We start from the raw sequence: 72,089 nt of genomic DNA, 5'->3' as shown, positions 1-72,089 counted from the left end.
ATTTCTGATAGAAAGGGGGCAAGTTCTTTAGCATAATCACTGTAGAATCTTAAGGGTATCTCGTCTGGTCCGGATGCTTTTCCGCTACTAAGTGATAGCAGTTGTTTTTCAATTCCGATATCGTTTATTTCAATATTTTCCATTTTGGCGTCCGTGCGACGGCTGAAGTCAGGGACCGTGTTACGATTTTCCGCAGTGAAACAGTTTCGGAACACTGAATTCAGTATTTCTGCCTTTCTTCGGTCGTCCTCTGTTTCGGTTCCATCGTGGTCAACGAGTGACTGAATAGGGGATTTAGATCCGCTTACCGATTTTACATATGACCAAAACTTTTTAGGGTTCTTGTTTAGATTGTTTGCCAATGTTTTATGTTCGAATTCGTTGAATGCTTCTCTCATTGCTCTCTTTACGCTCTTTTTCGCTTCGTTCAGCTTTTCCTTATCAGCTATGATTCGACTACTCTTAAACCTATGATGAAGCTTTCTTTGTTTCCGTAGTACCTTTCGTACATGATTGTTATACCACGGTGGATCTTTCCCCTCGCTTTGGACCTTAGTCGGTACGAACTTATCTAAGGCGTACTGGACGATGTTTCTGAATTTTTTCCATTTTTGTTCCACATCCTCTTCCTCAGAAATGAACGTTTGATGGTGGTCACTCAGATATTCTGCGATTTGTGCCCTATCACTCTTGTTAAGCAAATATATTTTCCTTCCTTTCTTGGCATTTCTTATTACACTTGTAGTCATTGATGCAACCACTGACTTATGATCACTGATACCCTCTTCTACATTCACGGAGTCGAAAAGTTCCGGTCTATTTGTTGCTATGAGGTCTAAAACGTTAGCTTCACGAGTTGGTTCTCTAACTATCTGCTCGAAGTAATTCTCGGACAAGGCAGTCAGGATAATGTCACAAGAGTCTCTGTCCCTGGCTCCAGTTCTGATTGTGTGACTATCCCATTCTATACCTGGTAGATTGAAGTCTCCCCCTATTACAATAGTATGATCACGAAACTTCTTCACGACGTTCTGCAGGTTCTCTCTGAGGCGCTCAACTACTACGGTTGCTGATGCAGGTGGTCTATAGAAGCATCCGACTATCATATCTGACCCACCTTTGATACTTAACTTAACCCAGATTATTTCACATTCGCATTCGCTAATAACTTCACTGGATATTATTGAATTCTTTACTGCTATAAATACTCCTCCACCATTGGCGTTTATCCTATCCTTGCGGTATATATTCCATTCTGTGTCTAGGATTTCGTTACTGTTCACTTCCGGTTTTAACCAACTTTCCGTTCCTAATACTATATGCGCACTATTTCCTTCAATAAGAGATACTAATTCAGGAACCTTGCCCTGGATACTCCTGCAGTTTACCAATATTACGTTAACTTTTCCTGTTTTTGGTCTCTGAGGACGGACATTCTTTATCAACGATGATAATGTCCTCTCTGGTAAGCCGTCAGGTATTTTATCGTTTCGCCCAAGGGGGGGTCCCTCTAACCTAAAAAACCCCCGTGTGCACGCCACACGTACTCTGCTACCCTAGTAGCTGCTTCCGGTGTGTAGTGCACGCCTGACCTGTCTAGGGGGGCCCTACAGTTCTCCACCCAATAACGGAGGTCGATGAATTTGCAACCATTATAGTCGCAGAGTCGTCTGAGCCTCTGGTTTAGACCCTCCACACGGCTCCAAACCAGAGGACCGCGATCGACTCTGGGCACTATGCTGCAGATATTAAGCTCAGCTTGCACTCCGCGTGCGATGCTGGTTGTCTTCACCAAATCAGCCAGCCGCCGGAAGGAACCAAGGATGGCCTCAGAACCCAAGCGGCAGGCGTCATTCGTTCCGACATGTGCTACTATCTGCAGCCGGTCACACCCAGTGCGTTCAATAGCTGCCGGAAGGGCCTCCTCCACATTACGGACGAGACCCCCCGGCAAGCACACCGAGTGCACACTGGCATTCTTCCCCGACCTACCCGCTATTTTCCTGAGGGGCTCCATAACCCGCCTAACGTTGGAGCTCCCTATAACTAATAGGCCCGCCCTCTGTGACTGTCGGGACCTTGCCGGAGAATCGGCCACAAGCCCAACAGGCGAGGCAGCCTGTGGTGGCTCGGAAACGATGTCATCACCACTAGGAAGCACCCCGTACCTGTTGGAAAGGGGTAAGGCAGCTGCCACGCGGCCAGATCCCACCTTCGCCTTTCGGCCAGGCACGCGCGAGCCCACCACTGTCCGCCATTCACCCTGGAGTGATGGCTGACCGGTAAGATGCTCACTGCCGGAAGACGCAGCGACATCAGGGGTTCCATGTGATTCCAAGGCCACCGAAGTAGGCATAGGTCTCACCACAGTAGCCCCAACGCCACTACGAGCCGACGCCTGCGCCTCGAGCTCGATGAGCCTAACAGACAAAGCCTCCACCTGCCCCCGAAGAGTGGCCAATTCTCCTTGCGTCCGCTCACAACAACCACAGTCCCTACACATGACTATGTTTACCCTACTCTATACGGTGACAAATTCCCAAGATAATCTTCTGATGAGCTACTCTGATAATCAAGAAACACTCACTGAAATACGAGACGCGAAAACTATGCTAGGTTTTCCCAGAAAAACTATTTAAAAGCTAAGCGCAGAAAATAAGTACAAAAACGCTTTATACAAACAGTACTCGTTGCTGCTGGTGCTGTCGCTCTGGCTGTCACAAGACAACTGCTGATTCAGGTGACTAGTGGCTAACGGCCGCGAAACAAACAAAAGACGGTTTTAGGGCGCTTTCTGTTCTAAACGATCAAGAAAACACTAAGAAATCTAACACGAAAACTACGTAAAGTTTTATCAAGAACTGTTAGTTACTATGCAGAGCAGATAAACACAAATAGAACCCCTTCCTTAGTGGAAGGTCGTAAACAAAATGCAAAATAAACGCTTTATACAAACAGTACTCGCTGCTGCTGGTGCTGTCGCTCTGGCTGTCACAAGACATAATGATGTGGACTGTGTTTACATGGAACGAACTGGGTCCTGTGGTCCATCTGAACCGAGGAGGAGGAATTAGTGTTTAAAGTCCCGTCGACAACGAGGTCATTGAAGACGAAGCACAAGCTCGTATTAGGGAAGGATGGGAAAGGAAATCGGCTGTGCCCTTTCAAAGGAACCATCCCGGCATTTGCCTGAAATGATCTAGGGAAATCACGGAAAACCTAAATCAGGATGGCCGGATGCGGGATTGAACTGTCGTCCTCCAGAATGCGAGTCCAGTGTGCTAACCACTGTGCCACCACGCTCGATCTGAACCGAAGGGTGACTGAAAATGGCTATGTTCGGCTACTTGGAAAACATTTGCACCCATTCATGGTCTTCATGTTCCCAAACAACAATGGAATTTTTGTGGGTGACAATGTGCCATGTCAGCGGGCCATAATTGTTCGCGACTGGGATTTGAATAATTCTGGACTATTAGAGCGAATGGTTTCGCCACCCATATCGGCAGACAAGGATCCTATCGGACATTTATGGGACATAATCGAGAGGCCAGTTTGTGCACAACATCCTGCGTCAGCAATACTTTGGCAATTATGGACGACTGTAAAGACATCATGACTCAATATTTCTGCAGGGAAGTTCCAACGACTTGTTGAGTCCATGCCACGTCGAGTTGCTGCACTACACTTTGTGAAACGGAGGTCCGACACAATATTAGGAGATATACGACGACTTTTGTCACCTCAGTGTATATGACGCTGTGAGAAATGGCCTTTACGGGGTACACGACCCCAAATGTTTATTGCATTCAATTTCCTTGACAATATTCGCTCGGAATCTGGTTGAGATGGTCCGACTAGAAGTAACAGATATGGTTAGTATTATGGGCAGCAAAATAATTCACGATGGCCGAAGCAGAGAGGATGTAAGACGCAGGCTGGCTACAACAAGAAAAGCATCTCGGGAAAACGAGGGATTTGTATATGAAAATGGCACCTGTTGTTTCGGACATGTCCAAAAGAACAGATACCATCTTACATATATATATATATATATATATATATATATATATATATATATATATATATATAAGGCATACATTGCCATCTGTGGTGTTCACACCCGATTAAGAACGATGTCAAGCCTTTTATAATAACCAGGGGACCATCATAAATTATGGTGACTTCAGTGTAATTATTTTCATTGAATGAAGTGTCACTTCTGTTGGTCTCATTGTATATTTCTTTCAGTTGCCTTCTGTTCTTTGCTGTAGCCGTTCTTTCTGTGTATAGCTCATCGTGCTATGTTACTTGGTGGTGTCATGTCATGCTGAAGTTAGTTACGTCCTTAGCTTCTGCACATCAGTATAATAACGGAAATAATGGAGAAAACACTTCGTTTGAGATGGTACTTACAATATCCCTTTTGTAATTCCTCGTCGCCAGTCTTGTAAACCCCCGTCGCTGCTGCTGGACAGACCGAGTTGCCACCGTTGTTACAGTAGGCCGAGTTTGTGAGTTCGTGAAACGGCTTCTGGTGAAGTACACCCCAAAGACAAATTCTCCCTGCCACTATTACACAGCTATGCCCAAGGGTCAGGTAACAGGATAGGAGAACGAAGATTTTACAGTACTCCAATAAATTAGTAACAAAGTCACACAAAAGAGTTAAAAGGTTTGTGCAGGATTAGCCGAGCGGTCTAGGGCGCTGCAGTCTGGGACTGTGCGGCTGGTCCCGGCGGAGGTTCGAGTCCTCCCTCGGGCATGGGTGTCTGTGTTTGTCCTTAGGATAATTTAGGTTAAATAGTGTGTAAACTTAGGGACTGATGATCTTAGCAGTTAAGTCCCATAAGATTTCACACACATTTGAACATTTTTTTTTTAGTTAAAAGATTTATTTAACTTTGTGACTCGTCGAATAATGAAGTCTGCAACACTGCATGCAATGTAATACAAAAAAGTTCGTCAATGGCTAAGTGCAAATAATCGTAGGTAAACTTCACAGTACATAGCAAACGCAGTTAGCAACAACTGTGTTAACTTCTGAGAGTGCACTAAACGACGTCCCTTGTCTAAGTCAGCCTTGGACGATGATCTGTATCCCAGTGGGCGAGAGTTGCTCTTTTACCTTCCGAATAGGCTTCTGTCCGTTGTCGTCAGATCATTGTTTGACTATATTCTGCCAGCAATTAGTCGAGGCGAAGTCGATGTCTTCATCCTTAGCGCCGCTCGTGCCGCTGGTGGAACTCGCACAAGAAGCGAGTCCCCATGGCACTGGCACCAACTCGCATCTTGGCGCTGTGGTGCTTTTGCCTTGCCTGTGTCTTGTTCGGACGACACAGCAGTCCAACTTACTTGAGTTTATGGCTTAAGTCAATATACAGCAACTGTAACTTTTGTTTTATAATTCTTTCTACTTAAGAAATTCCTCTGACAGCGTGTAGAGAAAGTACGAAAGGCTTCTTAGTGTTACATTGTTGCCATATTGGTCAAGATACATAACCACCGGCTCTTAAGTTACCATTTCAATATGCCGTAATCTGCCTTAAACTTTCGGTATCGACGTCATCTTCGTTGATGGCACCCAGTGCGTGGCGCGCCGCCCGGAGCTACGTGAGAGACGGCACTTTTGCACCTCCCTCCAGCGCGCCATGGGCAAACTCGCTCTTCCTTTCGCTCGCCGTTATCCGACGAGTGACGTCTGGCGTACATGGTATCAGAGGACACGGAATTCACACGACCTCAACGCACGCTACTCTCACTGGCCGGCGCATCCTTTTAAGTAGTCACGATTCAGAGCTCGCGCTCAAATACCGTGGATTTGTAGACTTACGAATATTAGTGTGGAAGACTGCTGTGAAGACAATATTCAAACCTAGCACAACGCTATTAATCATTAATTATTGTCAGGACTACTTTTTTCTATCAAGAACATTCCTTTAGTTGGATATAACTCAGCACCATAGAACAAAGTATAGCATTCAGTGGCATGTATAGGTCAATTATTAAGTGTATACATTGTAAATAAACTTATTAACTTGTTACCTTTTTACCACAGCCACCTATACAACAAAACTGAAAGGAAAAAATTGAATCCAAAAAAGACTATTGTTGTAGTTTCTCAGCCAGATGGCCCACTCGGTCTTTTCCCTTGAGGTGAGTGTCTAACACAGCGACGGACAGGGTATCCGTCACTGAATTAAAATATTAGCAAATCATGAGTGAGCTATTGCTCATCTTCAATGTGCGAAGGACGTTCAATAAGTAATGTAACACTTCTTTTTTTCTCAGCCCATTTCGGTTGAAAAAATGCGGAATTTGTTGTGGGACATCGCGGAATAATCCCGCTTCAGCCCCTACAGTTTCATGAAGTTCCGATAGGTGGCGGCGCTATACGTAGCCCTCAAAACGGCGTCTATACTAGAGTTGCGTTCCAGGCAGAGAGCTCCCATTGAGTGTCTTTTGGAGGAAAACCAGAGCAATGCAGATATTCATAGACGCTTGCAGAATGTACAAGGAGGCCTGACAGTGAAAAAAAGTACGGTGGATCGTTGGGCGAGGCGTCTGCCATCAACGCATCAAAGTCAAGGGAACTTGTCCGATCTCCCGCTTGCCTGCCGGCCGCACACAGCTGTGATTCCTGCAGTGTTGGACTTCAGCGTGTTCTCGCCACAAAAATGTAAATTAACTTCTCTTTCTCTATGACAACCCATACAACACGGATCTCGCACCTTCCGCCTTCCATCTGTTTGGCCGAATGAAAGACGCACTCCGCGGGAAGCAGTACGTGGATGATAGGGATGTTACTGTTGCAGCGAGACGTTGGCTCTGATGTCGACCAGTAGAGATGTATAATACGGGCATACAGGCTGTCAGTAAGGTGGCGTAAGGCCGTCGCTTTGAACGCAGATTATGTTGAAAAATAGAGTTTTTAAGCCAAAAGATTGGGGAATAATATGGAGTATTGGAATTCTGAATAAAACCACCCAGATTTCAGAAAAAAATTGTGTTGCATTACTTCCTGAACGCTAGTCGTATCATGCCACGCTGACAATAAGAAAATAAATAAATAATGTCGAAAATCTGTACTTAGCAGGTCACCATCTTCGAGCCATAGTCCGTGAAAAGGACAGTACTAGAAATTGCAGCACTATCAATTTGAACCGCTTAGCAAATGCCTATTTCTATACTCCTCAACTATCGACTGTGTCCTGTTTTATTGTTAAAGCGTGTGTAACAGTTGCTGGCATGAGCATAGCGTTGTTCTTGTCGCAGTCAGCCCAGCTATTGGTGAGAGCTGCGCTTCGTCTAAGCGCACTCACGTGTGAAACTGGGCGAAGAGAAAATTTACTGGCTGCGTAATAGGGGGAACGCTCAAACACAGGCCACTGCGGCTTTCAGCCTCGGCGACACACGAGTTCGTTCTGTTGTGACCCCTCTACATATTTTCTCGTTTCAAGTTCGCGTTCCTGTTGAAACACTGCCTAACTGGTTATTAAAAGCAACGGACCATTTCCGATATCACTGACGCCGATATGCAGTAGGATTCTGGAGCATTTTGGAACGATCTATTGACAAACAGTCATCAGGGATTCAGTTCTCGTGAAATAGAACTACCTCTTTATTCACACAAAGTCATGAGTGCTATCGACAAGTGATCTCAACCGATTCTATATTTCTAAATCTTCAGAAGATATTTGAGAAATTGCCTCACAAGCGACATCTAATCAAATAGTGTGCGTATGGCTTATCGTCTCAGTTAAGCAGCTGGATTCATGATTTCCTGTCGGAAGGTCACACTGCGTAGTAAATGACGGAAAGTGATCGAGTAAAACAGAATTTATTTCTGGCGTTCCAGAGGGAAGTGTTATAGGCCCCGTGCTGTTCCTAATGTATATATTTAGGAGACAATCTGAGCAGCCGTATAATATTGTCTCGTGAAGTCGTCAGGAGATCAAAACCAATTACAAAATGATTTAGACAAGGTATCTGTATCATGCGAAAAATGACAATGGACAATAAAAAGTGAAAAGTGTGAAGTCGTTCACGTGAGAACAAAAAGGGCTCCACTAAATTTCGGTTACACGATAAATCACACAAACCTAAAGGTTGTCAATTCAACTTAGTACTTAGAGATGACAGTTACGAAGAACTTAAATTGGAACCATCACATAAGTAGTGTTGTGGGGAAAGCGAACCAAAGACTGTCTTTTATTGGCAGAACAAAGTTGCAACAGGTTTGCTAAAGCAAGTGCCTAAACTATGCTTCTCCGTCCTCTTATGGAGTGCTTCTGCGCTGTATGGGATCCGCATGGGATAGGACTGACTGAGGACAACGAAAAAGTTCAGAGAAGGGCAGCTCGTTTCTTAATATCGCAAAATACGGGAGAGAGTGCTACGGACATTATACGTGAACTGGAGTGGCAATCATTAAAACACAGTTGTTTTTCCTCGCTGCATGAGTTTTTCACGAAATTTCAATCACTAAATTTTTACTCTGAATGCGAGTATATTTTGTTGGCTTCATCTACATAGAGAAAAATGATCATGGATATAATACAAGAGAAATCACACCTCGCGTGGAAAGATTGAAGTGTTGCGCGATGTTCGAGAGTGGAAGGGTAAAGAAATAGCTTGAAAGTGGTCTGATAAACAGTCTAACGGGCACTTAATTGTAAATTGCAGATTAGTCATGTAGATGTAGATTTACTGTACGATACTCCACTGTATCTCCTATACTGTATATCAGACCAGAACAGTGAGCATGAATAGTTTATCTTGGGCTATCGATATGTAGCTGACACCGTACCTAACAATGTCTGTGGAACTTGAGAGAGCGGGATCTTGTCCGGCGTACATTACTAGAATACACTATTTGATCAAAAGTATACGGACACCTGGCTGAAAATGACTTAAAAGTTCGTGGCGCCCTCCACCGATAATGCTGGAATTCAGTATGGTGTTGGCCCACCCTTAGCCTCGATGTGTGCTTCCACTCCGGCAGGCATACGTTGAATCAGGTGCTGGAAGGTTTCTTGGGGAATGGCAGCCCACTCTTCACGAAATGCTGGATTGAGGAGAGGTATCGATGTCGGTCTGTCAGGCCTGGCACGAAGTCGGCGTTCCAGAACATCCCAAAGGTGTGCTGTAGGATTCAGGTCAGGACTCTGTGCAGGCCAGTCCATTACAGGGATGTTATTGTCATGTATCCACTCCGCCACGGGCCGTGCATTATGAACAGGTGCTCGAAGTGTTGAAAGATGCAGTCGCCATTCCCGACTTGCTCTTCAACAGTGGCAAGCAAGAAGGTGCTTAAAACATCAATGTAGGCCTGTGCTGTGATAGTGCTACTCAAAACAACAAGGGGTGCAAGCCCCTTCCATGAAAAACACGACCACACCATAACACAACCGCCTCCGACTTTTACTGTTGGTTCTACACACGCTGGCAGATGACGTTCACCGGGCATTCGCCACACCAACACCCTGCCATGGGTTCGCCACATTGTGTACCGTAATTCGTCACACTACACAACGTTTTTCCACTGTTCAGTCGTCCAACGTTTACGCTCCTTACACCAAGCGAGACATCGTTGGTCATTTAACAGCGTGATGTGTGGCTTATGATCAGCCGCTCGACCCTGAGATCCAAGTTTTCTCACCTCCCGCCTAGCTGTCATAGTGCTTGCAGTGGATGCAGATGCAGTTTGGAATTCCTGTGTGATGGTCTGGATAGATGTCTGCCTATTACACATTACGACCCTCTTCAACTGTCACGGTCTCTGTCAGTCAACAGGCGAGGTCGGCCTGTACGCTTTTGTGCTGTACGTGGCCCTTCACGTTTCCACTTTACTATTACATCGGAAACAGTGAACCTATGGATTTTTACGACTGTGGAAATTTCGCGTACAGACCTATGACAGAAGTGACACCCAATCAGCTGACCACGTTGGAAGTCCGTGAGTTCCGCCGAGCGCCCCATTCTGCTCTCTCATGATGTCTAATGACTACTGAGGTCGCTGATACGGAGTACCTGGCAGTAGGTACACTACAACGCACCTAATATGAAAAACGTATGTTTTGAGGGTGTCCGGATACTTTTGATCACATAGTGTAAGTCTTATTCAGCTCTGAAAACAAGTAGGTCTAGCGAGGACCGCTATCGTCAGAGCAGACAGCCTGTAATTCAGTGATTCACTCGTACATGACTTCAATATTGCATTATTTTCTACAGGACTTCAGGATTGAATTATACAGTGGTGTGCAAAATTTAAGGACGAACGTAACTTTCGCATAACGTGTCACTGCCAACTAACATAGCTCGAGGAAACTTGGACCACACATACAAAGAACTGCTACAATATAGTACTGAAGATAATTGACAGAAATACACAATGAGACCAACAGAAACGACAATTTTATTCAATCACAGTAATTACACTGAAATCACCTCGATTTATGGTAGTCACCTGGACATAGTTATTAACTGCGTGTGTGATCACCGCGGACGGCCATGCATGTGCTGCAACGTACTCCCGTGCTGGCCGCAATTTTGATACCGAGTTCTAGTGGTAGGGCGTTCCCGTCCTCCATCAGCACGGTTGACAACTGCTGGAGCACTAATCAGACTGAATCTGCTCTCATCGGAGGAGAGCACGCGATCCCACTCCTCGTCGTTCCAGTCCATATCCCATTGGCACTATCGCAAACGGTGCCGCTGATGTGCGGTTGTCACCGGAACATAATGCACCGGACGTTCGGCAAAGAGTCGCTAAACCACGGAGCGTGAGACCTCTTGCCTTGCCATCCTGTTAGAGTTGCATCCTCTGACGTGGGTCCTTTCTTGCGTGTTGCGCAATCTAGCGGTCATCTGCTGCTGTTGTTGTTGACAGTAGTCGACCAACCTCCGCTCCTGCAGTTAGCAGTGTCTGTACTTCTGAACGCTTGCCATGCCCGTAAGCCAAAGTTGTGATCAATACCAAACTCCTGATCTCCACTCGTCACTCTTCTTGCTTCTTCCAGTTTCTCGGCGATTCTTCCCCGATGTTGTCTGCGGACCATGTTGTTATGGAGAACACGACCACAGTGCACCGTAATTGCTTGCTGACTGACACACGCCCTGCTTTTCCTGTTCCTTCAAATGACTCGTTTTGCTGGACCAGCACCATTTGGCGCCATATTCACGTTGACTTCATGCCATGTGACGTCCGAATTTTTGTACACGACTGGCAGACCTCTGGCAATATGCCTCCGCACTTTTATTCATTTTCACGTAGCAATTAATATTCTATGTAACTTTATCTAGCTCGTGTAGCTCCGTTGTCAAGAGCAGTGTAGTGATGGAAAGCTGTACATGGCAACAAAACTGTTATCGAAGACTACCGGTTCATACCTCTAAGATACTGTGTTCATCGTAGTACACGGATTAATAATTTTGTGGGTAGAGAATAATATGTTTTTGATTGCATCAGGGTATACGGTTTCCTTTTTCTACCGCAACTAGTAAGACTCTCCCTCGAGTTAATGCTAACAATAATTTTGTCTTGAAGACGTCAGCAGAAGACTAACTGCTTTAATATCTTTTCACTCTGTCGTCGTGGTTACATGTTCGTTCACTTTATCAAATCAGCGGATAATTTTTTTTAAAAACAGGCGAAACGTTACGGAGAAATGCAGTGTACTGCGTGCCTGTACATGCAGGTGGTTAGCATGTCAGCGCAACCACATGAAATGGACAGGAGTAACGCCATCTACATTCTGTATGTAAGTAAAGATTACACAGCGCGTTTCTCATTCGTAAATCGCAACTGAATGAATGTTGGTTGTTAGTGAAAATATCATGTCTTGTGGAAGAAGCAGAAACGTCTATCAACGCGTATCAGAAATCGACAGCAGCAGGATCTTGACTTACCGAGACTGTGGTCTATCATTCCACTTTATTGCTGCACGTATTGGTCGGGATCGCTCGCTGCCATGCCGATGTGGAATCGATGGGTTCAGGAGCCCGTTGCTAAACGCCATACAAGATCCCAACGGACTCACGTAACTAGTGTACGAGAAGACAGACATATTCTAGGATCGTACAAAAACGTCATTGTTGTAGCGTTCTTTGATAAGGCAGCAAAGGGGACGGCGCCGAGAATGGTGCGCCCAACGATAACATTGGACGCAGGAATTGTACCACGCCGTCTTTTCAGACGAGTGTCGGTTCTGCTTACAATATAATGGTGGCCGTATCCGTATGTGAAGGCCCCGAGAAGAGTCAACATTCCCAGTTTGCAAGCCCCACCGTCATGTGCATCAAGCACCTGGTCTGATTAGTTGATGTGCCACTGGGTACAAGACATGATCACCTCTGATTCGCATTACCAGCAATTTGGACAGCAGCCATTACATTTCTGACGTTTAAGGCAGGTGGCTGTGCCTTGTCTGCTACGTCTTCCTTTCAACGAGATGAAGGAGGAGGAGATTACTGTTTAACGTCCCGTCGACAAGGAGGTCAATAGAGACGGAGCACAAGCTCGGATTAGGGAAGGATGGGGAAGGAAATCGGCCGTGCCCTTTCTAAGGAACCATCCCGGCATTTGCCTGAAGCGATTTAGGGAAATCACGGAAAACCTAAATCAGGATGGCCGGATGCGGGATTGAACCGTCGTCCTCCCGAATGCGAGTCCAGTGTGCTAACCACTGCGCCACCTCGCTCGGTCAACGAGATAAAGCTAGGCTGTATGTCACCCCTGTTGTCATTTCATACTTCCATACAGAGACTGTTCGACGGTTGCCCTAGCCAGTATGTTTTCCCGAACTCTAACCCATTCAAAACAGCAAATCACGTGTTACGAGAGACTAGCAGACCGTCACTCACCAGCGACTACGACCAGTGAAATGAAATGATCGTATGGCATTGTTGGCCGGGAGGCCCTATGCGGGGGAGTTCGGCCGCCGTTTTGCAAGTACTCTTTAGTTGACGCCACATCGGCGACTTGCGAGTCAGTGATGCTGAAAATGATGATTAAGGACACACAACACCCACTCCCCTGCCGGGAATCGACCCCCCCTCCCCCCCCCCCCCCCCTGCGTGGTAGGCAATAACGCTACCGCTACGCTACGGAGGCGGACTACGACCAATGAACACTGGCATAGAGTTTAAGCAGCACGGAATGACGTACCCCTGTTTGTGATGCAAGCTCATATCGACTCGATGCCTTGCCAGGTTAGAGTCATTGTTGGTGCCAGGGCTTCTTGCATTCTTCTGTATACGCACAATAATTTTCGTTATTTGCTGTCCTTCCTGCTGTAGGAATTTAATTGGCCAGCAGTGTGTTTCATAGCTGTTGGGTTATCGTTCTTCCAGTACGATATTGTGCACTTTGTTGATATTTCATTCTGTCGTTACAACTTTGGGACGTCGTTTAGGTTGATTATCTCCAAGAGAAATATGGTTACGTTTGATTTCAGTTGCCAGCGCTTAACTGTTAGAAGTGAAGGAGCAGGCTCTTTAAACCCTTCAGCAAATTTAAATGCATTACCGTTGGTAATAAACCGTCATAGACAAACCACCTTTTTGTCAGTACGGTATTCTGTTGGAATGCAACAGATGTCGACTTCTTTAAAATTCTGTCTATACAATACGAGGCATGCTCAGAAAGTGTACGGTGACCAGGTCGTGAGGGTGGGGGAGGGGGGCGGGGGGGGGGATCCCCTGACCGGAGCGAGCATCGCAGGGACACGGTAGTACTTAAACTCACGTTCTAGTGTCCAGTTGCTTGGAAGATGTCGGTGAGAAAAGCTCCGTAAGAAGTTCCACCAAGAGCGAACCAGTTGCTCCGATCCGCTTCCAACTCGCAGAAGGAATAACACGTGCCGAAATATTTTTACGAATCAAAACGGTTTACGGTGAAGGTGCTTTCAACATAACGAGAGCATTTAAGTGGTGTAGGGAGTTTAGTGGAGGGAGAAAAAGTTTTCGTGAAACCCTTGAAAACCTCAAGAGGAGCATTCAGAACAAAAGAAGAGTAATGCTGGCGGGAGAAGTGTGCTTGCTGCTCGACAACGCCCGTTCTCACACAGTTAAATTAAATTTTCAACCGACGATCAGATGCAGATAGAGGTTCTGCAGTGTGGCAAGGATCTGGCGGGAAAGTTACTCAAGGAGGGCGTAAAGAAGCTTGTACCTGGGCTCACCACATGTATTGAACGGGATGGTGATTATGCGGAAAAGTAATAAAAAATGTAACAACAATATCCTGTTTCTTTCAATACACTTTTTCTTTAAAAAAATATATAAAAATCTAATACACTTACTTTCTGAACATGCCTCGCATTATTCCGCAGATCAAGATGACATTTGACCTTTATTATTGCTCAGTGTGTACCTACGTAATAAAAAAACTAAATTTCATTGTCGCCAAAGCAGCCTTTGTCACAGGCTGAAAAAGTTGCACGTCGCCGTAACACACTGGAAGTGGGTAGCAATTGTAATGCAGATAAAGTCTTTATGAAACTGATACAGATAATGTATGTATAAATGATAATTACTTTCAACGAAACATCTGAGCACGTAATAAATTTAACAGCAATGCAATTTTTGTATACAGTAAAATAGTTCATCACTACACAAAATCCCCGAGATTGGCGAAGTTTTACAGAAGCACGAAATTTAGCGCTAACTTCAATGCGAGATGCTTTTAATAGTTTCCACAACGAAATTCTGTCTCGAAAATCTGACAGAAAACCCAAAAGATTCTGTTCGTTTGTAAAGTATACAAGCGGAAAGACGCAATAAATACCTTCACTATGGGATGACAATGGTGATGTTACTGATGACAGTGCCATTATAGCCGAGTTACCAAACACGATTTTCCGAAATTCCTTCGCAAAAGAAGATGAAGTAAATATTCCAGAATTCAAATCAAGATTATCTGCCAACGTGAGTAACTGAGAAGTATACACCTTGGGGTATTGTGAAGCAGCTTAAAACACTTAAGAAAGGCAAGGCCTCCGGTCAAGATCGTATACCAGTCAGGTCCTTTCAGAGTATGCTAATACAACAGCTCCGTACTTAGCAATCATATACAACCGCTCGCTCTTAGGAAGATCCGTACCCAAAGACTTGAAGCTTGCACAAGTCACACCAACACCCAAGAAAGGAAATGGGAGTCATCCTCTGAATTACAGAACCATATAACTAAAGCCGATCTACAGTTGGATTTTGGAACATATACTGTACTTGGACATTGTGAATCACCAAGAAGAAAACGATTTATTGACAAATAGCCGACACGGATTCAGAAAATATCGTTCTTGTGAAACACGACTAGCTCTTTAATCTCACAAAGTAATGAGTGTTATCGACAGCGGACGTCGGATTGGTCCCATGTTTTTAGATTTCAAGAAGGCGTTTGACACGGTTCTCACAAGTGACTTCTAATTAAATTCCGTACCTATGCAGTGTCGTCTCAATTGTATGACAGGATTAACGATTTCCCGTCAGAAAGATCACAGTTCGTAATAAGTGACGGAAAGTCATCGAGTAACATAGAGGTAATATCTGGTATTCCCCAAGGAAGTGTTATATGCCCTCTGTTTTTTCTGATGTATAAATGATTTAGGAGACAATCTGAGCACGTCTCTTGACTGTTTGCAGATGCTGCTGCCATTTACCTTCTTGTAAAGTCATCAGATGATTAAACGAATTGTAAAATGGTTTAGACAAGATATCTGTACGATGTAAAATGTGGCAACTGACTCTAAATAATGGGAAGTATGAAGTCATCCACATGAGTACTAAAAGGGAATCTGTTTGATTTCAGTTACACGCTAAATTACATCAATCTAAAGGGCGTAAACTCAACTAAATATTTATGGATTACAATAAATAATAACTTAAATTGGAATGGTCTCTCTCTCTCTCTCTCTCTCTCTCTCTCTCTCTCTCTCTCTCTCTCTCACACTCACTCATTCACTCACTCACACACACACACACACACACACACACACACACACACACACGTGTTTGTGTGTGTGTGTATGTGTGTGTGTGTGTGTGTGTGTGTGTGTGTGTGTGTGTTTACGTAAGTGCCAGAGTGGCTCTGTCGAATTATGAGTTTAAGAACCCAAATTTAATTCGCAGACGTCGAAAAGCGGTAACAAGGAGCATCCGTGCACAGCAAGATGATTAGTTAAATGTGTTTTCTTTCGAAGTAACAGATCAGTATAGGATTTACAAAATAAAAGACCACATGGTCAATACGTGCCCTCTTTCTGGCCAAGATATACCAAAAAACCCTATTTGACCATGATCAGTACACGGAAAACTGTTGGAAGAACATAAAACTCAGTCAGTTAGAGGATGTATTGATGTTTTTGGTCGCTCTGTCTGAAGAAATATACGCATAAGACAACCCCTAGTAGGCGACAGCGTGATGGATGAGCCGATCCGGGAAGGCCTATGAGGGCCAATAAAAGGAACAACGAAGGCTGAAAAAGTGCAGTTGTTGGCGGCCTGGAGCCTTTAGTCAGCGAATGTAGAAGAATGAGATGCCACCTGTTAGGTTAGGCTCTTATGATGACGGTATCGTTTTGTTATGACATTGGTGTTATATACAGGGAGGGGATATAAAACTGCCCCAGAAAATATTTACAGTAAATCTGATGCAAGACTGACTCTTGTTAATGAACATTACAGAAGATGCTGGAAATGGTCATCATTGACATTGATGCAGCACAATGCTCAATTTATCAAACTGTTAGACACACCTAGCATCCCTGCCTAAGGGATAATACACTCCTGGAAATGGAAAAAAGAACACATTGACACCGGTGTGTCAGACCCACCATACTTGCTCCGGACACTGCGAGAGAGCTGTACAAGCAATGATCACACGCACGGCACAGCGGACACACCAGGAACCGCGGTGTTGGCCGTCGAATGGCGCTAGCTGCGCAGCATTTGTGCACCGTCGCCGTCAGTGTCAGCCAGTTTGCCGTGGCATACGGAGCTCCATCGCAGTCTTTAACACTGGTAGCATGCCGCGACAGCGTGGACGTGAACCGTATGTGCAGTTGACGGACTTTGAGCGAGGGCGTATAGTGGGCATGCGGGAGGCCGGGTGGACGTACCGCCGAATTGCTCAGCACGTGGGGCGTGAGGTCTCCACAGTACATCGATGTTGTCGCCAGTGGTCGGCGGAAGGTGCACGTGCCCGTCGACCTGGGACCGGACCGCAGCGACGCACGGATGCACGCCAAGACCGTAGGATCCTGCGCAGTGCCGTAGGGGACCGCACCGCCACTTCCCAGCAAATTAGGGACACTGTTGCTCCTGGGGTATCGGCGAGGACCATTCGCAACCGTCTCCATGAAGCTGGGCTACGGTCCCGCACACCGTTAGGCCGTCTTCCGCTCACTCCCCAACATCGTGCAGCCCGCCTCCAGTGGTGTCGCGACAGGCGTGAATGGAGGGACGAATGGAGACGTGTCGTCTTTAGCGATGAGAGTCTCTTCTGCCTTGGTGCCAATGATGGTCGTATGCGTGTTTGGCGCCGTGCAGGTGAGCGCCACAATCAGGACTGCATACGACCGAGGCACACAGGGCCAACACCCGGCATCATGGTGTGGTGAGCGATCTCCTACACTGGCCGTACACCACTGGTGATCGTCGAGGGGACACTGAATAGTGCACGGTACATCCAAACCGTCATCGAACCCATCGTTCTACCATTCCTAGACCGGCAAGGGAACTTGCTGTTCCAACACGACAATGCACGTCCGCATGTATCCCGTGCCACCCAACGTGCTCTAGAAGGTGTAAGTAAACTACCCTGGCCAGCAAGATTTCCGGATCTGTCCCCCATTGAGCATGTTTGGGACTGGATGAAGCGTCGTCTCACGCGGTCTGCACGTCCAGCACGAACGCTGGTCCAACTGAGGCGCCAGGTGGAAATGGCATGGCAAGCCGTTCCACAGGACTACATCCAGCATCTCTACGATCGTCTCCATGGGAGAATAGCAGCCTGCATTGCTGCGAAAGGTGGATATACACTGTACTAGTGCCGACATTGTGCATGCTCTGTTGCCTGTGTCTATGTGCCTGTGGTTCTGTCAGTGTGATCATGTGATGTATCTGACCCCAGGAATGTGTCAATAAAGTTTCCCCTTCCTGGGACAATGAATTCACGGTGTTCTTATTTCAATTTCCAGGAGTGTAACAATAGCGTTTTCATTCTTCTGCTGTAGCTCTTCCAGTGTGTGAGAGTTATTTCAGTACACGTGACCTTTCAATTTGCCCCTCAGGTAAAAGGAGGAGAGATCAGGTGTCCAGGAGATCACACCGTCTCTACTGATTGTCCTTCCCTCTGTGAACACCCCATGCACTTGTGACGAGGTCATCAAGGTGGTTGCGCTGTTGCTTCGTCTTGCTGGAAAATCTTCTGTGAGGCGACACAGATATGGATTGAACAGTTTCTGGACATACCTATTAGTATAAATAGCATGGTGCAAGAATCGTGTTAGGATGGGGACACCAATCTAGACATTATTCAATGGCTCTTCAAAGTACTGATGAAGATTTTCTGATGCATAATGGCACATGTTCTGTGAGTTCACTTACCTTGACAGGCTGAACCAGATCTTATCTGAAGAAATGAAAAACTTAAGTTCAAAAGTCCTGATTTCACCTCACTCAGAAACCACCGGCAGAGCTAAACACAGGAAATTTCCTGTGGGTGCTTTAATTCATGAAAAAAATTAAATTTGTAAGCATGCAGATGCAAAGCCTTTTGGTAATGGTTCAACACGACAATTCACATTTGCACAAGTAAACAGCATTTAAGATTTTGTCAGACTAGGTTCTACAGTTTCCTTCACTCGAGGAATGTTTTTTGGTGATCGAACTATTTTCGATTATCTAATGGTTTTTAATCACTCCAGATCCTGTTTTGCACTGTGTTTATGATGTTATATGACGCGAACTACACGTCGTACAGTGATATAATTTTGTAATTACATTCAGTTCCATATGTGGATACTGTATGGGAAACGTATTGCGCATAGATTTAATAGCAAAGAGGTAGTAAATTTAAACGTCATGAATGATGCGTCAGTTTCTCATGGATCTCGGTGTTTATGACGTCATATCTTCTGAAGTATGTGCAGTACAATGATTTATTTTTGCAGTTATATTCAATGGTATATGTGAATAGTATCTGCAAAATGTGTCGCGAATACAGTTGTTAGTAAAGAAACAATAAATTTAAACGTCATGCCTGCTGCGGCATTTTTTTGGATGAACAGAAAAGTGTAGTAAGCAATAAACTTTTTCCTTTCATAGTTTTGTGGGGGTTGTCACCTAGAAATCGTTTCGTAAAGGTTTAAAATTATGTGTCAAGTTCGTTGTAAGTCCCCAAGCGATTCCATTCTCAAATACCGAATGAATAAAATGTGGCTATTCGCTCGCCGTGGGCTACACACCTTTTCACCCACACCCCAACCTCTTTGATAGGGCGGTGGTTCTTTCCCACACAGCGATTCTTTCCAGACAGTAAGTGATATGTGAACCAAGATTTGTTGAAATTGGTCCAGCGGCTTAGGAGGAGATGTGGAACATACATACATACGTACATCCAATTTTGTAATATGTATGGATATAACAAAAGAAGGTTGTATACATGGAAGAAGCCTGGAGATACTGACAGATTTCAGATAGATTATATAATGGTAATATAGAGATTTAGGAAGCAGGTTTTAAACTGTAAGACATTTCCAGGGGCAGATGTGGACTCTGACCACGATCTCTTGGTTATGAACTGTAGATTAAAACTAAAGGAACTGCTAAAAGGTGGGAATTTAAGGAGATGGAACCTGGATAAACTGACAGAACCAGGGGTTGTAGAGAGTTTCAGGGAGAGCATTAGGGAACGATTGACAAGAATGGGGGAAAGAAAAACACTAGTAGAAGAATGGGTAACTTTGAGAGATGAAATAGTGAAGGCAGCAGAGGATCAAGTAGGTAAAAAGACGAGGGCTAATAGAAACAGAAGAGTTACTGAATTTAATTGATGAAAGGAGAAAATACAAAAATGCAGTAAATGAAGTAGGCAAAAAGGAATACAAGCGTCTCAAAAATGAGATCGACAGGAAATGTAAAATGGCTAAGTAGGGATGGCTAGAGGACAAATGTAAGGATGTAGAGGCGTATATACTAGGGGTAAGATAGATACTGCCTACAGAAAAATTAAAGAGACCTTTGGAGAAAAGAGAACCACTTGCATGAATATCAAGAGCACAGATGGAAACCCAATTCTAAGCAAAGAAGGGAAAGCAGAAAGGTGGAAGGAGTATATAGAGGGTCTATACAAAGGCATGTTCTTGAGGACAATATTATGAAAACGGAAGAGGATGTAGATGAAGATGAAACGGGAGGTATGATACTGCGTGAAGAGTTTGAAGAGCACTGAAAGACCTGAGTCGAAACAAGGCCCCGGGAGTCCACAACATTCCATTAGAACTACTGACGGCCTTGGGAGAGCCAGTCCTGACAAAACTCTACCATCTGGTGAGCAAGATGTATGAGACAGGCGAAATACCCTCAGACTTCAAGAAGAATATAATTATACCAATCCAAAAGAAAGCAGGTGTTGACAGATGTGAAAATTACCGAACTATCAGTTTAATAAGTCACGGCTGCAAAATACTAACGCGAATTCTTCACAGACGAATGGAAAAACTAGAGGAGACCGACCTAGTTGAAGATCAGTTTGGATTCCGTAGAAATATTGGAACACGTGAGGCAATACTGACCTTACGACTTATCTTAGAAGCTAGACTAAGGAAAGGCAAACCTACGTTTCTAGCATTTGTAGACTTAGAGAAAGCTTTTGACAATGTTGACTGGAATACTCTGTTTCAAATTCTGAATGTGGCAGGGGTAAAGTACAGGGAGCGAAAGGCTATTTACAATTTGTACAGAAACCAGATGGCAGTTATTAGAGTTGAGGGGCATGAAAGGGAAGCAGTGGTTGGGAAGGGAGTGAGACAAGGTTGTAGCCTATCCCCGATCTTATTCAATCTGTATACTGAGCAAGCAGTAAAGGAAACAAAAGAAAAATTCGGAGTAGGAATTAAAATCCATGGAGAAGAAATTAAAACTTTGAGGTTCGCCGATGACATTGTAATTCTGTCAGAGACAACAAAGGACCTGGAAGAGCAGTTGGACGGAATGCACAGTGCCTTGAAAGGAGGATATAAGATGAACACCAACAAAAGCAAAACGAGGATAATGGAATGTAGACTAATTAAGTCGGGTTATGCTGAGGGAATTAGATTAGGAAATGAGACAAAGTAGTAAAGGAGTTTTGCTATTTGGGGAGCAAAGTAACTGCTGATGGTCGAAGTAGAGAGGATATAAAATGTAAACTAGCAGTGGCAAGGAAAGCGTTTCTGAAGAAGAGAAATTTGTTAACATCGAGTATAGATGTCAGGAAGTCGTTTCTGAAAGTATGTATGGAGTGTAGCCATGTATGGAAGTGAAACGTGGACGATAAATAGTTTAGACAAAAAGAGAATAGAAGCTTTCGAAATGTGGTGCTACAGAAGAATGCTGAAGATTAGATAGGTAGATCACATAACTAATGAGGAGGTATTGAATAGAATTGGGGAGAAGAGGAGTTTGTGGCACAACTTGACCAGAATAAGGGATCGGTTGGTAGGACATATTCTGAGGCATCAAGAGATCGCCAATTTAGTATTGGAGGGCAGCGCGGAGGGTTAAAATCGTAGAGGGAGACCAAGAGATGAATACACTAAACAGATTCAGAAGGATGTAGGTTGCAGCATGTACTGGGAGATGTACAGGATAGAGCAGCATGGAGAGCTGCATCAAACCAGTCTCTGGACTGAAGACCACAACAACAACGACATGGATATTACTTACATTAAAGTAACTAAAAGCCTTTCACTTCCTGAATTATCACGAACGATATTATGGCACTTACTTTATGGTTAATTAATTGCAAGTAACGTATCAAAGCTGTTGGCCGACATTCTATTGTAGTTTCAAAATTTCTGGGGGTGTGATCTCAGTTCTTCATCAGACCCACTAAATTGAACTTTCATTTGTCTTGCACTTATAATAGGATATTTTTTCCGCCATTCTTTCTGTCTCTGTTTTAAAAGTAGAATGCAAACACTTGGTTCTATTTAAAAATACATGTCTGTCTAATTGGTGACCAATCGTTAATGGATTTCTGTCATCGGCTGAATAAGTCGTTCATTCGTAGCGTCCTTGCAAGAAATCTGTGGTGTTTCAATAGAAGAGCACTGTGCGTCAATATTCATAACTAGTCAGCTGTGGGTGGTTCTGCTCCCAAGAGTGAATTATAACTGTTCAAAAAAAAGGAAGATTAGAGTTTAACGTAGCGTCTACAGCGAGGTCATTAGAGACGGCAGGACTGGGAAAGAAATCTGCCGTGCCCATTTCAAAGGAACAATCCTTTCTTTTGGCTGGAGCGATTTAGGAAAATCACAGAAAGCCTAACTCTGGATGGCCGGTCAGGGATTTGAGCCGTCGGTTTCCCGAATGCGAGTCCATTGTGCTAACCACTGCGCCACTTGGCAACGTACTTTTCCATGATTCCATTGTTCACTCTTGTTGAACCAGTGCTGTGATAGATGCAGATCTGACCGGAAGACTTCTGACAGTCAAGAAAGTGTAAAAGTGAATATTGATTGTAATCATATAGAATCACGGGAAGGGGCCGAAACAGTGGTTGTGATAGTGGTAATGATGATGACGGTATCAGTTGTTTTTTGTCATTAACTTCAGAATGTTTTATTGCAATTACATTCGCTAAAAACTTGCGACCAATGAAAAAGTAGAATGGTAAGGTGTGTTCGACTTTGTAACGATAGTGTTTGGATACGAAAGAATAAACAAATTAAAAAAACGTTACTTCAGTGAGTATGTTTAATACAGTGGAGGGAAAGGAAGAAAGTTGTCAAAACTGTTGTGCTCATACACCAGACTCTCTGCCATCTTATTTGGACAAGCAACGAGAAAGACCTGATCGTAACTTCTTCATAGAAACAAATCAGCAAACGGCTAAAGCAATTCAGAAAGACTATTTTCATATAAATCGGATTTGTCTAGAGATTTAAATTCCATTATAAATTTACTGTTTTTTTCATGTACAGTTCTATATGGAAGTTTATATTGGCTTGGATCACTTTCGTAAAAGTCTTTTATGTTACCATTTATGCGTTTTCTACGTTTCATTCTAAAAAAAGGGTATATTCGTTTGATACTGTGAGCAACAGTTGTGTATTCTATAAACTTTGACATCAAAATCTTTTCAGAAATCGTTTCGCTCCTTATTGTTGCGTAAGTACTTAGGTAATTGTATCCATATTTACATTTTCTTCTTGCCCTTTGACCTGCTTCATGTACGTCAGTGTCCTAAATTTTACAATCGCGACGTAAATGTAAGAATTCAACTGCACATTGTAATATTGTGTTTTGTGCTTAAAACAGCAGTCATGCAATCGAATTAAACCAGGCGATACTGCGGTAATTAGATTAGGAAATGACACACTAATAAAAGTAGGATGAGTTTTGCTATTTGCTCGGTAAAACAGCTGATGATGGCCGAAGTAGAGAGAATATAAAACGTAGACTGGCAGTGGCAAGAATTGCGTTTCTGAAGATGAGAACTTTGTTGACATCGAACAGAAATTTAAGTGGTAGGAAGTGTTTTCTGAAGGTATTATTGTGGAGTGTAGCGTTGTAGGAGGCGAAATGTGGATGATAAGTAGTTCCAACAATTACAAAATAAATCCTTTGAAATGTGGTGTTACAGTAGAATGCTGATGATTAGATGGGTAGATCGCATAACTAATAAGCAAGTAATGAACAGAATTGGAAAGAAAAAGTCCGTTGATAGGACACAGTCTGAGACATCAAAGAATCGTCAATTTAGTACTGAAGGGAAGTGCAGTGGTAAACATTGTTGATGGAGACCAGCAGACTCAAATGGATGTCAGTGTCAGTAGTTATTCGGAGATGAAGAGGCTTGCACAGGATAGGGTAGCGTGGAGAGCTACATCAAACCAGCCTCCGGATTGAAGACCACAACAAGAATAGCAACGACAAGAAGTTGTGGGCGTGAACAGACTTACTACATGATTTCTCTGAAAACAGTATATAACAGATAGTTGGGGAGTGCACTCATAAAAAAGTATATTAGACATAATGGCAACATATACTCTTGAGCTCATAGAGAATGTCCATATCTAAAACGATATCAGTGACTATGAGTCTGCTACTATGATTATTGAAGTGCAAAGGGCAGATAAAACAAGCCGAAGGATGTAAATGTTCATTAATCTACATAAAATGCAATCCTCCATCACACCTCAAGGACTATCTCAAAACATTTGTCTCTGGTCAGTAGCGTATAGAAGAAACGTGGATCAAATTTAATAGAGTAGTTAATCATGCACTGGACTGATATATCAATAATAGAACAATATATTATAGGAGGGACTCTCTTTGGTATACAGCCATGGTAAAGAAACTCCTAAAGAAATAACTGCTTCATAACAGATTTGAAACGAAGCATAGGCTGCAGACAGAGATATAATAAATGAAACGCGTTTCGGTCAAGACGTGCCATTCCTGTAGTGACTACTACAGCAGAATCTTATCGAAAGATCTCACGCAAAACCCAAATACGTTGTGGTTTCCCGTAAAGGCTGTTAATGGCATCAAAGTTAAGTGTTCATACACTCGGGAATGACACAGGAACTGAAACTGAGGATGCAGTTCGAAAGCAAAAATACTGAACTATTTCCAAACGGTCATTTGTTATTTGGGCTGCAGAGTAAGTGACGATAGCCGATTTAGAGAGGATATAAAATGAAAGCTCGCTATAGCAATAAGCACTTAAGGCAAGAAGATGAAAGACGGATTTGAAATATGGTTCTCAAGAAGGACGCTGAAGCCAAATCATATAACTAATGAAGAGATACTGAATCGAAATGAGGAGAAGAGAAATTTATGACAGCACTTAACCAAAAGAAGGGGTCAGTTTGAAGCACACAGCATGATGCCTCAAGAATCAATAGTTTGAAAATGGAAGAAAGTATTAAATTGTAGTTTCACCTAGAGGCAACTATAAAACTTGTGGTAAATCATACTTAACGTACAACTGAAGCTAAAGCAACTAAGGTTCCAGAAAGATAGTGATGTAACTGCAAGGTGTAATTAAAACACCCTCAATAACTGTAAAGCAAATACGTACACAAATGAAGGAAACTGATGAAATCTGTTTACGTTTTATTAAGAGACAGTGATATTCTAGGTCTTTGCCGAATAGTAAACAAAGTAGAATCTCGCGGTAGGAATGTGTTCGCGGCGTTTCATTGCATAGCGAAAGGTACCGTAAATACCCCAGCAGCTCCATCTGTTGCTCAGCTGAGGAGGATGTTAGTGTACAGTATGGCCGCCAGAAGCGCTCTGCGCAGCGCTGATTCACGCCGAGGCATTTATGACTGTATCTTCGAGGAATAGTTGGAGGCAATGGAAGACCCCTCCCACCCATTCCGAGGAACTCAACAGGGAGAGAAATGGACCCGTAAAGACACTCCACTTCAAGCAAAGAACTCTGGATGTAAAAGAATCATGGATATGTTTGCTTAGCTTTCAAAAACAGTGTTTGATAAACATATACCTATCCTGTGAAGTCGTGTGTTGTAGAAAATAAAATAGAAGATGGGGCAATTTCTTCGGATGTTAGTTGCCTTTGTACAGATATTCAGTAGGTTTTAAGACGAAAACTGTAGTTTTAGGAAACAATGTTCGGTTGCTTATTTAATTTATTCTATCACTGGAGATTCAGTTCTTTCAACTAAAGTGATTGTAGTAAATCACCATATGTTGTTGCTAAATGCTGGATTTCGATTAATCACCATTCCTTGCAACAAATGTGCCATGTAGATGCGATTTGGTTTGAAGTTCTATAAACGTCATTTCATCATTAGATTTCAATTTAGGGCTAACGTTCCTGCCACAAAATCGACACGTCTTGATTTTCTCAAGCCACCCTGGCTCAAAATAATTGAGAAAATCTGTTATTAAATTCTGACATTGTCACACTAGTGCAGTTTCCCTAGTTACCACTAAATGCGCTGATTAGACCGCAACTGTCTCTTCTTCTACATTATGAGAACTCGAGTTAGTGCAGTGTTTACGGTTAACCTAACTCTTCAAACGACGTTAAGGTTGTTGTCAGAGTTTTAAAAATTATACCGTGTTTTCCCGTTTTGTAAATACAGCGACATTAATTTTCATCACGTTTTATACTTACATCTCATTTTCGCTCACCTTTTCTATCGTTAGTTGTCGTTTTCCAGGACCATCTCCGTCCACGTAACATAATTTACATTAGTACAAAGAACTGAGGACCTGTAAAAGTTTTAGTTGCCTTAACGAAATTTGGTCAAGTACTTGATCGTGAGTGGCAACGGAATCCAATCATTACTTGGATTGATATGGAAAAGCAATGGAAAAACGCACTAGGTGTGACATGAGCTTCAGCTGATTCGAGTAGCTGAATTGTCGGCAATTTGCAGGCAGCTGACCATGCTGGTCTGTTTCGAAAGTGATAGGCTTACATCTTTCAGGAGCACTACATGTGTGTTTTGCACAATAGCAAGTAATTTTTCTTATCGCCCTAATGCTAGGACACGGCACATGATGCGACTTGTATTGTCTAATTATATGTGATGTTATTACTGCCGTGATGTCGCGATGCTGCCTCAAAGATTGGAGGAGGCTGCTGTGGTGTTCTGCTCCACAGCCGAGAGGTTGCGAAATAAATTCGCGACCTTGGGGAAAGGGAACTCTAGCGGGCGCACCGGAGTTGACACTACGAGCTTCGTCATTAAATAAAAAAGACGTATTGAAAAGATATAAGCAACATCAGGTGAAAATAAAAGAAATGTATGGACGCTAAGGCTCTCACAAGCTAGACTGGTAGAAATAGCAAATACCTGCTGACACATCGTAGAACGAACAGAAACTACAGCAAATCAGCATCAAGCAGGATGGTGAGCGAGGTTGTTGCTGTTGTTGTGGGCGTCAGTCTAGCAGCTAGATTATTGCAGCTCTCCACGCAAGTCTGTCCTATGCAAACTTCATTTCAGAATAACTGCTGCAGCGCTACATATACTTGAACCTGCTTACTGTAATCAAGCCTTGGTCTCCACATGCTAATCCCCCCCCCCCTTCCATTCGTCCTTCCACTACCAAATTGACGATTCCTTGGCGCCCGAGGATGGGTCTTCTTGATCGATGCCTTCTTTTAGTCAAGTAGTGCCAAAAGTTTGTATTTTCTACAATTCGATTCAGTACCATTTCATTGGTTATTCGATCTACTCATCTAATTTCCAGCATTATTTTGTAGCACCACGTTTCAAAAGCTTCTGTTCTCTTGTCCGAACTGTTCATCGTCCACATTTCACTTCCGCAAAGGGCTAAAATCAATACAAATGCCATAAGAAAAGACTTCCTACCACGTAAATTTATCACTTTAGACGAAGATTTTACGCTGAGGTGACAAAGTCACGGGATCAGCGGTATGCGCATATACAGATGGCGGTAGTATCGTGTACACAAGGTATAAATGGGCAGTGCATTGGCGGAGCTATCATTTGCACTCTGGTGATTCATGTGGACAGGTTTCCGACGTGATTATGGCCGCACGATGGAAATTAACAGACCTTGAACATGTAATGGTGGTTGAAGCTAGATGCATGGGACGTTCAGTTTTGGAAATCGTTAGGGAATTCAGTATTGCGACATCCGCAATGTCAAGAGTGTGTCCAGAATACTACATTTCAGGCATTACCTCTCACTACGGGCAATGCAGTGGCCGACGGACTTCACTTAACGACTGAGAGCAGTGGCATTTGCGTAGAGTTTTCAGTGCTCACAGACAAGCAACACTGCTTGAAATAATTGCAGCAATCAATGTAGGACGTACGACGAACGTAACGGTTAGGACAGTGTGGCGAAATGCGTTAATGCGCTATGGCAGCAGACGATCGACGCGAGTGCCTTTGCTAACAGCACAACATCGCCTGCAGCGCCTCTCCTGGGCTCGTGACCATATCGGTTGGACGATAGACGACTGAAAAACCGTGGTCTCATTAGCTGAATCCAAATTTAATTTGGTAAGAGCTGATAATAGGTTTCAAGTGTGGTGCAGACGCCACGAAGTCATGGCTCAAAGTTGTGAACAAGGCGCTGTGCAAGCTGGCGGTGGCTCAAACATGGTGTGGTCTGTGTTTACATGGAACGTACGTGGTCCTCTGGTCCAACTGAGCCGATCATTGACTGCAAATGGTTAGGTTCGACTACTTGGAGACCATCTGCAGCCATTCATGGACTTCATGTTCCCAAACAACGATGGAATTCTTTGGATGACACCCCGCCATGTCACTGGGCCGCAGTTGTTGGACATTGATTTGCAGAGCATTGTGTACAGTTCGAGAAAACGACTTGGCCACTCAGATCATGCGACAGGAATCCCGTCGAACATTTATGGGCCATAATCGATAGGTCAATTCTTGTGCAATTATGGACAGCTTTAGAGGCAGCGTGGCTGAATATTTCTGCAGGAGACTTTCAATGATTTGTTGAGTCCATGCCAGGTCTAGTTGCTGCACTACTCCGGACGAAAGGAGGCCCTACGCAATATTAGGAGGTACGCCATGACTTTTGTCACCTCAGTGTAAACGTATATTCGATGTTAAAAAAAAATGTTCAAATGTGTGTGAAATCTTATGGGACTTAACTGCTAAGGTCATCAGTCCCTAAGCTTGCATGCTACTTAGCCTAAATTATCCTAAGGACAAACACACACTCCCATGCCCGAGGGAGGACTCGAACCTCCTCCGGGACCAGCCGCACGGTCTATGACTGCAGCGCCTAAGACCTCTCGGCTAATCCCGCGCGGCTCAATGTTAACCAATTGGTCTTTTTTCATGAACGCTATTCTTACTACTTCGAGATGTAGTTTACCTTTAATTTTGCAATACTGTGCGCCTATTTATTAGCATTACCTGATTTAATTCGTCTACATTATATTACACTTCCTTTATTTTTGTTGATGTTCATCTTGTAACCTCTTTTCGAGACACTATCCATTCCGTTTAACTGTTTTCCAAGTCCTTTTCGATCTCTGACAGAGTTACAGTGTCACTGGTAAATCTCAAAAGTTTTTATTTCTTTTCCTTCAACTTTAATTCCTTTCGAAATTTTTCTCTGGTTTCCAGTATTGCTTGTTCATTGTCACTCCTTTCTCTACTACATCTCCTTAGTGTGTCCTTCGACAGTCACAACTGCAGTCTAGTTTCCATTCATTTTGTAGATAACTTTCGCTGCTATTTTACCCTTATTACCTCACGGATTTGAAAGAGTATATTCTACTCAACATTATCTACTCGTTCATGTTCCTCTAAATCTACGAAAGCTATAAACGTAAGTCTACCTTTCTTCTTATCTTCTATATTTCTCATGTCACAGCCTTACACTGTCCTCTAGGAATTCCTGCTTGGTAATTTTGCATTTCCTGGCAGTCTTATTTTTAGACGTCAATATTCTTTTATGCTTGCTTCTTTTGCTGCATTTTTAAATTTTGTCGTTTCGTCAGTTAAATGTAGTATCTCGTGTATTATCGGATGTCTTTTACTGGCAATTGGCTTCTTGCCTGTTTGCTCCTCTGTTGCCTTCATTGTTTCACTTCTCAAAGCTATTCATTCGTCTTCTTTTTATTCCTTTCCCCTGTTTCAGTCATCCGTTGTCAAATGCTGCCTTGTAAACCCTCAACAACCTCTGATTCTTCCAATTCTTCGAGGTACCATCTCTTTAATCTCCTACCTTTCTGCAGTTTCTTCAGTTTTAATCTGCAATGTGTAACCAAAACAGTTTGCTCAGATTCCACTGTTGTATCTTACGTTTAATTATAACGACTCTGACGCGTTTGAAGAATACGTTTGCAGACTGGGGTAATATCTTTGTTGCGTGCAACGATGAAAATGAAGGCAAAGTAAAGAATAAAATCCGGCGTTGGCTGACTTGTACCGTGCTCGTTTCGGAAAGATCTAATCTATGTCTCCGGGTTAATGTGCATGACCCACACATAAATCACATCATTAATAGGTGTAGTGGGGTTTGTAATCACCTACTTCTTTCGTCTTAATTAATTTTAACCGTGACCATGTATGCCTAACAACTTGTTAGGGTATCATTCGCGAAGTATTTTGACCAAAACGATATGTGAAAGTATAAAAAAAAACCATTAATGCCAATTTATACACTGTTTAAGTAAAAACTGAATTAAAAGTGTCGTAATTATAAAATTCAATTTTGATTCGTCAACTGAAAGTATGGTTGATTACTATACTTACTTCATTGAAACACAAATAAAATAATGCAAATATACAGTCGCCAGACCTGAAGTGGATAGTTTGTTTTTAAGTCAGTTAATTATAATTAGAAGTATTACGTAAATTGAAGGTGGAGGGAGGAGAAAGGAAAGGAAACGCAAGGAACTAAGGACATCAGCTCCATCGGAACTCTGCGTGAAAACAGCGGCGACGAGTGAAAATGTGTATGGGACTGGGACTCGAACACGGGCACTCCTGCTTACTAGACAACTGCGTCAACCCCTGCTCCACCCAGAGACACTGTTTATCGCAAATGCGCAGACTGTCTCGGCACACTCTCTAGCCGACTCACATTCCCACCTAGCGGCACTTATTCACAGTTCCTGTCCATGTCCTCCATGCTCGCTAATTTTAGATTCCCGCCGGCCGAAGTGGCCGTGCGGTTCTAGGCGCTGCAGTCTGGAACCGCGAGACCGCTACGGTCGCAGGTTCGACTCCTGCCTCGGGCATGGCTGTATGTGCTGTCCTTAGGTTAGTTAGGTTTAACTAGTTCTAAGTTCTAGGGGACTAATGACCTCAGAAGTTGAGTCCGATAGTGCTCAGAGCCATTTGAACCATTTTAGATTCCCCCGGAGGTAGCACATGATTGTGTATCCGCACTGAAGTCGTTTGATGAACAAAGTAAGAGCATATGGACTATGAGACCAACTGTGTGATTGGATTGAAGAGTTCCTAGATAACAAAACGCAGCATGTCATTCTCAATGGAGAGAAGTCTTCCGAAATAAGAGTGATTTCAGGTGTGCCGCAAGGGAATGTCGTAGGACCGTTGCTATTCAAATTATATATAAATGATTTTGTGGATGACATACGAAGTTCACTGAAACTTTTTTCGGAAGATGCTGTAGTATATCGAGAGGTTGTAACAATGGAAAATTGTACTGAAATGCAGGAGGATCTGCAACGAATTGACGCATGGCGCAGGGAATGGCAATTGAATCTCAATGTAGGCAAGTGTAATGTGCTGCCAATACATATGAAGAAAGATCCTTTATCATTTAGCTACAATATAGGAGGTCAGCAAGTGGAAGCAGTTAATTCCATAAATTATCTGGGAGTACGCATTAGGAGTGATTTAAAATGGAATTACCATATAAAATTAATCGTCGGTAAAGCAGATGCCAGACCGAGATTCATAGGAAGAAGCCTAAGGAAATGCACTCCGAAAACAAAGGAAGTAGGTTACAGTACACTTGTTCGCCCACTGCTTGAATACTGCTCACCGGTGTGGGATCCGTACCAGATAGGGTTGCTAGAAAAGATAGACAAGTTCCAACGGAGAGCAGCGCGCTTCGCTACAGGATCATTTAGTAATCGCGAAAGCGTTACGGAGATGACAGATAAACTCCAGTGGAGGACTCTGCAAGAGAGACGCTCAGTAGCTCGGTACGGGCTTTTGGTGGAGTTTCGAGAACATACCTTCACCGAGGAGTCAAGCAGTATATTGCTCCCCCCAGTGTATATCTCGCGAAGAGATCATGAGCATAAAATCAGAGATATTAGTGGAATTGAAGGGAGAACCGATAGAGGTACTCTAGGTACCCTCCGCCTCACACCGTCTACATCTACATCTACATTGATACTCCGCAAGCCACCCAACGGTGTGTGGCGGAGGGCACTTTACGTGCCACTGTCATTACCTCCCTTTCCTGTTCCAGTCGCGTATGGTTCGCGGGAAGAACGACTGTCTGAAAGCCTCCGTGCGCGCTCTAATCTCTCTAATTTTACATTCGTGATCTCCTCGGGAGGTATAAGTAGGGGGAAGCAATATATTCGATACCTCATCCAGAAACGCACCCTCTCGAAACCTGGCGAGCAAGCTACACCGCGATGCAGAGAGCCTCTCTTGCAGAGTCTGCCACTTGAGTTTATTAAACATCTCCGTAACGCTATCACGGTTACCAAATAACCCTGTGACGAAACGCGCCGCTCTTCTTTGGATCTTCTCTATCTCCTCCGTCAGACCGATCTGGTACGGAGCCCACACTGATGAGCAATACTCAAGTATAGGTCGAACGAGTGTTTTGTAAGCCACCTCCTTTGTTGATGGACTACATTTTCTAAGCACTCTCCCAATGAATCTCAACCTGGTACCCGCCTTACCAACAATTAATTTTATATGATCATTCCACTTCAAATCGTTCCGCACGCATACTCCCAGATATTTTACAGAAGTAACTGCTACCAGTGTTTGTTCCGCTATCATATAATCCGATGGATGTAGATGTAGATGTAGAAGATGGTGGATTTATTGTCCATTGAGGCGAATCAATTATATGAATTCGTGGCGTCTGTTCTTTGTGACATGCGATAAATACTGTGTCCGGATGGTTCAGTGGTTAACGCAACTTCCTCGTAAGCAGAAGATCCTGGGTTGGAGTCCCGGTCCGGCTCATATTTACCTTAGTTGCTGCAGATCCTGTATTACGTCTCGATGTAGCTGATATCATTAGTTCCTTCCCTTTCCTTTCTACCCTATCCACCATCAGTTTATATTATATGTATCACAGCTGCGCAGTCATGTTATTAGAAGTATGTTTGGGTATCAATCTGTTGTACTCGTTCCTATTACGTGAGTCACTACTCGAATGGGCCGGCCGGGGTGGCCGAGCGGTTCTAGGCGCTACAGTCTCAAGCCGCGTGACCGCCACGGTCGCAGGTTCGAATCCTGCCTCGGGCATGGATGTGTGTGATGTCCTCAGGTTAGTTAGGTTTAAGTAGTTCTAAGGTCTAGGGGACTGATGACCTCAGAAGTTAAGTCCCATAGTTCTCAGAGCCATTTGAACCATTTGAACTACTCGAATGAAAGCAAAACTTTGCTTAGGAGATCATAAAGTTCAGTTAAGTTAAATTAAAGAATCATATGGTTTCAAACTAATTAAAATTGTGATTAATAGAATAATAAATTCATGACAAACTGCTGTACACAACACGGTAATAACGAAGTTATGTGAAACCGCTGTAAGTGTTACTGTAACAAATTTTTACAGATGTTCTCTTCAAGTAGTCATTAAAACCATACCTTCATTCAAACAATAATGCCTTCAAATAAACAACAAAACACTGTTGCAACGCTCGAATGCCATAGCAAAGACATAGCTAGAATCAGCTAAGCAAGCACAAAAACTTAATTAATCCACTTATACAAAAAAAGGAATTCCTGATATTCACGAGATTGTGTTCTTATTAATAGTTCTTGCAAAAATTAATTTCAAAACTCGTTGTTATTCAAATTTGGATTAATGAATTTACTTAATTAGAAATGAACTGAAATTTGAAACTTAGAAACGCTTCAGACTTACTTATAGGAAACGTTAATAATTATAAGTAATTGTCAAAATGACTGTGGCACTCGTAATACATAACAATGGCTTACTGTCTACATTTGCATTTCATATAAAAATTATATTGTGCATATTATGCAAATCATTGGTGAGACTGTTACAACTGCTAGAAGTCTGTAGTGGTTTAATCGGAAAGCTTTTACTGCTTCAGACGCAAGATAGTAGCTTAGCGGCAAGAATGTTCTATTCTTTCACAATATGGTAGCACTTTTCCTGATGCTAACAGTTCTGGAACTTGCAATAGCTAAGTTATTGCTTTTTCTGCTCAATACTTCCCCGCGATGCATCTCAGAGCGTCAAGCTTAGCGACCAATATACACTGAAGCACCAAAGAAACTGTTATAGGCATGCGTATTCAAATACAGATACATGTAAACAGGCAGAGTACGGCACTGCGGTCGGCAACGCCTATATAAGACAAGTTTCTGGCGCTGTCGTTAGATCGGTTACTGCTGCTACAATGGCAGGTTATCAAGATTAAAGTGAGTCTGAACGTTATCTTGCAGTCGGCGCACGAGCGATGGGAGACAGCATTTCCGAGGTATCGATGAACTGGGGATTTTCCCGTACGAGCATTTCACTAGTGTACCGTGAATATCAGAAATCTGGTAAAACAGATCTCCGACATCGCTGCGGCCGGAAAAAGATCCTGCAAGAACTGGACCAACGACGCCTGAAGAGAATCGTTCAACGTGACAAAAGTGCAACCCTTCCGCAAATTGCTGCAAATTTCAATGCTAGGCCATCAACAAATGTCAGCGTGTGAACCATTCACCGAAACATCATCGGTATGAGCTTTCGGAGTCGAAGGCCCACTAGTGTATCCATGATGACTGCACGAAACACAGCTTTACGCCTTGCCTGGGCCCATCAACAACGACATTGGACTGTTGATGACTGGAAACACGTTGCCGGTCGGACGAGTCTCGTTTCAAATCGTATCGAGTGGATAGACGTGTACGGGTATGGAGAGAACCTCATGAATCCATAAATCCTGCATGTCAGTAGGAGATTGTTCAAGCTGGTGGAGGTTCTGTAACGGTGTGGCGTGTGTGCAGTTGGAATGATGTGGGACACCTGACAGTTGACACTTACGTAAGCATCCTGTCTGATCATCTGCATCCATTCATGTCCATTGTGCATTCCAACGGACTTGGGCAATTACATCAGGATAATATGACACCACATTCGTCCAGAATTGCTACAGAGTGGCTCCAGAAACACTATTCTGAGTTTAAACACTTCCACTGGCCACCAAACTCCCCAGACATGAACATTATTGAGCATATCTGGGATGTGTTGCAACGTGCTGTTCAGAAGAGATGGCCACCCTCTCGTTCTCTTACGGATTTACGGACAGCCGTGCAGGATTCACGGTGTCAATTCCCTCCAGCACTACTTCATCAGACGTTAGTCGAGTCCGTGCCACGTCGCCTTGCGGCATTTCTGCTTGCTCCCTGGGGCCCTGCTCGATATTAAGAAGGTGTACCAGTTTCTTTGGTTCTTCAGTGTACTTTAACTCTTAGATCCTGCAATGCATCTTGCAACCACAAGAAATTGCTACTTTCGTCCCCACCGAGCGAGGCACTGACACTTGGGTCGGTTCTCTCTCGCAGTTCCACTATTACTTCTCTCTCTACGGCCTATCGCCCGTCAACTCCAAAGACTTTATACAATACTAAGTCCCTGACTTTGCTAGTATGCCTATTACATTGTTTTACTAAATGGCATTCATTTTTCGTATAACATTTCTGCTTTAATATTCACATATTTGGTAACTACTTTAAAATCTGTACACAGAATTAAATTTTATCATTCAAAATGAAATATAAACATATACGAAAAAGAAAGAAGTATTTCAGTGATGATAACTGTATTGCAGTGTTACAAGTTATTTATTTCTCATGTTTATCCTTTCCTAATAATTCTTGTTGCATTATATCCAAAATAGCGTCGGGCAGATTAAAATATGAGATCCTGTTGATGACGTATATTTTCGTATTTTCATTTTTGCGCGTTTTGTACCCTAGTCGTGATCGTAAACTCATGCTAGTGCGGCGAGACTCTACCCAGAGGCATTTACTTCGAATCCGGCCACTGGAACGAATTATCGTCACCATTATTCAAATAACAAGAGGAGGAGGGGGCGGGGGGAGTGTTGCTGCGCAGTTCCTTGCCACTAGTCCTTCCTCTACGGTTTAGATCAAATCTAAAATACCTCCGTTGTTTTTAGGGAGTGACGGCATGTCTACAAGTTCTGATTCTTCGTAGCATAGAGTCGCCGAGCTCAGCTTTCCTCATAGCGCTATGCGATAGTAGTAGGTTATCAACAAGCACCAGGTTTCACCCTGTCTCTTCCTGTCATTCTTACTCACACACAAGAACATGAATGAAACACCACACTAACCTGCACAAACAGTCATCACAAGTACACACATTCGTTACATTGAACAGAGGAAGACAATGAGAGACCGCCTACATTACGACCGTGTTCTTGCGAATCTCGCAATTTCCTCAACGGTCGTTTTCTGAGTAGAATAGTGAAGGAAATGAGTCAGCTCCTATTGAAAGGAATTATTCCAGAATTTGCCTTATGTAATTGAGAGAAACAACTGAAAATCTAAATTGAGGCAGCCGAGTGTGGATTTGACCTGCCGTCTTCGTAAATCGGAGCCCAGTGTCATACTACTGACCTATCTCGCTTGGTGACAAGCGTTGAGTCACGTACGGCATATCACAGATGGCATCCGGTGTCCCTGTTCAGAATAACGTATGTGCAGATATCTCGGCCCGCCATTTGCCTCACAGCTGAGGAAACCTACCAAAAAACGCAATTGCGTCGACAGAGGTTACGTCATAAATATAAAGTTTGTGAGGATTGCAGCTGGTACAACGAATTGTCCAATGAATCCAAGGTCTCAGAAATAAATGGTTACACTTAGTGAAGTGGGACAACTAGGTCTAGCAATGCACACTCTGTGGTACTACATATTGAAATCACCACACAACCATCGTAGCAATGGGATTGCAAATTTCCGTCTGACACTGATAGCCGTCGCTCGGGGGCTGGCAGACCAAATCGTGCGCGCCTGCTGAGACACATTTCCGGCAGCTCTGTATTTCAACCGCCCTCTGCCGACGCAATAGAGAACGGCCGGCCGCAGCGACTCAGCCCACTAGTGCTTGGAGCCTCATCGCATCGACACCATTCCTGCTTGTTTCAGGGAAATTCACCCTTGTTGACATTATGATAGCTAGACTCTACTTTTGTTGCATCATTTGTAATAAGTGTTCGTACGTTTGGAGAAACACCAGTAAATATGGCTCTGAGCACTATGGGACTTTATTTCTGAGGTCATCAGTCCCATAGAACTTAGAACTACTTAAACCTAACTAACCTAAGGACATCACACACACCCATGCCTGAGTCAGGATTGGAACCTGCGACCGTAACGGTCTCGCGGTTCCAGACTGTAGCGTCTAGAACCACTCGGCCACCCCGACCAGTGCAGTAAAATAAATCTTCTGTTTACTGTGGTTAACTTGCTCGCTAATATTTTCTACTCCTCTCCAGATTTCCTACGACGACAGTTGCCGCACCGCTCTGTACCCCACCTCTCCCTACCGTTGTGTATGAAGTCTTAAACAACACAGTCTAGTGTGACTTTAAAAGTCTTTATTGCATTGCGCTTACAAGGGTAGCGTACAAACTTCCATTACCGATTTGATTCGTAGTGGACACGGTATGTAGGGCCCGACTGGGACTTCAACATATCTGAACAGAAGGATGTAACTCTGATTCGTTTTCGAGAAAATCGAGTTTCAAAATGGTAGGCGTCCTTATATACTTTGTTTGGTCATTCCTCTGCAAGGAGTCGGCAGCCGAGTGAATAAGCCTTTAGTTTCATAAGGGCGAGGTCTTGGGATTGAATCTCGCTGTTTGTGTTACTTCTTTGTGAGTTATCTGCATCAATATGTTGTGATATGGTTCGATATGCGTGATATGTCTCGACGTTTCTGAACGACAGAAAACCGTTTATGAATGCAGATCAAGTTTGTTTTCCAATAAACACTTAAAAAAAAAAGAAAGAAAGAAAACATGCAAATGCAAAAATTTGGCGTTCATCACATGTGCTGTATGTCGCAATAATTATTGTTTTCCGTGTTTCTACTGTCAGTATCACCCTGATGCTTGCAGTACCCCATAGGTTACACGTTATACTTCTCGCAAAATTACGTACGATAATATAAACAAAATGTCTATACCGATTTAACTTGAAAATTCTCTTGTACCCTTATTTTGTTTCCAACTTCCTTAAGAAAAAAACTTTCTCTCTTTTTCTCAGGATAAAGACCAGGGAAATAATAAATGAATGACTAAATATTGATAATTTGCATGGCTATAAATCTGTTGTTAGAATTACCTGGGAATTAGAAATAAACTACCGACAGCGATATTCCATCGAGAGACCTTGCGCTTATGAAACAGCCGACCTCTTGAATACTAGCTGCCCTACAAAAAACATAAGCACGCCTACAATTTTCAAACTCTATTTTCTCGAAAATGGTTGTGACTTGCGTGCCCTACACACCCTGCCCATATGAATCAAATCTGCAAGGGGAACTTCGTACGGTACCCTTCTTAGTAAAGAACCGTGAAACTGAATTGAAATGTGAAAACAAGTGTCAGTAAGCTTCACCACGTGAATGAGATGGAACAGGGCAAAATGATCGGTATCTAGGAAATGGACTTATCAGCGTGATATCTTGTCTCGTACAGGGCATGATGCTACGGCTGTGATGTCTGTATGTGGCCAGTGCGCTGAACTGGCGAGAAGGTACTGGACCGACAATTTATTGTGACTGTGGGATGAGATGCCGTAACGGTTCATACTGCCTTATCCACAGTTTTGTTTGGTCATTGCAACGTGTGAACAGTTACGGCATTGCAGGAGGTGTGCGTCTAGTTACGTCGATGGTTCGAAGATGTCTGCTGAGGCACTGCGTACGAATCCATTTTCTAAAACCCATGAATACCTCAGACTAAACGGACGAGTTTACTGATGGCTGAGTGGAAAAATGTGCTTTCGAACGAGTCTCACTTTAACAAGCCGAATACGTATTACACGCTACCGTGATGACTGAAGTCTGGCGGGCTACATTGTAGAGGACAAACGTCACTTGTGACTAGATTTGTTTAACACGCTGATGGAAAAAGGAAATTTACATCATAAAGCATCAGTCCAATATATATCAACCTGTGAGGAGATGTTCCTCACATAACGAGTGTTAAATGTTTACACTTTAATTCTGTTCGGAGCTGGTGTCGATCAAAATCAGTAGGCGTGAATCTTCACCCCGGGCACGAATTCACTTTTGTGTCCGTTGTGGCATCGAAGCTAAAAGTCTTCGAATGTTATCTTGAGAAATTTCTTGCCACGTCTGAATCACGTGCTGTGTCAGTTCATGTACATCTGTGACAGTTAATGTACACCTTCTCCTCCCATCCCAGACATGCTCTGTGGGTGCAAATCAGGAGACTAGGCAGGCCAGTCAAGGATCATACATTCTTCAAGACGTTTGTGGTGTGAACTGAAGTGTGGGGTCATGCGTTATCTTGGTGGAATATACAATTCGGTACCTTGGTCACGAATGCTAAGATATCAGTGTTTATCATTATTGCCGCGTACAGGCGAGCATTCAGCCCTCATTCAACAGTTACCAATTCCATTATCCTGTTGGAATATGCAATTTGGGACGGTGATCACGAAGGTATGACAACAATGGCTAACATCATTGCCAAATGCTGGCCAGAACTCAGCCTCCCTCCAGCAAATACCAAATCAGTCTTCGTAAAATGCAAACTTTCACGGCCGGAAATGACACCATTAAGAAAATGTTCAGGGCTATTGTGCCGTGGTCGGATGTATTTCACATTAAAACCCAGCATTTCGTCTCCATCTGCTGAGGACGTTTCCAAGAGGAATCGTAGCCTCTTTGAATGTCCGATTGACACCCTGGCTCGCTACTAACAGCAACAAAATTCCGCTCGTACATGTTTTCGCGCAGTGGCATGACGTTGCATGTTTTGAATACCCAAGCGCAATTGGCCGTTGTCGACTACGGTCGTTCGCTGTTGCTATCACCTCATGGTGGAAGACTGGTACACATCTTCTTCAGCACCTGAATCCAGATTTCATTCATTTTTGCGCCCTTCTTCTTCCTGTTGGAATTCCTGAAGTGTTTTACAATCTTTATGACCTCTCTGTATAGCCTTTCATGGTATCCGCTTACGGCTGCCACTACTCGAATCCTACCAAAATGAATGTGGTGGTCTCCTGGCTGCAAAGTATGTTCCGCAACAGATGAACTGTCAATCTCCCGTCTTCTGCAGTTGCCCTTGTGCTCTTCATAGCGTTAATCTACAAACTCTCCCCGAAAAATACAAGATCATCTAAAATCGACGAAGGATGCTGGCTAACCGCTGAAAAAGCAGGAGTTTATAGGATTGTGTGTAGGGGGGGGGGGGGGGGGGGGGTACGTGGATACTACAAAAAGAACGGTTACAAAACGTGCTCAGCTAAAGTATTAAAATGAATACAATCGAAATATTCCTTAAAAAATTCGTCACCTGAAACAGAATATTCTGCTATATTGTGAGTGTAATAACGATACATCGTGGTACACACGAACTCGTGACTGACATTAACTTGTGCTGTCAGCGACATCCGTTGCCCGTTACGCCATACTATGTAGAGAAAACTCGTGCTATTTTATTGCTGTGATGGGGTGAGACGTCACAGTTGTCAGGTATTGGACCGTCATTAGGCAGCAGCGGGACTCAAATTCTGCCATTCTATTTCACGCAATTTTCGTAAATTGCCTTAGACGAATACTGGGATGGTACCTTTGAAAAAGGCACCTTATCCATTCTTAACAAACCGAACTTGGGTTTACGGTTCTAATTCTTTGCGATAGTGAAATTATTACCTATTGTGAGCGATGCCTGTTCGGAAAAAGGCTGAAGAGGGATTGAGGCTCTAGCATTGCCGAAACAAGTGTCCTGAAAATCTACGATAACAATTAGAACTGGGGCACATTTACCCGCATGCTATGAAGGCTGCATCCTAGGAGCCCTCGACATAAAAATTTAAAATATTATTATTATTGATAGTATACAACACTTTATAAATACAGATAAAATACGTATATAATTTACAAATTTACAGCCATATTAATTACATAGATGATCGCATCTGCTGTAGTGTCAAAGGCGTCCGAAGGGTTTCCGGGATAAGAATTGTGAGGGCTCTCTTCAGCAATATATCTGACTGTCTGGGAAAGCCACAGGTGCATTCTACAGTGATAGCCTTCCCTTCCTTATGGCATGTCACAGCATTTCCTATGGTTAGCCCGGATCCTGTTGAGTGTACTCCACGTCCTACGAAACAGATCGTGTTCCCATAGTTTATGGTTGATTTGGAGAAAGCAATGGGAAAGTATTATTATACCTGCGTCCAAGCTTTGCAGAGACTGAAGTTATTGTCCACCATGTTGCTAGTTCTCCTAACTTGGAGATGTCTGGAGCGGAGACTGTTGATTCAGATAGCAGGTATGTCGTCATGAATTGGCAGCTGCTGGTTGTTGCACATTTTCTCATATTCCCTCTGAAGATATTCTTCCTTTTCAGGTTAGGTGGTGGAATGCAGCTCAGGGCAGGTAACCAGAATAATGGAGTGAACTTAATTGTACCAGCAACAACCCGCGTTGTTTGACTGAGTTACGCATCTACTAGCTACGTGTGGCTCTGTTTATTCATAGAGGACTGCAATATTTTGTCTCAAGAGTAGATGATCGTAAGATTGAAGCACCAGAACCCCACATAATTTTTGCGGAATGTTATTTCTTGGCCTCAATGTTGTTGAAGCCTTTGCTAGATACAGCTCAAACGACAGCATTCCGTCAAGTGTAGCTCCAAGGTACCCTGGGTATTTGCTATGGACCAGGCTGTTATCCTCGAAATATATGTCCAGTTCACAGTTGGCTACGATATTTCTCAGATGAAAGTATGTGGACTCAGTTTTGTTAGGGTTCGGTTGAAGTCCGTGTTTACGAAGATACTATCGCATTATACTTAGGTCTTTTGTTGATATATGACATCGTTTCCGAGCCACCACAGGGTGCCTCGCCTGTTGGGCCAGTGGCCGATTCTCCGGCAAGGTCCCGACAGTCACAGAGGGCGGGCCTATTAGTTATAGGGAGCTCCAACGTTAGGCGGGTTATGGAGCCCCTCAGGAAAATAGCGGGTAGGTCGGGGAAGAATGCCAGTGTGCACTCGGTGTGCTTGCCGGGGGGTCTCGTCCGTAATGTGGAGGAGGCCCTTCCGGCAGCTATTGAACGCACTGGGTGTGACCGGCTGCAGAGAGTAGCACATGTCGGAACGAATGACGCCTGCCGCTTGGGTTCTGAGGCCATCCTTGGTTCCTTCCGGCGGCTGGCTGATTTGGTGAAGACAACCAGCATCGCACGCGGAGTGCAAGCTGAGCTTAATATCTGCAGCATAGTGCCCAGAGTCGATCGCGGTCCTCTGGTTTGGAGCCGTGTGGAGGGTCTAAACCAGAGGCTCAGACGACTCTGCGACTATAATGGTTGCAAATTCATCGACCTCCGTTATTGGGTGGAGAACTGTAGGGCCCCCCTAGACAGGTCAGGCGTGCACTACACACCGGAAGCAGCTACTAGGGTAGCAGAGTACGTGTGGCGTGCACACGGGGGTTTTTTAGGTTAGAGGGACCCCCCCTTGGGCGAAACGATAAAATACCTGACGGCTTACCAGAGAGGACATTATCATCGTTGATAAAGAATGTCCATCCTCAGAGACCAAAAACAGGAAAAGTTAACGTAATATTGGTAAACTGCAGGAGTATCCAGGGCAAGGTTCCTGAATTAGTATCTCTTATTGAAGGAAATAGTGCGCATATAGTATTAGGAACGGAAAGTTGGTTAAAACCGGAAGTGAACAGTAACGAAATCCTAGACACAGAATGGAATATATACCGCAAGGATAGGATAAACGCCAATGGTGGAGGAGTATTTATAGCAGTAAAGAATTCAATAATATCCAGTGAAGTTATTAGCGAATGCGAATGTGAAATAATCTGGGTTAAGTTAAGTATCAAAGGTGGGTCAGATATGATAGTCGGATGCTTCTATAGACCACCTGCATCAGCAACCGTAGTAGTTGAGCGCCTCAGAGAGAACCTGCAGAACGTCGTGAAGAAGTTTCGTGATCATACTATTGTAATAGGGGGAGACTTCAATCTACCAGGTATAGAATGGGATAGTCACACAATCAGAACTGGAGCCAGGGACAGAGACTCTTGTGACATTATCCTGACTGCCTTGTCCGAGAATTACTTCGAGCAGATAGTTAGAGATCCAACTCGTGAAGCTAACGTTTTAGACCTCATAGCAACAAATAGACCGGAACTTTTCGACTCCGTGAATGTAGAAGAGGGTATCAGTGATCATAAGTCAGTGGTTGCATCAATGACTACAAGTGTAATAAGAAATGCCAAGAAAGGAAGGAAAATATATTTGCTTAACAAGAGTGATAGGGCACAAATCGCAGAATATCTGAGTGACCACCATCAAACGTTCATTTCTGAGGAAGAGGATGTGGAACAAAAATGGAAAAAATTCAGAAACATCGTCCAGTACGCCTTAGATAAGTTCGTACCGACTAAGGTCCAAAGCGAGGGGAAAGATCCACCGTGGTATAACAATCATGTACGAAAGGTACTACGGAAACAAAGAAAGCTTCATCATAGGTTTAAGAGTAGTCGAATCATAGCTGATAAGGAAAAGCTGAACGAAGCGAAAAAGAGCGTAAAGAGAGCAATGAGAGAAGCATTCAACGAATTCGAACATAAAACATTGGCAAACAATCTAAACAAGAACCCTAAAAAGTTTTGGTCATATGTAAAATCGGTAAGCGGATCTAAATCCCCTATTCAGTCACTCGTTGACCACGATGGAACCGAAACAGAGGACGACCGAAGAAAGGCAGAAATACTGAATTCAGTGTTCCGAAACTGTTTCACTGCGGAAAATCGTAACACGGTCCCTGACTTCAGCCGTCGCACGGACGCCAAAATGGAAAATATTGAAATAAACGATATCGGAATTGAAAAACAACTGCTATCACTTAGTAGCGGAAAAGCATCTGGACCAGACGAGATACCCTTAAGATTCTACAGTGATTATGCTAAAGAACTTGCCCCCTTTCTATCAGCAATTTATCGTAGATCGCTGGAAGAACGTAAAGTACCTAGCGACTGGAAGAAAGCGCAGGTCGTTCCCATTTTCAAGAAGGGTCATAAATCAGATGCGAATAATTATAGGCCTATTTCGCTTACGTCAATCTGTTGTAGAATAATGGAACATGTTTTGTGTTCTCGTATTATGACGTTCTTAGATAATACAAATCTCCTTCATCATAACCAACATGGATTCCGCAAACAGAGATCATGTGAAACTCAGCTCGCCCTATTTGCCCAAGAAATTCACAGTGCCGTAGACACTGGCGAGCAGATTGATGCCGTATTCCTGGACTTCAGGAAGGCATTTGATACGGTTCCGCACTTACGTTTAGTGAAAAAAATACGAGCTTACGGAATATCGGACCAGGTTTGTGATTGGATTCAGGATTTCCTAGAAGAAAGAACACAACATGTCATTCTTAACGGTTCAAAATCTGCAGATGTAGAGGTAATTTCGGGAGTACCGCAGGGAAGCGTGATAGGACCTTTATTGTTTACAATATACATAAATGACTTAGTTGACAACATCGGTAGCTCCGTGAGGCTATTTGCAGATGACACGGTTGTCTACAAGAAAGTAGCAACATCAGAAGACTCGTACGTACTCCAGGAGGACCTGCAGAGGATTAATGCATGGTGCGACAGCTGGCAGCTTTCCCTAAACGTAGATAAATGTAATATAATGCGCATACATAGGGGCAGAAATCCATTCCAGTACGATTATGCCATAGGTGGTAAATCATTGGAAGCGGTAAAGACCGTAAAATACTTAGGAGTTACTATCCGGAGCGATCTGAAGTGGAATGATCACATAAAACAAATAGTGGGAAAAGCAGGCGCCAGGTTGAGATTCATAGGAAGAATTCTAAGAAAATGTGACTCATCGACGAAAGAAGTAGCTTACAAAACGCTTGTTCGTCCGATTCTTGAGTATTGCTCATCAGTATGGGACCCTTACCAGGTTGGATTAATAGAAGAGATAGACATGATCCAGCGAAAAGCAGCGCGATTCGTCATGGGGACATTTAGTCAGCGCGAGAGCGTTACGGAGATGCTGAACAAGCTCCAGTGGCGGACACTTCAAGAAAGGCGTTACGCAATACGGAGAGGTTTATTATCGAAATTACGAGAGAGCACATTCCGGGAAGAGATGGGCAACATATTACTACCTCCCACATATATCTCGCGTAATGATCACAACGAAAAGATCCGAGAAATTAGAGCAAATACGGAGACTTACAAGCAGTCGTTCTTTCCACGCACAATTCGTGAATGGAACAGGGAAGGGGGGATCAGATAGTGGTACAATAAGTACCCTCCGCCACACACCGTAAGGTGGCTCGCGGAGTATAGATGTAGATGTAGATGTAGATGTCTTCAGCGATCTGCATCTGTTAGTGCTGTGTAGCTGTCAACCACTCATCAGCATAACAGAACTTCCTGGACTGAGGATGCAACAGAAAGGTATGGCCAAACTTTAATTCACCTTTATTAATCTTTATTTGCCATTGATCATTAACATAACGGGATAGGCTTTATGTCTTATACATAATACTGATAAATTTAGTTCTATACATAATTGCAGACACTCTCCCAAGTTATACATGCTCAATCGCAGATAATTATACTTAATTATATACGCAATTTCAAGCATTTATACTGAATTACCTACACAGCTACAAACATTTATCCATATATTTTAAATTTTAACATATGTTCGCCTTATTTTCATCAGAAAATTCTTTTAGATTATAAAGTAGATTTTCAGCCAGGCAGCTGTACAGTTTTCTTTGAAATAGTTTAAAAGGCATGGACCATGCTGAGCGTGGTAATTTGTTAAAGATTATTAGGGAGCTGACAATTGGTGAGTGAGCTGTTCTTACTAGTCTGTGTCTCGGAATATCCATTTTAATTTATCCTCTGGTGTTGTGTTGATGTATATCTCCTCTTGTATGTAGTTCTTTGACATTTGTTTTAATGTATAGTGGTGAGACATATATTTACAGATTTACAATTGTACGAAGCGTACAACTTTGCTTCCGCCGTTTGCCGATAGGTGGCGACAACGGTAAGTAGCGGTCGAAAGAAACAGATCGCAGACGCCAGGAAGTTGACTTGAACCTCGGTCAATATAACCTCATTCAAACATTAGTCGATTTGAGTTTGCATCATAAAGTTGTTCTTGATTGAAAATGTCAGTTTACGAGCCTAACTCTCGTCATTTGCGGGAGGTGTTACTGTTTTGTTTCAATATGAAGAAAACAGCGGCTGAGTCTCATCGAATGCTCTCAAGTACGTATGGTAAGGACGCTCTTAGTGAAATAACGTGTCGTGAGTGGTTTCAACGCTTCAAAAACGTTGATTTTAACGTCGTAGACCGGCATAGTGGTGGAAGACAGAATGTTTTCGAAGATGCAGAACTGGAGACATTGCTGAGTGAAGACTCGCGTCAAACTCAAGAATAATTGGCACGATTAGTGGGAGTGACATAGCAAGCCATTTCAAAACCTCTCAAGGCTATGGACATGATTCGGCAAGAAGGAACTTGGGTTCCGTGTGAGCTGAAACCAAGTGACGTTGAACGGCGTTTGTGTGTTTGTGAACAGTTGCTTCAGAGGCAAAAACGGTAGGGATTTCTGCATCGCATTCCGACCAGGGACGAAAAATGGGTTCATTACGATAACCCTAATCGCAAAAAATCATGGGGATATCCCGGCCATGCTTTCACGTCGAAGGCCAAACCGAATATTCACGGCTCCAAGATCATGCTCTGCATTTGGTGTGACCAGCTCGGCTTCGTGTACTATGAGGTGTTAAAAGCAAGTGAAATAATCACAGGTGCTCGTTATCGAACGCAATTAATGCGTTTGAGCAAAGCATTAAAAGACAAATGGCCGCAATACAGCGAGAGGGACGATAAAGTGGCATGACAACGCTCGACCCCACGTTGCAAAAGAGGTCAAAACGTACTTGGAAACGATAAAATGGGAAGTTCTACCCCACCCGCCGTATTCTCAAGAGATTTCTCCCTCTGACTATCACCTGTTTAGATCAATGGTGCATGGCCTGGCTGGCCAACACTTCCGATCTCATGAAAAAGTTACAAATTGGATCGATTCGTGGATCTCTTCAAAAGATGAACAATTTTTTCGACGCGGGATTCGTACACTGCCAGAAAGATGGGAGAAAGTAGTGGCCAGGGATGGAAAATACTTTGAATGATACACGTGTAACCAAATTTTTTCATTAAAGCCTCAAATGTTGGGGAAATAACGGCGGAAGCAAAGTTGTACACCTTGTAAGTATATTGAGTTTTCTAAACAGAGGTCGGCAGTGATCTGTTGGTCCAGCTGTACACATTTCTCTTACCCTTTTTTTTTTTTTTTTTTTTTGTATCTTCAATATATCAGCTTTATTTGTAGAGTGGTTCCCGTACTAGCAGTCCATAAGAAATGTGAGGTTGGAACAGTCCAGAATATGTCAGTCTTAAATACACTGGTGTCCCAAATTAAGCAAACCGCTGTTTCCCCGTGTTGTGTCTAACTCACAGTATAATCATACAAAATGTCAACAGGTGTCCGTACAATCGTGTTTTGCACGGAAGATGGCATTCCGGTCAATAGACAACCACGTCAACAATGACGTCAGGGCACCTGTCAAACAGGGTAGTGTTTTCTGGGTAGTTCCAAATCCGCAATCGCTCTGTATATTGTCACAGACTGTGCAGTATGACACAAAGAAGACGCGTGCAACACTCACTGCGGTGGAAGGACATAAGAAGAATGGAAGCAGGACAGTCGCAAACTGATGTGGCCAGAAGGCTTACTGTGAATCGTATTGTTTCTCGGATGTGGCGACAATTTATAGAGACCGAAACAGTATCCCGAAGACCAGAGCAGGGCCGATCACGTGTGATATCAAAACGAGCGGACCGTTATTTGGCCGTAAGAGCACGACGGTACCGCCTTAGTACTGCACGGCAACTGGCATCTGACCTCGCAGCAACCACTGGGCGTGTTTTATCGAGACAAGCGATGTACAGAAGGCTTCGGCAGAGCAGCCTTTATTGTCGGAGATCTTCTGTATGTGTACCTCCGATGCGTCTTAACAGAAGGGAACGTCTATAGTGGAGTCGTCAACATGCCACCTGAACGGTCGAACAGTGGGCCAATGTTCTTTTCACAGATGAGTTCCCATTTGGTCTGAGGAGTGATTCTCGACACATTTGAATCTAGAGGAAACGTGGAACGCAATTCCGGGGCCAAAACTTTGTGGAAAGAGACATATATCGAGAAGGATCCTGAATGTGTGAGTATGGTTTATGTTAACCACACGAATATCTCTTCATGGAACTGTACGGGTGAATCGGCAAGGTTTAACTGCTGTCAGGTATCGTGACTAGATCTTGGGACCTCATGTGCGGTTATTGTGAGGTGCTGTGGGCCCAGACTTCGTACTGATGGACGGTAATGCTCGACTCATAGAGCATGAGTGACTGATGTACGTAGAACACCTGAAGATCAAAACTCGATATGGCTCGTATTTGGCAGCTCGCCTGCGCACAACCTAAAAATGAGAGACTAAGATATTGTGGCTCAACAGCCCTCCGGTTTTGAGAAAAACTCCCCTGAAGTTCATGACACGCAATCCACTTAGAATTGTCAGGCCAGTTAGGTAATTGAAAACTCAGCATTTTTCATCATGATGTATGGCGTCCACAAACGGATATATTAGTAGAAATCGAGAAAAGAAATTTTTACGACTGCCACGTTTGTACCCATAAGCGAAAGCGCCGCTGGCATAGTAACCAAGGCACTATAGACGACAATAGTTTTCGCCTACAGCCATTTGCGCTTCGCAGTTGAAAGCTGTCAAAAGAGCAGCCAGGTGTCAGGGATTTCGCCGGCCGCGGTGACCGAGCGGCTCTAGGCGCTTCAGTCCGGGGCCACACAACTGCTACGGTCGCAGGTTCGAATCCTGCCTCGGGCATGGATGTGTGTGATGTCCTTAGGTTAGTTAGTTTTAAGTAGGTCTAAGTTCTAGGGGACTGATGACCTCAGATGTTAAGTCCCATAGTGCTCAGAGCCATTTGAACCATTTTTTTGTCAGGGATTTCCTTAAGTTGACTCAACTATAGGAGAATGTTATTAGTAAACAATAAATGTATTAAAACTTCACACATGATACGGCATTTGTTCACACATTTAGTGTTCATGACGTCATATCTCTTGAAGTATGCGTCGTACGATGTTATATTTGTATAATTACATTCAGCGGCGTGTGTGGATCCTGTGTGTAAAATACGTTGCGAATATAGCAAAGAAGTAATAATTTTGAACTTTATGCGCAATGCGGCCTTTTTCACGCGTTTCAGTGTTCATGAGGTCATACCTCTTGAAGTATGTGTCGTACGATAACATATTTGTGTAGGTACACACAGCGACGTGTGTGAATATTGTCTGCGAAATAAGTTGCGAGTAGAGTTAGTGGCAAATAAGTAATAAATTTAAACGTCATGCATGAAGCGGCTATTTTTCACGTATCTCAGTGTTTATAACGTCATATCTATTGAACTACGATAGTTAGGTGCTTCTTGCCCCCACAGCGATTGTTGCCTTACAAGTAAAAGATATACTTACGAAGTATCGTTGAAATCGGCCCAGTTGTTTAGGAGGAGATGTGAAACACACACAGCCGGCCGAGGTGGCCGAGCGGTTCTAGGCACTACACTCCGGAGCCGCGCGACCGCTACGGTCGCAGGTTCGAATCCTGCCTCGTTCATGGATGTGTGTGGTGTCCTTAGTTTACTTAGGTTTAAGTAGTTCTAAGTTCTACGGGACTGATGAGCTCGGAAGTTAAGTCCCATAGTGCTCAGAGCCATTTTTTTTAAACACACACACACACACACACACACACACACACACACACACACAATCATTCATTATAGTGTGTAAGGATTTTTCGCCTATCGAAATCGTTAGGATTCGGACGGCTAATAAGTTACTCAGTAAGGTATAATATGAAGAGAGACAAATAAATTTCTCAAAAGAGTGGGATTAATAAATAATTCAAATTTCAAGTCTCTTTGTACGAACTCATTTCCGAGTAATACTGCTGCGAATTTCTCTCGAGGGACCACAGGCAGCCGACGTCGCAGTGCTAGTTTACAACGAGGCAAGTTATAGAGCTCTATCTGGAGCTTTCGAAATTGCATTTTGCCTCTGGAAACCCAGTGGGAATTGCACAACCGCGCAGATGCAACTACGGTTCACAGTGTAATTCGTGATCAACTTCCAACACCGATTTTTCAGAGGATGTTATCGTATGCATGGTATACATTAAAACTCATCCCCGAAAAAGAAATAATTCTGAATGTAAACCAAATCAGTTTTCCGCCAAATCTTCGAAGCAACGATGTAATTGCGCGAATACTGCATTTATTAGATGTTCATCCTGCCGCGAGTATATCTGCTTCGAATGTATATTTGACAAATATCATCCATAAAGTTGTTCGAAGGAAAGTGAAGACATTTAACTTAGTGAGTGAAGGAGAAATTGTAAACAACTAAGATTTAAAATTTTAATTATTTACTAATCCAAGGCGTTTGAGTACTTTATTTGCTACCTTGTTATTATTCGTCATTTGTTACCTTATTAACCCTCCTATTCCTAATAGTTACAATACGGAAAAAAATGCAAACAAAAAACTTGCAGAATTCATTTGGGAATCGAACAGGGGTTCTTTCCTTCCCAACCAGATCCCTTGTCAATTTATAGGAAAATACGCCTTTTCAGACCTCACGTATGATGATGAAAAGTGCTCAGTTTCCAATTATTGATGTATCCTGTCAATTTTGAGCCGATTACGCGGCATGAACTTAAGGGGTGGTCTTTCACAAGAACGGGGTTGTTGAGTCAAAATATCTGAGTCTCTTTCATTTTAGGTTGTACACAAATGACCTGACAAATTTGAGCCTAATCAGTTAGACGTGTCTGAGGCCTTCCTCTTGTAAGTAATATATTCCTTCACCTATAATGCTATTGTAAATAGTGAGCAGGTGTGGTACTACAGCACTTCCTTGGGTACGCTGGAATTTACTTTTACATCTGAAGATTCCTCGTCGTCAAAAAACCCTACACACGTACCAACCAGCCGACAGACTGACGGTCAAACTGGACATGTGTAGCCGTTTTGACTGACCGACGAACTTTACTTGCCGGGATGTCGGGCGGGTAGGACCAGACGACAGCAGACCCCACCCAGCTTCACTTCACCCAACAAATTGTGCCGTATGTTACGTTGTCGTGCCAACCGTCCAACAAAAGTTCGTCTCTTGTCACAGAGCGGAGAATTAACTGCTGTTCTGTTATACATGACAGAGTACGAGGCGGACAAAGCTTTAACGACAGAAATTCTGGAGAAATTTAAATACAGCAGATGTTTGTGGGACACGTCGTGCGAGGACTGTAGCAATAGAGATGCAAGAAATGAAGCACTTGTTTCACCTTTTAAAGAATCCATAATGGTTGTAGGGGACACACAGAGATAGTTAAAGATATGTATTTTAGAAATACAAGTCCATTTAGCCTTTGTATTTCAGTATTTAGATTTTATTTCCGATACTTATCTGAAGTAAAACCTATAAACCTAAATATAGACAGTCAGTCGAAGTTTATTCATATACTTGCTTCAACGTAAGTGTTACAAAGGTCCATCCTTCTGGTATGAATAGCAGACTTTTTTGTACAGTTCTAACGGTTTCTCTCGGCTTCGTTTCTTACGTATCTGTTGTCTGTTGTATTTATTATATGATGTGGATCACCGTCGTTTTTAGTCTGCCTTCTTATAATTTGAAATTAGCTTCTTAAACTCACAGGGACTCCTTTATGCTACATAGATAAATAAATTAGTAAAGTTTACAAGAACGTCTTTTGTTTTATTTGTTTTACTTTACCATGATGTATTTCCTCAGGCAATTAGAAGTCACGCTACAGGTTTCAAGTATCATTTTAGATAAAATATTGTTGGGATGCAACAGCACTGAATTTCAGGCCGTCTAGTAACCGTAATGTAGCTAACAGCCTCTGCTGAAGCCTCTCATTACTATATTATCTTTCGTTGAGAATAGTTTGATAATGTTCAGCAACTCCGGGATGTATGTTCCATCCATTTTTAGATAATTACGAAAATCATTGGCTCCCAGGTCCTTGGGTAACAGAGCGTGGGTGAATTTCATTTTCGCATCAGCCACTCCTTTGCATAGCTTTGTCTGGACTTTTTTGGCTTTGTTACCTCTAAAACAGCAAAGGAAAACCCCAGTTTTTGTTTCTGTGTCAAACCAAGCGGAATTTCGTAGAACATAAACTCAATGAACTTAAGATAATCACAACAACAGTGCGGCGCTGTAATCGCTAAGTGCAGTCGGTCGCGACGTGTGTATGTTGCCACGAAATTGGTCCGTCGGTCGGAAGATAAACTGGCGGGTGTGGGGCCTTAAGAATGACATGATGTGATTTATTTCAAAGCAACTCTCCAGTCCAGTCACGAAGTTGGCCAGATATACCGTACGCACGTGTTTTGTTCACTAGGCTCCAGTGTGGAAATGTATGGAAAGCCTTCCGGATGTCAAGGAACTCGGCATTCGTATTATCTACCTGAGATCAGTAACGAACTGCAGTACAAGATGTTTTATTCCGATTGAGGGTGTTTTCAAAGTTGGGGCGCCCTGTACCGGCGCCACTTATAAATCATTTGCCATTTGGTGTACTTGCAAAGCCCCAAGTGTTGCTTAAAAGAACGGTTTTTCACTTGAAAGTACCGCCATGGTTCTTTATTTATTTAAGGGAGTACTTAAAAAATAGTGAATTCTTCAAAATGACTGAAATTAAAATCTTCAACATGGCTGCAGTCAGCAATTGACGAATTACGGATAAAATGGGAACCATACAACCAACCAGTAGCAAGTCAAAAATTTATTCCAGCCTTTCCCTAAGTTTCGATGAATATAAACCAGTCTTCCTCAGAAGTAGCAATAACACTTGTTGCATACTGAGTGGAAAGACAAACGAAGTGATACGGCTTACTCACCAGTAAAATGATCGATATAAACGCTATGGCATAGCCATAAGGCTTGCACACCAGTAAAAATGATACATGTAAAATCTAAGGCAGATTTTGCATGGATCATATTTACTGTCGACCAAGCCTTATGGCTATGCCATAGCATTTATATGTATCACTTTACTGTTGGCTATGCATTATGATTTTGTTTCTCTTTTCACTCAGAATGTAACACGTGTTATTACTTCTTCTGAAGAAGACAGGTTTAGATCTGTCGAAACCAAGGTAAAGGTTTGAATAAACTTTTGACGTACGGTTGGTTGCTTGTATGATTCCCATTGTATCCGAGGAAGTTAAATTTATAATTTCACTATCAGTGCGTGCTGTCTATTTCAGAAGGGTTACACTTGCTGATATAGTCATGTCAGATACTCCATGCTCTTCATGTCGACGTATTTATTCTGTTCGTCTGCTGATTACTACGTTAAACGTTGCGATTTTCGCGCGATGTAACATATGCCTAGTGCGACATGTAGTAAACTGCGCATGCTACAAGATTCCACAGTGTAGCTGCCATCGGCCTTGTTTATCCGAACATGTGCGGCGCCAGGAGAACAAAGCGGACGTCTTGTGTTGCCCTCCTCGCACTTCTGTCTATGCGTACCACCATAATCATACAACAGCTACATCTTGAAGGTTAGTACACATGATTATTATTAGCAGTTGTAATTGTAGTCGCAGTTGTATCAGTATCTCCTACGAAATTGTGTCCGTCCCGTCCAAACCGCAGTTTTATTTTCACATTCACCCAATTATATTTCGCCACTACTGTGTCAGTGGTAGTAGGTTTTTCATTATTACTTCTAAATAAATGTAATTATATAATTATTGCACTCGTTATTTCGTCATTTACGCATTTTCCTAATTGTCCTCCCCCATTACGTCATTGTATGGTGTGGGCTACCCGTTACAAATACGTAGTTTGGATATGTTTGCTGAATTTCAACGGCAACACACCTACTTGTTTTGTGATGAATGTTCTAATTTTACTAAAGTTTGTAAGTGCACTAACTTTATAAAAACCGTTATAGTCCTCTCGCTGGCAATAACACGTGGCAGCGGCACGTTTTGTACTTTATCGTTTGTTAGATGTAAATTGGGAAGAGGCAGTGTAACCAGTCTAGTGTGTTGAAACCGATTTGAAAACAGGATAAGGTACTTGGTTTATCGCGTCTTTCATAAGACAATAGTTTAAAGATCTATTGGTTACAGTAAATTTCATATGTAACTATATTCTTAGCCCTATGTATAGCAATTGAATTGAAAAGCGGGATAAAATTAGCTCTCCCACCCAACTTTTATCTAATTAGCAATCAATATGAATTATGAAAAGTTGATAATTGTTAGGCTTCCATGCGATGTAACCTAATATACGATTATTATGATTTTTATAACTATAGTGTACGAGGAAAGTTTTTGAAAGACCTTAAATGTTAATGATACTATGTACACTTAAGCTTCAGATAAAACGCTCTAAGACTATCACGCCATACAATGACGTAACGCGTTAGAATAGTTAGGGAAGTTAGTAATGGAAAGAAGTCGTGAAATAGCTGTAATTAATATAAATGTCAGTGTAAATAACGTAAAATCGACTGACGAGCCTACAGCAATGACGAAACATGTGTGGGATAAGGGTAACCAAAACTGTTTCGCATAAAGTGGAAACACGTTGCGAAGGTATTGTTAACACTCATACTTTTAACTTCGCTGATGACTCGATTTCGTTCTGCATTACATACTTCGCTGATATCTGCCTATTATCACATGTTAGAGTTGTCGACCAGTATGTCAGTGTTCTTTCACGTCTGGATTTGATTTCATAATGCACTTCACTATATTAGCTAATACACCTTCATGTTTTAACTGCTCACCTCTGAGTAATTTGAATGACCTGGAAGCCAGGTTTACCTCTTGACGTTCCGTTAACAGAGATGTACGTCAGCCTAATAACTGACTCATAGCCTTGATTGTGCACGTTTCTATATCCTCCATTTGCGTATACTGTACCTTGAGCGAGTCTGAATGTTTAGGCAGGTGCCGCTGAACATGGATTACTGTGAAGCGCGCGTATATATAATCACTTTTACGATTTTGATACTAAATGTCATATACGGTGATACAGACATTTAGGGTGAAAATCATAAAAGTGGTGAAGAATGGTAAACTGAGTACTTTAGGATAAAGAAGTAATTGCTGGAAATATTTTATTGCTTTGAGTAACTTGTAGCAGTATCTGAAGTAAGTATCCGCTCTTCAAGACAATGACAGGAAAGCCGTCGGCACACGGACCGAGCATCCGAACGTTGAGCGTGCCGAGTCTCTGACGTCATAGCGTGGAATAGCACGTTCGGGAGTCTTTCTGAACGTGCAGAGCAATATCTGACATGTCAGATATTCTGAGCGTGCGTCTGAGCGTTGACCAATGAGATGTCACAACGTCACCTACGTCACACGTACGCCGTCTCCCTTCAGTACAGAGTTGTGAGGCGCCATATTGGCATTCATTTCAAGCCTATATGTATATATGCCGTTTCTGGGCACCAGCAAATTGAGAATCAATGGAAAACCCATTGTTAACTGTGTGATTCATTCCAATAAAATAATGACAAACATCATATTCGTATTGTAATTTGCGTATTATGAGAGTAGGCTATTTGAAGGCAGCGATGCACAGAAGATCCACCCAAAACGCGTTGTTCTTGGTACAACTTCCTATAATTAAATTTCAGTTAGTAACATATTTACGATTAAAGTTGTCAGCAACGGTTAACATAAAATAGTTGGAGGCATCACGCATGTTCTTCCTGTAGCGTAATGGGTAGCGTCAGTGTCCTGTGCTGATGTGTCCATTGCGGCGGTGGTTCGCGTCTCGACGCCTGCACATTTTTTTTCTCTTAACATTCGCGATTTAATTGGGTTCTGATACTTTATTGTTAGTTTAATATAAGTATATATTATAATATTTGATGTTATGTAAACCATTTTTTTGAGGGGTGACTTTGTTCGATTGGCTTAATCTACAGGGCAGCTTGCGCTACTTATATAAAGATATTTTGCTCTTTTTTCTTTTACGCTTCGTAATTCACATGTTGCAAAGATTCTGCAACTGGGGGGTAGGAACATTCCTCATGTAAGACTGACCTTGGGGTTTTACTAAAATGTGGGAATGATTAAATAACCAAGAACCAAATTAGTACCGCACTGTTTGTAATGGAACCTTTATAAGCCTGTGTCCTTATTTATTGGACATTGTACTTTCCTTTTCGTGGACGATGCAGGAAATGTGCGTTTTAATAGAGCTAACGTGGGAATCTTACGCGCGCCCGTTAAGTAAACAGTGTGATTTACGAACTGGAAACATCCCACAACTGCCGCTAGAGTGCGTCACGATACCGTATATCACGTTGGGGGCCCACGTACCGTATGCTCAATTCGCACCGTTCCTGAGCGTTCAGCAGCACGCTGAACTTGGCACGCTCAACGTTAACGTTCGGCAGCAAGGTCCGTGTGCCGACGGCTTTAGTCTCAGTACGTGTACGAATATTGCGACATAAACCATTAACAGAGCTTACCTGTTTGAAAGTGCATTTCACGGACTAGATCAAAAATGCTATCACCAAATTCATCGACTAATTACGTAATAATATGAACGTACTGACAGACAGGAAAGCTATATTTCAAAACACACTACAAAATTTGGTTCTGGATAGTACTTTGTACTTATTTTTAAAAACTAATTATGTTAAATTGTCTGTAAACTGACCCACTTAAGACATTACGAAATGCCGTGCAGAAGACCCATTGTGCTCGCGTCCAACTAATCTTGCTACCGTAAACCAATTTTTCAGGTACGCCATACCACAGTCGAGAAATTAAGATCGTAAAATGATAGCTTGAATAACCCTGTAATCCCGTACTTACTGGGGGAAGAAATATGTAGCTTGATAATGGGTGTATTCCCAATAACGAGGTCTTCCTTCGGTAAAACGGTTACAATCTCTAAGGTTTGTTTAATGCCGCAGTGCGTAGGAAGACTTGAGAATGGTACGACCTTAGCGTTGTCAGACTTGAGACGGTTTCTCTGACCATTAATAAATAAACCTACACTTTATAGTGATACCCAAACTAATGGGAGCGTTACTTCTGTTCGGGGAAGGCACACGAAATACCAGAAGAAAACATGCTAAAGCTGACCGAGGATCAAAAATCGAGTTTTTGGATGACTAAATTAGACTTCAGGCGCCGATTTACTGAATGAAACAGCATTATCTGTAGAGATACAATAAATTAAAAACTACACGCTATGAACGCATACTGCACAAAAGTTCAGCTTCCTCAGCAGATGAGAGTTTAGAGCTAAGTAATGCTGCATCACACGCCATTTGGCTTACAAACTGTGTTCAATATATGCAGTGGAAATTTTATGGACTCTAATATGTAAATGTTTAAGAAGAAACAAAACCGCGAAGTCTTCCATTCATCGTCAAATTAGTTAATAGGTATTGGCAGCAACCATGGAGTGGTTCATGAACTCTATAAGCTGTCGACCACACTCCGAAGAGAAAAAAAGAGGTGTGTATGGTGTGGAAAACTTCTTGGTTACAGCTGACAGGCTGTAATTCGTCTTCCAAGTAAAATACAGACTTTCACCAGGGGCTTCAAATCAGTAGACTCTGCTTACAGGTTAATATTCAGTTGCGAAAAATTCATCCACCTGAGGGTCTGGACCAACAGCAGCTCTTAAAATATCCACATGGGGTTTCAGTACCTCACCTGTGTGTCCCTTCGACCACCAACGAGGGCGTGAAGCTCCATAATCCCATCTAAAATGACGCTTCCCCGCGGAACGAAGAAAAATCAGCCAAAATAGCCTCTTTCTATGATGTTCCTCTGACAGACCCGCTTCCATTCCTTTCCGGACAAATATTCGACAAATATATGTCTGCATATTAAAGCAGGGTTCATTTGTGTAAGAACATACTCCTTTATTTGTTCACGGTTCAATCTCTGTCTTTCTATCTCCGCAAGAAACAAACACTTGGCGTCAATCGTTTGGCATACATGACAACTGTTCAGAGACCGTAGTGCACTAAACAACAAAGAAACGGCCACAGTAGACAAAACCATAGAAAAATTGAAACATTTGGCAATAACAGCAGAAAAACCAGAGCGGGCTGGGACGTCAGACAGAGGGAGCGGGCCACTGATACAGATGATGCGAAATATCCAACATTCGGTCTGTATTCACCTGTGCCCCGTGTGATAAGAATTGCTTTATTTATGATACGAATTATGGATCTGACAATGTTCAAATCGCAGGGACAGCACCCAGATAGCAACAAATATGGGTCAGAGAGACTATAAAACTTTTAACGATGCGCTTATAATGGCTCACTGACTACTGATAAGGCAAATTTTGCCAGAAATTTTTTTTTCTGAAATCGCTTGCCTTTGTCTTTCGCAACTTGAAATGGTAACTTCGCACATTTTGGTATGAAAATAACAGTCAAAAATGTATCTTCAACGACAATATCGCTTCGTGTTGAAGGAGACTGTTAAAACGTCTGGTTCTAGTGGCGTAATTGTTAGAAGAGTGGAGTGGTAATCCGAAGGTGCAGAGTTCAAAGTTACAGGTTTCCATTTTCATATCGTCTGTACGAATTCACTTGTTGTGAAATAGAGTGTGAGAGTAACGACATAGCTGGCTTACTGCATATCGGCTTCACTGTTATGCAAAAATTTTTCTTAAATTAGCTGAAGTGACGAAAGATACGGCGTGTTAAGTCAGATAAAATAGCCAATCACAAAAGCAATTTCGGAGAGCTATTCTTAAAAGATAGACTCTAACATGAAACCTTTAAAATTTCAGCATAACAAATGTTATGAATTTGTACAGCTACACCTAATAGTTATTATCCCTAAATGTTTAGAAGCAGTGACTACATTTCTCCAATGAATTAACGACAGAATACTTTGACCAGCAGCTTATGAGTGAGGGTGAAACGAGTACTTCTGTGCCTACAGACAACCATTAAATCTCTCCTGAATGGACAGTATTAACACAGTAGTAAGACAATGTTATTAGATCACTTACTTGGAAAAAAAATGAATTCTTATGTACGAAGTCTACGACGGACTTCTAGAAATAAATTCGAAGCTTTAGGGAGAAGTCTGAAGCCATAAGTTCGCATTTCGAACTAACGGGTTTTAATTCGATATAGTTCGTTAAATACAAACCAAATATCATACTAAAAAGTTCCACAAGCCCATCTATGGCAAAAAAATATTCCGATTTCTTCATAGACTTTCCAATCTCATTTAGGTTTTCGTTACTTAAACTTTGTCTCGGACACTGTAATTCGTATGGATGCATCTATGATTATCTACAAACAAATTAACAACAGACTGAAAACACAGAGCTGTGGAAAAAGTTTGGAGAGGCCATTGAAAAACAGTGGGACTCCAATTGCTGGTAACGTACATAACAAATAAACATAGACAAATAAACGAACACAGCATTACGTGTCATTGCTCATGTGCATGCTTAAACTCTAATCCGTTAACCATAACATGCCCGTGGTGCTGATTGTGATGGATGCCAGTAAGTGAGTAGTTATCAAAGAGGTTTATGACTTATGTCAGACATAACATATTGAGCTGCTGATGTTTTATCGTTTTCGTCAAGCTGATGGTGTCTAAGGTGTTGGCCGAACGGCCTTACCTTCAGTGTGAGCTGAGCTGCGGCTATACAGGCTTCATCGAACACTGGCAGGGTGTAGATAGTCACTTGTCGTCCACGCGTGTTACTTACACGAAAGAGCCAAAAAAGTATGACCACTGCCCCCTACGAAGCTGTATGCTGCCTGGTGGCGATGAGGGCAAGAGACGCGGTAAGAGAAGTATATGAGCGGAGCAGAGAATGTGGAATCATTCTAGCGAAGATAAGTATCGCAAATGCGGAAATCCGCCGACTTGAGCGACTTCGACAAAAGCCAAATTGTTGTGGCCCAATTCTTAGGAGCGAGCACCTAGGAAACGACGAAGCTGGTCGGCTGTTCGCGTGCTCCTGTCCTGAGCATCTATGGAAAGTGGCTGAAGAATGCTGAAACCACGAGTAGGCGACAGGAAGTTGGACGTCCATACTTTATCACAGAACATAGAGATCGGGGGTTTGCCCGATCTCCAAAGCAGGATCGGCGGCGTTCTGTGGCAGGTCTGACGACAGGCCTACAATGCTGGCGCAGACACAACTGTTTCGGGGCACACCGTTCAGCGTATAGTGTTAAACATCGTGTTCCGCAACAGAGGACCCGCACGTGTTCCCATGTTGACCCAACAATATCGTCGGTTGTGATTACAGTGGGCGCGGGATCATCGAGATCAGACCGCAGATCAATGGAATATTGTTGCCTGGACGTATGAATCTAGATTGTTGTTAAACTAGGTCGATGGTCGCGTCCAGATATGCCTTCATTTAGGCGAACGGCTGCTCGAAATATGCAACGTGCCACGAACGCAGGCCGTTTGCAGCAATACTGTGTTATGGGGGACATTCACCTGGCTTCCAAGGGACCTGCGATAGTAATGGAAGGCACCATGACAGCTGTGGTCTACGTGAACATTATTAGGGACCACCTGTAACACCTTATGCTTCATATCTTTCTTAACAGCGGCGGCAGATTCCAGCAGGAAAACTGTCTGTGTCATAAGTTCAGGATTGTGTTGCAATTGTTTGTCTTGGCCCTCAAATTCGGCTTATCTGAATCCAATGAAGCTCAACTGGGACGCTATTGGGCGCCAGCTCCGCTACCACAAACCAAAGGCCTGTAAAGTACTAGAAGTGTGTGACCTGTGCTTAGGTATCTGATGCCAAAAACCTCTGGAAAATTATCAAGTACTTGTCTAATCAATGGCACGCAGAATCACCGCTGAATTGCGTTCCATAGGTGGATCAACTCGCTTTCAAGTAGGTGGTCATGATGTTTTGGCTCATCAGCTTATCTGGCACATTTATGCTTTCTTAAGTATCCTGCATACACATGACAGCGATTAAACGACAGTATTACTAGACTCGAGCGCTGGGCCCAGTAAATGCATGCTATAAAGGAACAACCGACAACAGCCTGACACACAATATACACACACCAAAAAAACGTTTTGCATCAACTCGGTTCGGAGGGTTCCGGAACCTGTACAGAAAACTGGAATAGAGGTCAACATAAATACCATATCCACCCTTTTTATTGCTCAAGAAAACCACACACTGCATGTTGTACCATCATAAAGCGAGACCTTCAGTGGTGGTGGTCCAGATTTCTATACACACCGGTACCTCTAATACCCAGTAGCACGTCCTCTTGGATTGATGCATGCCTTTATTCGACGTGGCGTACTATCCACAAGTTCATCAAGTCACTGTTGGTCCAAATTGTCCCACTCCTCAACGGCGATTCGGCGTAGATCCCTCAGAGTGGTTGGTGGGTCACGTCGTCTACAGACAGCCCTTTTCAATCTATCCCAGGCATGTTCGATAGGGTTTGTCTGGTGAACATGCTGGTCACTATAGTCGAGCGATGTCGTTACCCTGAAGGAAGTCATTCAAAAGATGTGGACGATGGGGGCGCGAATTGCCGTCCTTGAAGACCAATGCCTCGCCAATATGCTGCCGATACGGCTGCACTATCGGTAGGAGGATTGCATTCCCGTATCGTACAGCTGTAACGGCGCCTTCCATGACTGCCAGCGGCGTACGTCGGCCCCACATAATGCCACCCCACAACATCAGGAAACTTCCACCTTGCTGCACTCGCTGGACAGTGTGTCTAAGGCGTTCAGTCTGGCCGGGTTGCCTCCAAACACATCTCCGAAAATTGTCTGGTTGAAGGCATATGCGACATTCATCGGTGAAGGATCCTTTATTGTATGATTATATGACAGCGGAACAAACACTGGTAGCAGTTACTTCCGTAAAATATCTGGGAGTATGCGTGCGGAACGATTTGAAGTGGAATGATCATATAAAATTAATTGTTGGTAAGGCGGGTATCAGGTTGAGATTCATTGGGAGAGTCCTTAGTAAATGTAGTCCATCAACAAAGGAGGTGGCTTACAAAACACTCGTTCGACCTATACTTGAGTATTGCTCATCAGTGTGGGATCCGTACCAGATCGGGTTGACGGAGGAGACAGAGAAGATCCAAAGAAGAGCGGCGCGTTTCGTCACAGGGTTATTTGGTAACCGTGATAGCGTTACGGAGATGTTTAACAAACTCAAGTGGCAGACTCTGCAAGAGAGGCGCTCTGCATCGCGGTGTAGCTTGCTCGCCAGGTTTCGAGAGGGTGCGTTTCTGGATGAGGTATCGAATATATTGCTTCCTCCTACTTATACCTCCCGAGGAGATCACGAATGTAAAATTAGAGAGATTAGAGCGCGCACGGAGGCTTTCAGACAGTCGTTCTTCCCGCGAACCATACGCGACTGGAACAGGAAAGGGAGGTAATGACAGTGGCACGTAAAGTGCCCTCCGCCACACACCGTTGGGTGGCTTGCGGAGTATAAATGTAGATGTAGAAGAGAACATGATGCCAATCCTGAGCGGTCCATTCGGCATGTTGTTGGGCCCATCTGTAGCGCGCTGCATGATGTCGTGGTTGCAAAGATGGACCTCGCCATGGACGTTCGGAGTGAAGTTGTGCATCATGGAGCCTATTGCGCACAGTTTGAGTCGTAACACGACGTCCTGTGGCTGCACGAAAAGCATTGTTCAACACGGTGGCGTTGCTGTCCGAGCTATAATCCGTAGGTAGCTGTCATCCACTGCAGTAGTAGCCCTTGGGCGACCTGAGTGAGGCATGTCATCGACAGTTCCTGTCTCTCTGTATCTCGCTTTGCTTCACTGCGAGACGCCTGGACACCTCCCTTGTTGGGAACCCTTCCTGGCACGAAGTAACAATGCGGACGCGACCGAACCGCGGGATTGACCGTCTAGGCATGGTTGAACTACAGACTACATGAGCCGTGTACCTCCTTTCTGGTCGAATGACTGGAACTGATCTGCTGTCGAACCCTGTCCGTGTAATAGGCGCTGCTCATACATGGTTGCTTACTTCTTTGGGCGGGTTTAGTGACATCTCTGAACAGTGAAAGGAACTGTGCTTGTGATACAATATCCACAGTCAACGTCTGTCTTCAGGAGTCCTGTGAACCGGAGTGATGCAAAACTTTTTTTGATGTGTGTGTATGATATTTCCGGTACAAAGGATTTTTGTTTCCTTTCAAGAATTCGACGTTGGTGACATACGTGTTCCTGAATAGGCATTCAACAAGTATGCCAAACACCAATTCACTGTGCTTCATCGTACTCTTTATTACTGATTAATTACACGAGAATGCAACACAAACTTCGTAGGAAAATCTCCTGCCCTGGGACAACTTCGGACCGGCGATCTCCGTCTTATCGCCTTACATCCATCTGCGACAGATCATCAGCCAAACAGATTCTTTTACAGTGCAGCTGTCAATTATTTGTTCAAATTCAAGCAGGTTTCTCCATACAGCTACTTGGGATCTATGGAGACTGGAAAAGCTAAATTTCGAGTACAGAAGGCCTGAAAGAACTAAAAGTTACGGGCCTGTGCCAGGACGTAAATGTTAATCACAAGATTCCGACTTATGAATGCGTGTTGTGAGTAAATACAGAGGTGCGAGACGTCATGGTGATAGCTGCCAGTAGTTGCGGCTGGGCTATAATGTAATTTAAAGAAGAGACTTGCAAAGTGGATATGTAGATGAAGCTGTTTTGTTACTCGAAGGCAGCACTTCGTAAAAATAGCTAGCGCTTAGGGGATTCTGAAAAGGTGAACGAACTTCGATTCCATGAGATCTGTTGTGCTTGATTTCTTGTCGCTCTTGGGTCTCTATGTTTGAACAATGGTTGAGAATTTTTCTTTGCTCACATTTTTGATGATATTGCTGTTTTATAGGTGGGGGGGGGGGGGGGTTATGTGGAGACAGATAAGTGGAGGCCAACAATGATGTATGTATCCGGTTCAGTGGTAGGAATTTGGAACTCAGCGTAATGTAATCGGGTTGCTACAGAGCCGATAGTAGTATGTAGGTGGTAACGTTTCCATCCTCGTCTCGTGGGTAAAGCCCAGATTGGTAACATTCGTGTATAATGTTTCTGTATTACTCAAATGTTGGGAGTTGATCCGCACCGGCTGGTAATTTTTCTCGTAATGGCATAATTGCCTCTCGCCACGCTGCACTGCGCTGAAAGGTTACAGGCACACAGGGCTCACATGTTTAACTCGTAGACAGGTACGAATGTAATCGAGATTTTGCATGTTTCAGTATGTTATTATTATTATTATTAGGCTTTCTGTTTGTTAGACTATTTTTTTTCTATGGTCGGTGAAATGCTGGTTCAAAGCCTCTGAAGGACTCAATATCTTTCACCGTTTTGGAATGCCCTGCTGTTTTTTCTGGGGGAAAGAGGCTCATACGGGCTTACACTACATAGACCTTTAGTACGGAGGAACTCCCTATAACGTCATTTTAAACTCTTTAACGGTATTAACGGGTTTTCTTTCTCTTTTCTGGGAAGTTATATAATGACGTGTTTGATTTTGTTAATAAGTTTGATGGAGCTATCAAAACACTAAGGCCCAAATTAGTAAAACCTCGTGGAACGCAAAATTGCCTAAGTCTTCTTTTAATTATGATTTCACTAGGAGGAGAATATTTATATATGTCCCTAACAAAAGATAACACTTGATAAGACGGGCAGCATAAAGTCGCAGCCTTTCCAATACATTTAGATGACCAATTACGAGGGTGGTTTGAAAAGTTCTCAGACACTCCACGAGACGTCAGCGCTAGCGCAAAGAGTTGGTCACGTGATATTCATTGGACTGTTGCCTGTAAACACGTGCCATGTCCATGCTATTGGAAGAGAACTGTGGCGGTGACGTGGCTCTGTTGTTGTTCCCGCGTAGTGATTTGCGAAGACGGAAAAAATCGAGATTCTAGCAGTGATTAAGTACTTCGTAAAGAAAGGTTTGAAAGCAAAGGACATTCATGCCGATTTCCAGAATACATTGGGAGACTGTGCTCTTTCATATTCAACTGTTGCTAAGTGGGCAAATGCATTTAAATTTGGTCGGGAGAGCTTAAGATGATGATCCGCGCAGTGGTCGGCCGAGATGTGTCATTACTCCAGAAATCATTGCAAAAGTGCACAACATGGTCACGGAGGATCGCCGATTGAAAGTGTGTGAAATTAATCATGTTTGCTAGATGTCATCTGAAAAGGTATATCACATTTTAACTGAAGATTCAGAAATTTAAAAAAAATTATCTGCAAGGTGGGTGCCGCGACTCTTGACGCGCGCCCGCACTATGTGCCGTCGCAATGGCAAAATTACACGAACTAAGGTATGAATTGTTTCCACACCCGCCTTACTCATCTGATATGGTCCCGTCAGACTTCCATCTCTTCCGAAAACTGAAATTTTATCTTGGTGGACAAAGATTCACGTCAAACGAAGACTTGATAGCCGGAGTTGACAACTATTTTGCAGGCCTGCAGGAAACTCATTTTCGAGATGGGTTGAAGGCAGTGGAACATAGTTGGACCAGGTGCATTACTCTACAAGGAGACTACATTGAAAAACAGGAAAAGTTTCAGTGATGTAAGTGCTTTTTTCTATTCCGTTCCTGGAACGTCTCAAACCACCCTCGTAGTACCCACTATTTCGTAACCAATTGTTATTGACTGCCAGAAAAATAGCCATGAATCACTTTTGGAACATTTTTTAATTTCAGTAACTCAACGCCACATCGAGAGAGACGATCCTGTTAATCTGCATTCTTTTGCCTAGCGTCTTTCATTCCTGTTTTCACAATTTCTGATTGTTCGCGTAAGCGTGCGTCATCACATTCACAGCAGTGCTTTTTTTTATGTGAAAGTTTTGTCTAGTAGTAATTTCCTCGTTAGTTGATAATATATTTACCTCTAAAATACCTTCTACTTTTTAGGGTAGATTCGTTCCTGTGCCAGAAAATTTCTATCATTAATAGGCTAATTCTATGCCCTGAATCAGCACTGGAGGACGGTAGATTTAGAGTTGGAACAGCGTTAGTCTTCAATCTGCATTTCGAACGAATATTCAACAGCTCACTTTTCAAATCATTTTCGTAATTCTGAATCAGTATAATGTATTGAGCAGACAGGAGCATTTTCAAACTAAAAACGAATGTGCACATTCGCAAGCATTTATCCATTTTCGTTTATTCTCAGTATTTTTAGGAAATACATGAAAATTAATTCCTGGCTTGCTTGCTTGTGTGTTGTAATTAGTACAACTGGCAATTGTGAAGCAAATCATTATGTTTAACTTATGCTAAAATCTTGCTCTAAAAGTCCCTCAATAGATTGATAATTACAATGAAACTCTGAACTCAGTCGCCAATCATTAACAAAAATTCACACAGTCGAGCTGTTAAACTGACAAAACGTCTGCAGTGCGTGTTAGTTGTGTGTTCGTCACTTAGGGTCAAATCAGCTAATATAGGTCCTGAACTTCATTTGTTGCCTGAACATTTAGTATGTTTCATTCCATACACCATCTAAAACCGTTGATTTAGCATTATTTGGCTTCTTAATGACTTTGACGATTCCTTCCATGGCGACCCATCTGTTGCGTCGCTCGTCTCGATATCTGTTTGTCACTTCCTTATGTATGTGACCCACGGTTTTTCATTTAAGCCAGAGCTGATGATGAGCAGTAGTAGAGGAGACAGGTTATTGTTCCCAGGACCTATCTCGATTGCAGTATTCTGTCTTTACGATGACCTGTAACAGTTTTGACTAATCTAGGGCACATCAAACCATTCGTGGGGTGAAATCAAACGGTTTTGTTTATCTACCATTAAGCATTTCAGTTACATCTCTGCTTCAGAGGGTTTAGCCTAAACAGAGAATGGTATTCACATCATACAACATTAGATTACATACAGTAACATAATGTAGTTCCATCCACAGGCTGAAGGTTTAAGATGGCGTGATTTTGTGGAACAACTGTTTATAGTTTCCAGGGCGAGATCTGTCTGCTACAGACGGAATTAAGCTTTCAATCTACTTACAAATTGTCGATTGCCACTCAGTATTTAGTCAGATTATGTAGTTACAAAAAAAAATTAATTTACATGATTTTTTTTTGACTGAAGCAGAAGAATACTAGTATCAACAAGTGTGTAATTCAAGAATTTCATAAGTTTTTCACCTTCAGATCTAAAAACGCACTGAATCGAGTTTATGAGAAGACCTACAGTGCAGAGGTTTTCTGAAGTTTACATTGCCCGTTTACAGTCTGGCAGTTTAAAGAAGAGGAAAAACTCTGATGCAATATGGCAGGCCGGCCATGCTTATTCAGCATACGTGATACATTTTTTGGAGTGCTACGGTAGTTGTAGTGTAAGCATTATGCTTATTTCACACATCGTTTGATATTTATAGGGTTAAACAACGTATTTCTTGAGCACTGTCATTGGCACTATCCCCAAAAAAGAGGAACGCAAATGAGATAACAGCAGAGCACTGACTGCAAAACATGAACATCCACAGAGAAATTCCGTAATCTACAGATGATAGACAGCCTCAGATCATCGAAGGGAACTGTGCATAGAAACTATGCTCTATTGCCGAAAATACGCCACAAAGGCAGAGAGTGTAAAAAGGAACACAATACGCTGATAATACAGTCTTTAATATTTCATTCTAAAGTAAAAATGTTGTTGAGTTTATAATAATCAGAAGAACGAAGAGCAACTTCTAACTGCAATGTTTATAAAATACTCATTGCTGATGCTTTGTTCATAAAATCGAAAATCTTGTGATGAATATGCTGTTCAGTTCGCAGAAAGCTAGTGACAGAGACGGAAATAACAATAAGGGATTAACCTAATTGAGCGTGGGTCACATTTGGAAAGCTATGCCTCGCAGGCCGTGTAGTTTTCTCTTAATTTATTGCTTGGTGGTTAAATATTTACGACTTACCTAGGCCATCACAATATTTACGCGAGAATCAGTGAGGAGCAATTGCTACAACAGACTGCTCCGTTATGTGGCAATTTGCAAAAGAAAGTAGAGCTCATAGTTTGATCTCACTCCTTTGCAGCATTCAACAATTCCCAAAACGGTCATAAAGCCTGTACACTACTGTATGGGTTTATTAATGCCTTCAAGATAGCTCTTGACGACATTTACTTGTCTGCAGTTTTTAGTGCTAACCGACACTTTTTCAACTGCAAAAATGAATAGGCAACTAGCGCAAAACCAGAAAGATCAATAAACATGAAAACTAGCGATCTCCCATATGAAATCGCAATGGACAGACATGAAAATTCATTGGGTAATCGATAAATGAAACATAAACATACATCGTTTAACCCCCAACCAGCATCCTGCAATGTCATCAGAAATTTCAACATAACAAAGAAGGCTGGTCATACAAATTAACATGGTTTATTCTCAGTCTAACAAGCCTCATAACGAGCGTTAACTGTTATCATAAGTTATTTGCTATACAAGACTGTGTTCGCTTAAGTTACACACTTTTTTTTTTCTCCGTACCCTACACTCTGAAGAACAAAACTGCTGATCACCAGCCAACAACGGAGGCTCCCACCGTCAAGTCAAGCGCTACTGCGGTAAATTACAACTCTCGCTTTCAGATTTCTAGTACTGATCATGAAACTCAGTGCCCACACATAGAAACAGAACATATTCTTGTATTCTTTCCCTGTTCATAATGAGGTTGGTCAAGCCCTATGGATCCCAAATGTCAGCTTTGATAAATCGAGATATTACCGAAATAAATCTCACACGTCTGCACTTAATCACAACTCGCTGTCACAAGTAGTAAGAGGCTGATGAATGTTGACGCCCAGCACAGGGTCATAACTTAGTTCTATCAATCATTCCACATTCGAAATGTAGCTTCTCCAATATCTGTAGGTCACAAACAGCTCTTGATATATACTTCGAATTGCATGCCATGTTTCGATCACTCACTCAGGATCCTCTTCAGATCGATGTAGTTTCGTCATCAACCTGTATTATCTTACAGGGTGACAATTATTGAACTGTATGAAATAAAATCGTCCTAACTTCTGAACGGTCTGCGTTGGGTCGTTCAGACTGCACGGTTGGCCTCTATTCATGACGGGAATTAGCATGTTGAATTAGCGACGAAGCCCACTTTCATTTGGATGGATTCTTCAAAAAGCAAAATTGAGGCATTTGGTTACTGAGAATCCGCACTTCGCGACCGAGAAGTCTCTTCATCCTCAACGGGTGACTGAGTGGTGTGCAATGTCCAATCACGGAATAATAGATGCGATATTTCTTCATGGCGCAGTGGCTACCGAACGGTACGTGAAAGTTTTCGAAGAGGATTTCATCCCCATTATCCAAAGAAACCCTGATTTCGACAAGATGCGGTTCATGCAAGACGGAGCTCGACCCCATCGAAGCAAGAGTGTGTTTGATGTCCTGGAGGAGCACTTTGGGGACAGCATTCTTACTCTGTGGTACCCAGAGGCCACTGGCACGGACCTCAACTGGCCACCATATTCTCCGGATCTGAATACATGCGACTAACTTTTTGTGGGGCTATGCTAAATACAAGGTGTACAACAATAACCCCTGCCCATGTGGGCAGTTGCTGACGGTCCGCCACATTTTAACGTCCTGTCAGGATTTTACTACACTGCGTCTTGATCTTGGCCTGCCAGGTATTCTAGATGCCATTTTAGCGGATGACCCAGGAGCAGCTGCTCGCGTTCTTCGTTTTATCAACTTGACAAACCTGTGTAAGGACATTTGATTATGCTGTTTTTTTTTAATCCTATGCCTGTCAATCTTTTATCGTGTTTTCCCTTTTAGTTGCTGTTTTAAACTTGTGCCTCGCGGTGCATTCCTAACGTAGTCTGGGCGCTAATGACCATTGAAGTTGTGCGCCCTAAAACCACAAAAAAAAAAACCAAAACAACTGCTGAGCTGAAAACAGCCATTCAGGAGGTCATCGACAGCATCGATATTCCGACACTTCATTGGGTCGTCTGCGCCACACAAGTGCCTATCGAACATATCGTAACCTAAATCCGAATATCTGTGGTGACGTTTACATGTTGAATAAAGTGTGTGCACACCGTAGTTTGTAATTAAGTTTTTTCATATAGTTTAATAATTGTCACCCTACATTATCTATTCAGAATCTGATATCAGAGTACTTTGATAAGAGGTTGTAAATAGAAAAGACGGGTTGCTGACGCAGCTACTTCTATCTGAAGATGATCCCGAGTGACTGAAACGTGTCATGTAATTAAGACTGTGCAACTGAGACTGAGCAATAAAAGGGAATTATCATGAACATAAATTAAGTTGCTGATTTTCACAAGACGAATATTCCGGCTAAAGTGAAAAAGGTAACCTATAGGAAAACTAACTCATAGTGTATTACCTCGTGTTCACTGAATTCCTAGTGCTCAGAGCCATTTGAACCGGGTTTTTTTTCACTGATTTCTTGTAGCAAAGTGATCTTCCACTGGCGCTCACTGACAGATTTTGAGCAAAAAAGCAATAATTAATAATAAACAATATTTTGCTTGCTCTGATATCTTGCCCAAAATCCCCCATTACTTCCAACTTCATTAAGCGTCATGGCATGTAATCTATGAGACACCGGACGTAACTGCCAGAAGATGCAAGTGCGTCCCAGACTTCAAGAACGCAGTCCCAAAGGGCGTCAGCTGCAGCTGGTTCGTTTCATGGCAAAATATCTGACAGTGTTAGGGCTACCTTAGCCCATACGTCCTCCATTAGTTCATGTCAGCAGCCCGTGACGGCTAGTCTATGACGTTCATGTCCATTTGAACGGCTGCTACTGAACGAATGTGGAGTTACGCACAGAAAACTGATCCTACTGTAACGTGAATTCTCCTTCAGTACACAGCAGTCGCACTGAAGACTGCATCAAATTGTTCCCTTTATATGTGCACTGCCTGCTATCAATGCTTCTGTCAATTCTCTTAGGTCTACTACTGACATTTTGAAAAAACGGGAGTTCTGCCGGATGTTCGCGTCGTTGCCGCACGATATTTCGACGGCGTAACTCGCTGTCTTCTGCAGGTGCTACCCGAGAATACTCCTAGTCGGTCGACTAGGGAGAGCCCAGCACCTTACAGGTACAGATACTGGACTCGATCCGCCTAAGGACCATTCTCGGGTAGTACCTGAAGAAGACAGCGAGTTATGCCGACGAAATATCTTGCGGAAACGACGCGAACATCCGGCAGAAGTCCTGCTTCTTTTTTTTTCCAAAATGTCAACAGATCGCCGGGAAAGCTTGAAGAATTAGGTCTATTCCTGGTGGTCTTGCAGGAATCCAATCCCAGGAGGAAACTCATAGCCACCTATTTCTTCTTGTCGTCGCTACATATTCTTCACGATTTCTTATCCCTAACGATCTGTAAGCCACTGCTGGACAATTGTTAAACTTGGAAAACACCTTCTAATGAGTGAAACTTGTGATGTCGCTCGCTGCGTTCACAAGCAGTTTTGTCAATGCCAGCCACTGTAAAACAATTTCTTCTCGAAGTTTCTGTACAGTCCAGCTTCCCGCAGCCTTCTATGAACTTTGCCACTGGAACCGAAAAAGCTGGTCTCTCACCGCAACTGCTTTGAGCTTAGGAAAGGAACCTGTCAGGTCTGACGTGCAAGCTCTGTGTCCTG

The sequence above is a fragment of the Schistocerca serialis genome, chromosome 3 (genome assembly GCF_023864345.2).
Source record: "Schistocerca serialis cubense isolate TAMUIC-IGC-003099 chromosome 3, iqSchSeri2.2, whole genome shotgun sequence".
In the NCBI taxonomy this organism is placed as follows: Eukaryota; Metazoa; Arthropoda; class Insecta; order Orthoptera; family Acrididae; genus Schistocerca; species Schistocerca serialis.
This window is presented reverse-complemented; position numbering follows the sequence as displayed.